General features: G+C 46.4%; 2 protein-coding genes and 1 long non-coding RNA gene across 7 annotated transcripts; 2 read left to right on the forward strand and 1 right to left on the reverse strand.

Moving 5' to 3' along the window:
* Window positions 1-12,300: 12,300 nt before the first annotated feature.
* On the reverse strand, window positions 12,301-19,802 carry LOC128043354 (uncharacterized). 2 transcript variants are annotated; one of them, XR_008198948.1, is made up of 4 exons: window positions 19,534-19,802; window positions 16,350-18,963; window positions 15,052-15,355; window positions 12,301-13,622 (listed from the first exon to the last, which is right to left on the reverse strand). It is a non-coding gene; the product is annotated as an uncharacterized LOC128043354 (long non-coding RNA). The 2 variants fall into 2 exon arrangements; XR_008198947.1 differs by having other exon boundaries at window positions 12,301-15,355.
* A 291-nt stretch (window positions 19,803-20,093) lies between these two features.
* Window positions 20,094-44,163, forward strand: BCL6 (BCL6 transcription repressor). 4 transcript variants are annotated; one of them, XM_052635668.1, is made up of 10 exons: window positions 20,094-20,206; window positions 30,518-30,556; window positions 31,362-31,532; window positions 33,118-33,339; window positions 34,925-35,896; window positions 36,421-36,605; window positions 37,895-38,062; window positions 39,139-39,269; window positions 39,390-39,527; window positions 42,952-44,163. In XM_052635668.1, exons 3-10 carry the CDS (start codon window positions 31,372-31,374, stop codon window positions 43,093-43,095), a joined length of 2,121 nt encoding a protein of 706 aa, XP_052491628.1. In that variant the 5' UTR covers window positions 20,094-20,206; window positions 30,518-30,556; window positions 31,362-31,371; the 3' UTR covers window positions 43,096-44,163. The 4 variants fall into 4 exon arrangements, with proteins under 4 accessions (XP_052491628.1, XP_052491637.1, XP_052491645.1 ...); XM_052635677.1 differs by lacking the exon at window positions 20,094-20,206 and adding an exon at window positions 21,794-21,896; XM_052635685.1 differs by lacking the exon at window positions 20,094-20,206 and adding an exon at window positions 21,903-27,980.
* Window positions 44,164-62,166: 18,003 nt separating this feature from the next.
* Window positions 62,167-65,799, forward strand: RTP2 (receptor transporter protein 2). Its single transcript, XM_052649562.1, has 2 exons — window positions 62,167-62,409; window positions 65,292-65,799. The coding sequence occupies exons 1-2, from the start codon at window positions 62,246-62,248 to the stop codon at window positions 65,797-65,799; spliced, it is 672 nt and encodes a 223-aa protein (XP_052505522.1). The 5' UTR covers window positions 62,167-62,245.
* The last annotated feature ends 4,831 nt before the right edge of the window (window positions 65,800-70,630 follow it).

A 70,630-nucleotide genomic window follows, 5' to 3' on the forward strand; every position in this document is an offset into this window, starting at 1 on the left:
AATGTAAACCCTTCTCTAGGCCACTGCTTTGTGCTATGAACGTGATATGTGTGGCAGCAGTACATGGTAACAATTAAGAAGAGACCAGGATTTTGAGCTAATTTTTCAGTAAAGCATAGAGTAATATAGCTCATAGCAATGTCTTCTGGTCTAAGTATCAGAATTTTTTTTTAAGTGATAGTATAAGAAAAGACTTTAGAGATAGTTAACAATCCAGTCTAGATTTAACCCGTGATACTTCAAGCTAGGTAACATAAGGGATTTAATCAATGTCCACTGAATATATGCAGGCATCTCCATGCACATCTATGCCATGTATGTAATAGGTGTGATTTTGATAATTATCTATGTAAATTCATGTGGATGGATAATGGACATACAGATGGATGGATACTGGGGCCAGAGGTCAGAGAAATGCAAAAAAGAGAAGAAAAAAAATCTGTTTCAGTGTATAGGATGCTGTTAGAATTAATGTCTGCTTTACCGATATATGCATCCAAAAGTATATTAAGCACCTACTGGGTGCTGGTGGAAGGAAGTGAGAGGCATGTCTCTTTGCTGGCCTCAGGTAACAAAAAGAAACATATGGAGATGATTCTAAAGAGGTTATTTTTACAGATAAGAACTACTTGAATTTGGAGGCTAAGGAGGACCATTCTCTGATTGGTGTGAAGCACCAATAAAGTGTTAGGGGTGAAAGAGGCCTGGGGCAGCCAGTGTACTTAGATATTTTAGACCATAAAACTGAGCTGCATAAAGCAGGGTTATGCAGTGATTCATAGACAGGCTTCTAAAAGATAAGAACAACCCCTTCTCTAGCCACCAGTGCTTTCTGAAGGTGCTATGGAGACCTTGAAAAATCGGTCAATGCAAGGAATCAGAAAACCTAGTGAGATGGTGTAAGGTCAAGACCATGGGCTTTGGTTTGAACTCAACCAGGCTTTGAACCACCCCCTCATCTGCTTACTAGCTCTTGGATCTCAGGGAGGCTATTTCCATTTGGAACCTCTGGGTCTGACTTATAAAATGAAGACCCCTGCCTATGTCTCCTGTCAGTATAAAATTAGATTATGTCCCAGGGGCTCTCTCCTCCCCACACCGCCTCCCCCAGCCTCTAACTCCCTCAGGCAAGTGCCTCACCTTTAGGCAAGGCACTTACTGCCTTCTCCCTCCTCATCTACTGCGTTCAGGTATTGGATCAGATGATTCCTAAGTTTCTCTTAAATGAGACTGAACTGTCTAGTAGTTTCTACCAGATGGGATAGCTGGACAGGATATCAAAGAGTCTATTTTCTACACATTTATGTTAATGAGCCATTTACTGTGCTTTACCATATTTAGTCCTCAAAAGAATACCTGTGAAGTAGCAGTTGCTTTCCTCTTTCATAAATCAGCAAACCAAGGCCAGGGGCATCAGGAGAGACATCTTAGACCTCTGGTCTGGCATCCAGCTTGCTGGGAAGACTCTTTGGAAAGGCATGACAACAGCTTAAAAAAAAGCAAACCCCTTCATTATATTGTTGGCCTTGAAAATCAAGTGAAAACTTGCAAGTTTCACTCTATCCATTATCCCCTCCATCCCTGCACCCCCTATACACCCCTGCATTAAAAGCTGTAGCCATTTTATCTCTCCTTTTTTTCTGGTCTTTTCCCAATGTTGCCCTACGAGGTTGAGGTCATGACTCTCTTAGAGCCTTCATCAAATCTGGAAGGCAACAGGACTGAAGACAGTCTTTCCTCTTCCCTACCTGATTCTCCAGCTGAACATGCACAAACAAAGTTGGTGCTCAGGAATCCAGCCCTTGCTGCCTCAGGCCATGGGGCTAGCTGTGAAGTTTTACCAGCTCTTGCTTGATCGGCTTTCTTTGGCATTTGACATACTTGTCACCGGATCCACGGTACAGCCAGTCTTTTTCTCTAGCCACTAATTTCTACTTCCCCAGAGGGCCTAGAACTATGCCCTACACAGAGGGTACTCACTGAGCTGGAATGGTACCACCAACCAGTGCAGACCCAGATTACGTCAAGAATTTCAACAATTGCACCAAATTCCTGGCCAGCCTTGAGGGTTTAGTCAGCCTCATTCCCAATCTTTCCCCTCAGAGATTCACAAGGCCCAGGTGTAACTAATTCTTAATAATGCCATTAAAGTTTTGGAAACTGAGCCGGGTTTCATATTTAAATGTTGACTTTCACCACACAGGAAAGGTTGGCCAAATGCAAGGAGTGACTGGGAGATTTTGGCAAAGAGATGAATTGGAATTTTCCATTTTTAGAGACACTGCTTGGGCTCACACACGGGTAATACTCCAGCGTCAGGGGTTCCCAGGGGCCAAAGAGTAGACAAAACATGAACTCAAAACTCAACATGCTTGTAGGGAATCATTAGTAGTCTCAAAAAAACAAACAAGCAAAAAAAGACGTAGAGGCAGAGTTGAAATACTTCCTCTTTGAAAATGCAATAACACCTACCTCTAAGGGGCATTGTGAAGATGAAATTAGAATATATACAGTAAGAGAACAAACTTATAGTTGCCAGGGGGAATGAATGGGGGGAAGAGACAGTTAAGGAGTTTGGGATCTACATGTGCCTGTGTGCATGCTCAGTCATGTCCAAGTCTTTGCAACCTTAAGGACTATAGCCTGCCAGGGTCCTCTCTCCATGGAATTTTCCAAGCAAGAAGACTGGAGTAGGTTGCCATTTCCTCTTCCAAGGGATCTTCCCGACTCAAGAATTGAAGCCATATTTCCCTTGGCAGGTGGGTTCTTTACCACAGAGCCACCTGGGAAATCCCCTGCAATCTACATGTACACACTGCTATATTTTAAACGGATAACCAACAAGTTTCTGCGGTATAGTACAAGGAACTCTGCTCAATGTTATGTGGCAGCCTGGATGGGACAGGAGTTTGGGGAAGAATGGATACATGTATCTGTATGGCTGAGCCCCTTTGCTATCCACCTGAAACTATCACAACCTTGTAAATCAGCTATGCATGCGTGCTCAGTTGCTAAGTCATGTCCAACTCTGCGACCCCATGTACTGCAGCCTGCCAGGCTCACCTGAACTTCAATATAAGTTAAAAAAAATTTTTTTTGTAAAGAAAAGCCTAGCGTGGGGCCTGCTTAGAAATGGGAACATTGGATATATTTAGTTGCTTACACTACAACATGAGAAAGGGCACTGGTCTGAGGAGACAAGATTGGGTTTTGCCTCTCACTGTATATCTCACTAGCCCAGCTGGTGCCTTCCCGTCCTGACTCCCAATTTCCTCATCTTTCTAACTGGAATAATAATCACGTTATACTTCACAGGGTCACAAGGACAAGCATGTTAAAGACTGACTGAGAAAGTTCTTTGCAAACTAGACAGCTTTCTAGGCAAAATAACACATCATTAGGTGATACCTAATCTGTGTGCCTTTGTTTCAGCTCTCCTCTCTGTCTGAAATGCCCCCCTTCCCCACACCCCTTCTTCTGAACCTGGCTGTTGAAGTCCTCTCATTCATAAGGCAGGAGAGCACGAGGTTTCCATCGCTAGCACTCAAATCCCTATCTCTGCTGTGTGTTAGCTATTTGACCATAGGGAAGTTACTTTCTGGGCTTCAGTTTCCTGTCTCTAAAGTGACGATAATAGCACCACCCAATTATGTAAGATCATTGTGAGGAATGAAGGCTTCCCTGGCAGTCTAGTGTTAAGATTTCACCTTCCAATGCAGGAGGTGTGGGTTTGATCCCTGGACAAGGAGCTAAGATCTTGTATGACTCGTGGCCAAAAAATCAAAACATAAACAACAGAAGTATTATAACAAATCCAATAAAGACTTTTTTAAAATGGTCTACATTAACAAATCTTAAAAAAAAAAAAAAAGATTGCTGTGAGGCTTAAATACACTCACAAATGTAAAGTATTTTCGCGAGTATGTGCTAAGTCCCACATATGTGTTAACTCTTACTATTTCAGAGATTTGTTATTTTGATATTTATTTCAAGGATATGTTCATTATTTTACACTACTTTATTACTATGTTCAAACTCCATCCCGCCAAGAAACATTCTTAGATCTCTCAGTTTGAAACAATCATGCTCCCATATATTTAACCAAGGACACTGGTTGTAGCTCAGAGACGGCCCTCAACATTGCTAATGTCCAGTACGTCTCTCTCCTGCACTGGCCTAATAGTCCTGAGTGACAGAGGATTTTCAACTCTGTACACACGGTTGATGCACACAATATTCATCTAATCGGATGGCAGGTATACAAACGTGTACAGATGAATAAGCCTAAAGATACTGGACAAAAGCTAATCACAACTATGACATGATACCTATATTTAAAGACTGAACATGGTTAGAACCTTTAGCACCATTACCTGACACATAGCATGTGCTCTGTAAATGTATTTCCTTGGAAGAATGGAAAGATAACTAAAGGTGCATTAAATCTGATGGAAGGTTTCAATTTATCAGGTTCTTCTGATTGAAAACACGTATTAGATGAGTAAGTTACTTATTGCAGGTGTGAGAGTGAGATTAAGATACATAACAAGAAAAGTAAAAGTGGCTCCTGAACTTCAGGGACTCACATTTGGGAAGAGGGATGGTCCAGTTCCTAAATAATTGCAGGGACCACAGGTGCAAAGCTGAGTAGGACAGAGCTACACAGGAATGTGGCTTTAGCAGCTTGGTACCCACTCTAAGGCATGGACCCTCTCAATAGCAAACTGCCAGATATGTTCCTTTGGGATGACTGTCTTTTTCGTAAGTAGGGAACCAGCAGAGACAGAGATATGACACCAGGAGCCAGACCTATAGAATTATGTCTCACCCAATATCTCAGTCTACATCGTTTTGACGTCAGATGTTGACTGCTGCTGCTGCTGCTGCTAAGTCGCTTCAGTCGTGTCCGTATCTGTGCGACCCCATAGACGGCAGCCCACCAGGCTCCCCCGTCCCTGGGATTCTCCAGGCAAGAACACTGGAGTGGGTTGCCATTTCCTTCTCCAGTGCATGAAAGTGAAAAGTGAAAGTGAAGTCGCTCAGTTATGTCTGACTCTTTGAGACCCCATGGACTGCAGCCTACCAGGCTTCTCTGTCCATGGGATTTGCCAGGCAAGAGTACGGGAGCGGGTTGCCATTGCCTTCTCTGCGGATGTTGACAGAACATTGTAAAATGAGATAAGTGCTGCTCCAAAAATGAGACCCAGTCTCTTATTAATTCCATTTCCACTAATGGCTTCACTTTAGTTCCCAATTTCACTACCAATTTAGAAATGAGTTTGGACTGGAGTATTTCTAAGACATGTTCCACCTTTACTATTTTTTATTCTATTTTTCAACATCTGGTCTGATATGAAAACCAATCTTTTCTCCTAGCTTCAAATTCTAGCTCTATTTTGATAGATCCCAAATTGAGACATCTCTTTTGAGATCAGGTCTTAAATATCCAACTGCTTACTTTGACATCTACTCCAGAGACATCTGAAATACACCACATTTGAAACAGAGTTCTTGATTTGCAGCAATTATCTCCCAGCAAGCTCCCCCTTCACAGTATTTTTAACTCAGTAAATAGAAACATATCCACCCAATTACTTAAATCGGAACCTTGGGATTCATTCTTGATACCCTTCTCTGCTTTACCACCCACTCCTACTCTACCCAATCTTTCTTTCAGTCTTGTCAAATCTACCCTCCAAGTATGTGTCAAACCTTCTCATACCTCCCCACCTACACTGCCACTTCTACAGTCCCAGCTACCTTCATCTCTCTCTGGGACTCTGACCGTAGCCTCTTCAAGAATCTCCTGGTGCTTCTTCCTAATTCACCTTCCACACACGAGCTGGGCTGCTTTTCTTAAAATACAAGTCATATCATGGCATCACCCTGCCTGAAAATATTAAATAACTTCTCACCACACTTAATCTCTAAATTTCTGACCATCATCTGCCAAGACCTACATAGCGCAGCTCCTGATTCTCCCTCCAAATCCACTGTCTCTGTGCCATGCCGGCCGCTTTCAGCTCTCGAATGTGCCATGGTTCTACTCCCTTTAGGACTGTTGATCTCTGTTCCCTCTTCCCAGTATACTCTCCTCCTCATTCTTGACCTGGCTAACCTATCCTCTTTTTTCAGATCTCAGCTTAAAGTTGACCTTATAGAGAGCCCTGTGCATTAGGTAAGTTCCCTCCTTCTCCCATGCCAGAGCACCTTACCTATGCCTGTATTTCAGCTATCGTAATTTATAATGTTTACTCACCTGTGGATTTACTTGTATAACGATTGTCTCCTTGACTAGACTACAAGCTTCTGTTACGGCAGGTCTGCAATTGTTCTTTGTGTGTGCAAAGTGTAGCCTAGTACTTAGCATAGGTGCTCACTACATTACTTTTGTCGCTGTAAATTGATAAGACCTGAAAATATCAACACATATTTATTCCATGCTGAAAGAAGTCCAACCAAATGAATAATAAAATAAGAGAATACAGTTGAATATTTTCTGTTTCTCCATCTTCTCAGTTTCTAGTTCCTAGAATCTTACAGCACTCCTTCATTTTCTTCTGAGCCTTCCCAGCTTTCAGTGTTGAAAAGGGAAGTATCTTTATGTTACTTTGCTTTCTCCCAGGGCCATCCCCCTCCCCCACCCCCCACCCCCAACAACACATACATATTTAGCTTTGTGCAGGAATGCAACTTCACAGGTATGCTTGGGTTAGAGGTGTTGGGAATGGGAAGGGTAGAAAGGGAAAAAAAGGAACCATATGGGGGAGGTGGCTGCCCTTGCACATCTTGGACATTGTCCCAGCACTCCCATGTTGGAGGTTTTTGGTTTTTTTTTTAATGCCATATACATCCAGTATGTTCTTCTTCCCACCTGTAGGAATCCAAAAATAAATTAGCTGTTCATCATGGGTTTGGTGCTGGCAAAACTGGCAAATATGGGCAGACGACGTCTCAGTTCTAGGAACTTTCTCTTGCCACACGTCCTGGCCCTTTTGAAGATCTGTCATTTTATTTCCCCTGAGTCCACCTGGTATTTCGTTCCTTTTAGGTACCTACTGTCGTAGATTATAAGAAGTAGAATCTAGACTTTTGAGTAGATTTTTTTTTTTAAATTCTAACAAAGGTCTGTTGCTTCATCTTACACATTGCCTTGTTTTGTTACTGGAGTGAAGCCCTTACCTTCTCTCCAGCACCCATGTTCATGTTTTGTTTCTTCCTCCTTATCAAGACCAGCTTGTTCCTAACTCTTTTTTATATTCACTGTCACATCCATGAAATCTGTTCTATGTTTGTTGGGGAGGCAGAAGGGATAGAGAGATGCATGGATTCTCTTACAGGACAAAGCTGGTCCAAGGTTCTCTCTGTCATTTGCATTGGGCCTTTGGTACAAAGCTATCCTACCTTCCTGTTTTAGTGACTCACCCATCAACTCAAGAACTTAACTTGTTGCTCCTAGAAAACAGCCCTGATGGATTTGTGCTTTGTTAATACCTTTTTCCAAGACTAAAGTTAGCTCAAAACAAAAGACTTATTCCATTTGGGTGCAAGGGAGGGGTAGGGAGGGGCCAAGGTAGAAAGAGGAGGAAGAGGAAGAAGGTACCGAAAAGGAGGATCTAATACTGGATTTCAGTTCCCATTACTGGGAAATGGGTCATTTCCAATTCTGCATTTCAAGAACATAAAGACTTTCTGATGATCTTTTTTATTTTCTATGGATGAGTATGAATCCTCTGCAGTAATTTATGTCTTCCTGTACTGAAAGAGTTAAATTATTTCAGGAAGTGAAATAACCATATTTAAGGATGGTTAAAAGTCAAGGCAGGACACTGCAAACACATTGTTCCCCAGATATAATCTGAATCACAAAATCAGTTATGGAATAACCTGATGGCTTCACTTCACTGTGATGATTCACTCGTTAGTTTGTCCATTCACTCAACAGTCAACAACTACTTTGAATTATGCATTATAATTTCCAAAGTACTTTCCCTCCATGGTACTTGACTCTCACGGGAATCCTGTGATGTCGTCCCTGAACAGAAATTACCATTTTAGAGAACAAGAAACTGAGACTCAAAGAAGTTAGTCAGTTGTGGAACTTTAACTGGAACCCAGATCATCAGATTTCACATCAAATTCTCTTTCAGTTCTACCTACTTGAATTCAATCAACATTTCCTAAGTGAGTACCATGTGTTGGACATAAGTACAATTCAACAAAAATGAGGTATTCTTGTCTTTGAGGAGCTTCTAGCCTATCAAAGGCAATGATCGAGCCCTGGGTGTGGAGTGGAGGTAAGTGTCTGGGTCCTTGGAGAATGCTAAGGGTCTGGGGTATAAAACTGTTACAGGAGACAAGACCAGGAAGAAGTTTGAGGGCCTAAAGTGCTTGGTTATTGATTTACCATCACCATCGTCAAGTCTTCTCAATATATATTTCCAAATTATGACCTTTATTAATGTCATTATTAATCTTTTTCTGTCCCATTTTCTTTTGAGCATTCTGCCAGCATTTCAGTGCCAGTGCCACCAAAGGGTGAGCTGCAAGCTGCCGCTTCATGCGCCTTCCAACTAATTGAAGATTGTTGAAATTGTATCAGGAATTCTTAGGCCATTTTTATAACCAACTCGTCCTTGCCTGGCCATAGAAAGGGAATGGTTACGATTCCTGGCACATGGGTCCAACCATCAGGCAGGCTGGGCCTTGGCAACTAGTGTACTATGCAAAATGGTCTGGGAGCAGGATTGGTACCTGGTTTTATCACTTGTTAGTGTATTACCCAAAGGTCCAGGATGCCCAGAGGGTTGGGGTAAACTTGGATTTAGTTGAGAAGGCATCAGGATCTATTAGGTGTTTAGATCCTGTTAGATATAGTATTGGGTTCTGGATTCCAGGCTGTGGACATTACTTGAGGCTGTGTGCTTTGGAATAGCATGAAGCTGTGTTCGTTGTAGAACCTGTCAGGCATGCAAAGATGTAAAAATCACAGTCCAGGCAAAGCTCTGGCCTGTAGGCTGAGCTGACCAGGTGTTGGGGGTGGTGAAGCTGCATGTGCTTCAGGCTCTTGTGGATTTCTCTGCTTTGGGTATTGGGTGCATTGCATAGTGTATCCACCATTGCTGGATGGTACATTGAGGCAGCTGAGTTATATTCTGTTCTCATCAATATTGAATGAAAAACTCAGAGGCTGAAGCTGCCCAAGGAGGCAGTCAGTGCCTGGCACTGGTTTGGAGTGGGAGGTAGACACAGCATCTGAGAAGAAGCCAGAGAGTTTTATTTGGCTCAGAATCAGGATACTGGGGCCCGGCCTGGCAAGGGGACTATCTTTTGCATGACCTAGGGCAGCTTTTGCACCATTCTTGGCCTTTGCTTTCTCAGTAGACTACGTGTCCCCTAGAGCCAAAGTCCCCTGTTGTATTCATATTTATTTTCCCAGTATACAGTGAAAGTAGTGTCTATACCCCAAAAGGCTCCCAATGAACTGTGTGTTGTGTGAATGAGTGAATGAATGAGCTTGAGTATGAGGAATTAGATCAGTGGTCTAAGAGAAGAGGGCTTAACAGAACTATGGTTCTTACCTCACCTCCTAGATCCTGCCATCTCCCCTCCATGCCCTTTTCTGAGAACCAGAGATTCAAACGATGGTAACTGCCCACCCCCTTGAAGTTCCTAACAACCCTGTGATTCTCTGAAGGGAAAAAAAAATTGATAGTTTGTTTTTAAATTGTTCTCCTTAGAATTCACTAGTCAAACAGGTTATAAGAATTAAAAACAAATCTCCCATAGTCCCAGGAGGATCTCAAAGAAGGTCTCTTTACCAGGAGATCTCCTGGGTGGCCTCATAGAGACAGTAAAGCAACCGGGAAACCCTTTGACATTTGCAAATGCTGTGAAACACCAACAAACCAGATAAGCACACCAAGACCCAGGGGGCGGAGACAGATCAAAGATTTACAGGATCCATTCAACTCTTTATGGTCAATGTGCTCAGAAAAGTTTTGTTGGTGTGGAGACAAGTGTCTCCCAGAGTAAAAGGTCTTCTCCAGGACTGAGTGGGCAGTTCTCACTTTTGCTCTAGGCCTCAAAGATGTGGGAGGCTTCAACTTTAGATCAAACATTCAAAACTGTGAATTACAGGGCTAACTGCTTGCATTTAAAAGACTTCACTCAGGGCTTTTCATGGTCTTGAGTATGTGCTTATGAGATAGATAGCTATCAAACTGATATATAAACATTATACAGTTTGGAAGACAAAAAATAAAGGAGAAAAAAGTATCTGTGATCCTACCTCCTTAAGAGAGAAGCAATGTAAATAGTTTTTTTGTTTTGGGGTTTTTTTTGGTAATTGTGTACTTTTATTTATATCTAGTTTATTTTTTATGTATAGTATTTTTAAACAGAGTTATAAATACACTGGGCTTTCCGGGTGGTACTAGTGGTAAGGAAGCTGCCTGCCAATGTAGAATACATAAGAGACTCAGATTCTACCTCTGGGTCAGAAAGATCCCCTTGGGGAGGGCATGGCAATCCACTCTTGCCTGGAGAATCCCATGGACAGAGGAGCCTGGAGAGCTACAGTCCACAGAGTCACAGAGTCGGACGCCGAAGTGGCTTAGCGTGCAACCACACACAAATACACTACATATGCATTCTACCTCTTTTCACTTTATCTGTTACCACAAATATTTTCCAATCCTGTTTTTTTTTAAATTAGTTGCATTTACATTTAACCCTTCTGTGTTCAATCCCTTTCCTCCAACCCATCATAGTGGGACATGTAGATTGTTCAACCATTTTATTGCTAGATATAATGCTTGGATGCATATATTCATTCAAAGATTTCTTTTCCCCCACATGTTGAATTGTGCCTTGAAGATAGATTCCTAGAAGTAGAATTACTGGGTCGAAGGGCATGACTGCATTTATGATTCTTGAGACATGTGACCAAATAGATTGCTGAGAGTCATGCTAGCCAAATTGGACTGTGATAGCATTTAGTCTCACCTCATTTCACCAAGAAGTATTTAAATAAAAGCCTCCATCGTGAGTATAGGTGTTGGTCCAAGGATCTTATAACCACGTGGCAGAGAGGTTGATGCAAGTGAGAAAAGGTGAGGAAACAGGGAAAGAAGGAAGAGACACTTGAAACGCAGTGCAGCATCGGAATTGGACACCACTGGTAACTGACAGTGAGAAATAAATGCGGCATTTCTGAAATAATGTATTAATACACTAATGCAATAGTAGTCCTCAGTTTACTAAAGAGAATACTGCAGCAAAAAAACTTTATTCAGGGTAGGTTGGTTGATGGGAATCAGCTCTACCACTAATTTGCGGGGTGGTCTTGGCAAACCATTTCTCTCTCTGGATTTCTCTAGTTTAGGTAAGGGGGTCATAGTCAGAATGAAGACAAACTCAAGAGTTATGGGGTCCAGCCAGCATTCTTCTCTAGACCCAGAGTTAACCTCTGATGAGATGCACAGATCTTCTGGAGTTGTACAATGAGATACCAGACATTCTGGAAGGTCCTGGAGCTCCCCCAACCTCAGTGGTGAATCCCTAAGTATTGCGTGTCCTGTATGGACTGAAGGCTAGATCTTTCAGGACCTTGTTTCCATGGAGGGTTTTCTGAAAGAAATGTAGACTAAGTGATTAAGGAGGTGGCTTGAGTCACCCACCACCATGACAACACTTGGTCTTTGGTGCTTCTCTGGTGTTCTGACAGCTCTGTGTCCAGATGGTGACATACAGAAATTAGCTAAATTGCTTTCAATTTAGTAAACTGAAGAATACATGCAGGTTCCCTCATTTTCCTGACTCTATTTGGGGGGCATGACTGAGTGAGAAGAAAATCTCCTCGATTTCAAGAGACCTAGCTCATTTTCGGAAGTTTCTCATTTGAAGGAAAAAAAAAAAGATATGCCTCCTGAATATTTTTTACCACTCCAGTACTCTTGCTTGGCAAATCCCATGGATGGAGGAGGCTGGTAGGCTGCAGTCCATGGGGTTGCTAAGAGTCGGACACGACTGACCGACTTCACTTTCACTTTTCTCTTTCATACATTGGAGAAGGAAATGGCAACCCACTCCAGTGTTCTTGCCTGGAGAATCCCAGGGATGGGGGAGCCTGGTGGGATGCCGTCTCTGGGGTTGCACAGAGTCAGACACGACTGAAGCGACTTAGCAGCAGCAGCAGCAACTCATTTTCGGAAGTTTCTCATATTGAAGGAAAAAAAAAAGATATGCCTCTAAATATTTTTTAAACAGATATATTGAGAAGATAGAACAACCCTGTAACCATTTTCTCATTATCATTAACATTTTATATTACAATGGAACATTTGTAACAATTAATGAAACAACACTGATGAAATATTATTAACTAAATTCTGTCAATTATTCAGATTTGTCTGGGTTTATCTTTTTCTATGACCCCACCAAGGACTCTACATTATATTGTCATCTTGTGCGAGGTTGCTCTTGGCTGTAGCAATTTCTCAGACTTCCCGCGATAGTTTTGGGGAATTCTGGTGATGTCTTTTGTAGGATGCCCTTCTGTAGAAATCTGTCTGATACCTTTCTCATAAATAGTCTGAGGTATGGAAGAAAGATCACAGAGTTAAAGAGCCATGTTCGGATTCCTCATATCAAAGGTACACACAGTCAACACGGTTTATAATTGCTGATGTTGCTCTTGATGAAGTGGCTGGAGTAGTGTTTGCTAGATTTCTCCATGTAAAATTATTGCCTCCCCCGTCCCTTCCTAAACTGTACTCTTTGGAAGGAAGTCATTACCCATAGCTCACACTTCAGGAGTGAGCAGTTATATACCTATTCCCATCCTTGACAGCAGTGTATCTACACAAATTCTTTGGAATTCTTCTGCAAAAGAAATTTTTCTCTTTTCTCTTTTGTTAATTTATTTAGTAATTTAGATCAGTGTAGATTCATGGATATTTCTTTTATACTTTGGGTTGTGATCCAATACTAGTCGATTTCTTTTTCTTGCTCCAAATTTTCCAGCTTTGGCCATTGGGAGTTCTTCAGGTGGCTCCAGTCTCTTTGAAATACTCTATGGATGCAGTTCTTGTTTGTTTTTCAGCAATTCCTTATTTACAGTGCTATATAATGTTCCATTCTAATTTCATATATACTTCTTGCCCCAGTCCTAGCCTAGGACCAGCCATTTATCCAAGGCTGGTTCAAGAAATCAAGAAATGGCACCAGGTGGGCTCTTGGCTATCGTAGCATCATTGTTTCTAGGCCAAAAATACATTAAGTTTTACACTTTTAACACCAACATACACACAATTACAATGCAATCGCACTACTCATGAGGTAATTATAGGTTTATTAACAGTGATAAGTCACAGTACCATAGGAAACTGTGAGGAATCCTATACGGCGTCCCTCACTGGGACCCACAGGCAGAACTTGGGAATGCCAGTCTGCTCCTTTCCATACTGCCATTGTACTGTTAAGGCTGATGTAGAACCTCAGTGGCGATCATCTCAGGAGTCCAAAAGTGGGGACTTCTCTGAAGGTCACAGAAAATGTAAGGCTACAGAAAATGGCTCTTTGGCAGGTCTGCCCACCCTATATCCTCTTCTCATGATAAGCTATGGAAAAACACAGTGGATTTAGAACCAGGACATCAAAGTTCTGGATCTGACTCAGCCTGATCCAGTGTGTGTGGCAAATACATTCTGTGTGGGCCTCAGTTTCCAATGATACAAAATCAGTTGTGAATCAGACAATGGCTGAGGACAGAGGGCTTCCCTGGTAGCTCAGCTGGTAGAGAATCCACCAGCAATGCAGGAGACCCCGGTTCAATTCCTGCATCAGGAAGATCCACTGGAGAAGGGATAGGCTATGCATTCCAGTATTCTTTGGCTTCCCTGGTGGCTCAGCTGGTGAAGAATCTGCCTGGAATGCAGGAGACCTGGGCTCAATCCCCGGGTTGGGAAGATGCCCTGGAGAAGGGAAAGGCTACCCACTCCAGTACTCTGGCCTGCAGAATTCCACAGACTATATCATCCATAGGGTCACAAAGAGTCTAGACACCACTGAGTGACTCACTTTCACTTCCCAGTGCTAGCCTATTATAACTCTCAATAGTTTTTCATTGAGAGAATGGAACTGGCTCCATCTCTCCTTGTAAACAGGCATCAATATTCCAGAAGGTTTAAATGGAGGGATGGTGGTGGTGGGGAGGTCGCTGTTAATAAATAGGAGTTACTTTTATTTCCTGAAGATTCCAAGGTCCGTTAAAGGCCTTTTGCTTAAGACAATCAGACCTTTCTTTTTAAAGAATGGAGATCACAGAAGTATAGGAAATATTGGCAGAAAGGATCTCTATCATTGCCTTTGTTTTGGTAGAGGAAGGCTTTTTTTTTTTTTTTTTTTGGTAAGGTCAAACTCCTCATCTGTTATTTCCTCTGACTTCAAATAATTACTTTTAATGCAGTGATGGCTGAGCTACCTCTCAGTTTCTTACCAGGAATTTCTATCTAGGTTTTTTTTTTTTCTTCTCCTTCTGTATGAATATTATGACATATTTTTTACATCCACATGGGACCCAGTGGCTTAGAGTGTGCATGGTTTACAAGTGTCAACTCCTTCCTGTCACTGACTAGGACCGATTCCAAAAACAAATAGAAGTGGTGGGGCGGGACTGAACTGTGGTGCAGAAAAGACACTTGGGAACTGTCACATCTGATAGGAATGCAGGAGATCAAAGGTACAAGGTCTTAGAACTGGCACTTCCAGCTCTTAACATTTGAAATCTTCAATTGGCTTTTGGACCTATTCAGCATAATCTCAGACTTTGGTCTACAATTGGTTAAAAATTGATAGGGTGAGGATTCTGGGACTGCCTTCTTTACTTAGAAGTTTACATTTTAACTCTTTCTCCCACCTCAGGGACACATATATACTCAGCTTCTTTCCATTCCCCTCTCCATCTTAAAGTTACAGATATATATATATTTAGACATAAAGGTATTAAATTTAGAACTGATAGACATTCTGCAGACACTGGGGTTATACCTTCACACAGTTAAGGAGGCTGAGTCCTGACAAGTGGTTTTGTTCCACATCAGATAAGGAGTTCCTGGCAGAACTGTAATTAGAAACCAAGGTCTTCTGGCAGCAAATCCAGTTTTGTTTTGTTTCTTCTCCTACCTCACACTGTGCCCCCGCAGTTACACACTTTTTTGCGTGTGTCTCTGTATGTACATGTTACATAGACGTTGACATGGAGGAAACATGCATCGGGCATCTGTGGTCTGACCTCAGGGAACAGTTTAATGACTCGGATTTCAGGCAGCTCAAAGGGTTCTGCGGGTGGAGGCTGAAATAAACAAGAAAAGCCACTGTGGAGATGTGAATGGAAAAGTACCGAGTACTCCCTCCCTCCCCCTCTGCACATTCTTCTGCTCTCCAGCTCTCCCTGCTATCAAGCCAGCTTCAAATAGGCTTTGGCATGGTCAGGTGTGCAGAGGGCGGTGTGGAGAAGAAAGGAAAAAAAAAAAAAAGGCAGGCACAACACGCAAATCAAGTTTCTCCACTTCTAGCCTTAGGTAGTAAAGACAGCTAAGTACTGCAGCCGGCAGCCAATGGCAGGGTGGGCCAGCCACCCTGAGTTTACAAACACTCCGGTGCCTTCCTCCCTCCAACCCCCTCCTGGTCCAGCTGTTGCTTTCCCTCATGCTAAGGTTTCAAAGGAAGTGAAAACCCTGTTATTCAAAACAGTGATTGAATGCAATAAACAAATGATTATGCACCCCCAATCACTTCTCTATTTTAAGCTCCCAATATTTATTTCCATTTTAAATTAGTGAGAAAAGTATGGAAAAAATCAGTGTTTTGGGGGTAAACTCTGGGCTAGGCTGAAAAGGTTTCTAAAGGAAAAAAAAAAGTCTCAGAATAATACAGGCTGAAAGCAGGCAGCATATGGATCAAAATTAAACGTTGACACTTCTTTTTCTGAAGGTAGTGACTGGAAATCATCTTTTTAAAAAAAGTCTCAAAACTTTCTGCTCAATTTTTCTAAATCATACCAAGAAAATGCTTTTTTCTCTCCAAGGAAATATAAGGGGCTTGTTTACAATAGCTCTAAATGAAGGATTTGAAATAAAATGAATGGGTACATAAAATCTCCCATACCTATCAAAAGTAGCTGTTGAGTACCACAGTATAGGTGACAGGCACCACCAAGTCCAAATGACTGTCAAAACTCAATACTCATTGTGACTTGGAGTTGGTTCTGAGAACCAGTTTACAATTCACACAGAGCCCAAAGCAGCCTCGCTTTCCTCAATTCTGTCAGAAAACGAGACACCCACCTCAAAGCCCAGGTAGTCAGATCTTCCTGATTCTCTAACACAGGACCATAGAACCACAAAGACCTGTTTTCAGTTGTGTCTCGGGGTCCCGCATGCCTCCAGTGATGGCCCTCCTGTCCTCTTGAAAGAAGGAAGCCTCGAGGAGTTGATTGATCTGCAAAGTTCCTTCCAGTCCTAAAATCTATAATTCTCTTATGTGACAGTTTCAAGATCTACCAAGGTGCCAGAAATTCCTGACAGGTGAAACCAACTTCCTCTTGGGAGTCCCCTTAGAAAGAGGACAAGACAGTGTTTACTCCAAGGATAGCTCCGTTACAGCTGTGACTATATTGGGAAATTTGTGAGGGAACTGGATGCAAAATCTGTTCCTTTCCTTAAACAGATGTAATATTAAGACCAAGCTATTTTATTTTGCAACAAAGCTTATATTTACCCAGAACTTGTGATTAAGAACCTATTACCATGCCCAAACCACCAGGCAAACGGGCTAACTTGATCCTCTACTTTGAGTATTAATAGCCAGAAGCCATTAAATCATAGGACTGGTTTGATACATAACCCACCAAGTTCACAAGAATCACACATAAGACCCCAGACATGAAATCTCTCTTCAGGTCTTCTTATGGATGATTTGAAAGAATTTGAATATATTCAAGTCAATCCTTCCTTTAATCTTATCACTGCTGGGGTGAGGGAGGTTCACAGAGTGATGCCAACTGGTTACTAATGGGGAGAAATCAAGAAATGAGAGAAGGCAGGACATTATGGAAGAAATTCAATGGGTATAAAACATCTGATAAAGTTACTTTCCTAGTAATTGAAAAGAGATTGAGATGTGGGTGCACAATTTTCCTCACCACTCATTTGGAAAAGAGAAGGGGACCTACAAAATGTAAATCCTTACCTTTAAAATATTTTCAATAATTTTTTTTCTTTTAACATCTCCTGGTTAATTTCTTTCAGTTTGGGGGGGGGGTGGGTAGTATTAGAAATGTGGGACTCTGGCACTTGGCCCCAGAAAAGGTCTGAGGCCCCTGGTGATGGGATTAATTAGCTATAAACCAGGCCTAGTGGGGTCTTCCTTTACAGACTTCTCGCAGAGAATTAGAGGGCTGAGGAACTAGAAGGGTGAATTCACTCCCAGCCCCCACTCTGGTTGGTTCTACTGCTAGAGAGCAGATTTCCCTTTGCTCTGCAGCGCCCCCACGGGGCTAAGATTGGAGTGGCAAAGAGAACGCGAGAGGGACAAGCAGTGTGTTTAAAGTGGTGGTGGGGAGGACCCACTGAGGCTGGATGGCAACTTTGACAAGAAAAGGGACCCCACATCACAAAAGTTATCACACTGCAGAATCAGTAGCAGGGGAGAACCACACAATTCACATTCCAAACCACACAGATACACCTGAGAACATACTAATAAAAAATACAAAAATTATCACCCATAGAAATACACAAAGACGATCGCTTCAGCAAAACCGGGTGTCATTTAGAATCCGGTGGGATTCCTTTAAAACTCTTTCGAACTCAGGAGGAAGGGGACAATTTAAAAAACAGTCTGCCTTCTGGCAAAATGAATCTGCACTTAATGATAACGTGTGTCTTCGGGGGTAAAATGTTCATTTCCACAAGGGTGACAGGATTAGGCCTATGTATATTTTTCAAAAAACCTTCACAAGACAGGCTTTTCTGCAGAAGCTGCAGTAATCCATCTGTCAATAAGTATTAAAATATTCAGATTTCAAAGGGACAGACACACTTTAGTCATTTTTCCTAAGCTCCAGCCCTTGTGGAAAACAATCGATCCCTTTGGATCTCTCCTGGTTCTAAAAACTCCAACACGGCCTTTTCAAAAGGGGGGCTGCACTGACATTTTCAGCAACAGATCTGAACTTCTTACAGACTTCTGGGAAAGAGATCCCCAAATATCCCAGGAAATAGCCAGTAATCTCTCTGCTCACTTCTCCACTATAAACCCAAATTTGGAGAGGTAGATTATTTGGGGAGAGATCTTTATTGGAAATTAACATGCGCAGAAATTTTGTGGAACCTTTAAGAACTCCTCTGTAATTTAATGAGTCCGCCTGAAGGACTTTCATAGCCAAGGCTCAGAACAGCCTGACCTTTGAAAGCTGCTTCTGGTCCAAACATTTTGGGTTAATACTTGAGGAATCTGAAATATTATTTTCCCCTCACACCCTCTTTTAAGAGAGAGACATAAAAGAAACAAGAGTCTCCCTCATTCAGGGATGAGTAGGAGGGGAAAAAAACCCCAACCAACATTTAAATAGGGAAACTGGCAGTTCTGAATAAACAAACCAAGGCCCACAGTGAAATGATTCTGCACTGCATTTGCCTTTAAAAAGAAAGGAAGGAAGAAAGAAAGATTTCCCCCCTTTTCCTCCTCCTCCTAACTCAGCTCTAAAACTAAGAGGACTGTGCTGCGTGAACCGCGTTGTAGTTGTAGCACAGTCTGTTCTAAATCCACGCAGTATCTGTGATACTGGCACCGCAGGCCTTTAGAATTCCCTCCGGCTGGTCTCTTTAAACACAGACAGGAGAGGTTTTGAACAACGACCTTGAAACGAGCTGGGAGAGAGCGGGGGGGAACCAAGACCTAAAGAAAAAGCAGAACACAAACATGTATTTGGCTCACAGAATTTTGTAGAACACACGCGTACGCGTACACATACACACACGTTTCTTGCAGCAAGAATTTTCCTAAGAGTCAACAATAACAGAGTAAACCCACCACTTGCTGTCCTGGAAAGAAACAAACCAAAACACATCCTGTGAACATGTCTTTCAAGCGCAGGACAGCGTCCTCTCAGTAAAAGTCCAAGGGAAAAAGGAAAACTGAACACCCTTCCCCGCCCCCCTGAAAAAAGTGGGGGTCGGAATTGTTACATATGACAAAAAACTCAAGCTTCTTTCAACACTATCAGTATTAAAATAACACATCTTCTTTAAATCGTTTGAGACATTTCATAGGGGTAAAACAAAACAAAATCCAACCGATGCGGGATCATACGATTTACGTAACATCACAAAGTTGCAAAAGGCAAAAATCAGAAGCAAAAATCCGAAAACCATCATAATACAACCACCCCAAATCCCAAACCACCACACCAAGGAAAAAAAAAAAAACCCAAACTGTCCCAAATAAAAATAAAGCAAATGAACCCACCGAAAACTGCTTGGCAAATATTTTTCTCGTGGTGCCTAATATTCTAGCTGGAAAGAGCTGTGGTGTTTATTTTTTTTTTTTTCTCTCTCTTACTCGCCCCGAAACCTACTATATATAACAGACTTTTCCCAAAGGTTCGAACCTCTCGCTTCCTTTTGTGTTTTGAGCTCTGAGGAGCTGAGTTTATGGGGAAGAGAGGAGAAATGAGCCCCAGACCCCGGGGAAGCAAAGCGCACTCCCCCTCTTATGTCACCGAATAGCAAATTAGTTCTCAGAATTCCAGAGGCCGAGCTTTGCTACAGCGAAGACGCCGACGTCACAGAGGGGCGCCCACGTGACGGTGGCGGAGCAGGCTGTACCACCGACCGGGGGCCGGGGAGGGAGAGCCACCGTCCGGCCCCTCGACCCACGCGCCGAAACCTCCAAACCCGAGACGTTCAGCCTGTGAGGACCCCGAAATCTTCAGGACAGAGGGAAAATATTTTGGCTTGGAGGGCTTTTTATGGCCCGGAGGAGGCATAAGTCGTGGAGAGCTGACACCGAGTCCTCCCCTGCTACGTAGCAGTGGTAAAGTCCCCAGCTCAAATTCCGAGAATTGAGCTCTGTTGATTCTTAGAACTGGGGTTCTTAGAAGTGGTGATGCAAGAAGTTTCTAGGAAAGGCCGGACACCAGGTGATTATTGCTGTTGCTGCCGCCGCTGCTGCTGCCGCCGCCGCTGTTGCCGCTGGTGCCGCTGCCGCCGCCGCTGCTCATGATCATTATTTTACCTTTTAATTCTTTTTTTCTGCTCTTGCCAAATGCTTTGGCTCCAAGTTTCCTATGTGTATCTATTGATGTAAATGTATATGTTTATTTATTGTAGCTGTCAGGTGTTAAAATAAATGCCGAAGATTAGTCCCACGTCTCTCCCACTCTAGGATGTAGATTTTTATATTTTTATTATTTTATTCTTGTTGTCTTTGAGTGAATTGGCCGGTTTGGGGAGGCTTTTGCCACCCTCCCTTGTGTTGTTTTGGTTTTTGAAGAGGAGGTGGAGGAGAGGAAGGAGGGGAATTAGGGGGCGGCCGGAGCAGAAAGGACGAGACAGTGCTTGGGGGGTGATTCGGGCAAGTCTGGGGGCTGTCTGGCCCCAGACGGCGGAGAGGACGCGCGCTCGCGCTCTCGCTCTTTCTGCGGCTGCTTGCGTACGGCTTGTGATCTCGCTGGATTCGTGCGGCTGTGTTTTTTTTCCCCTCTTTTCTCGCTTGCAAACTGCCTTCCTTGCTCCCTCGCTCCAGCCTCGCCTTCCTTCCTTCCCTCTCCTTTCCCTCGCCTCTCCTTCCTTCCCCTCTCCCGTGCTTCTTGGTCACTCCGGGAGGCGAGGAGGGAGACTGCCCTTTCGCTCGCCCCGCTGGCTCCCTTCCACCGGCCTCGGTCCTCCAGATTCCCCACCTCCGAGCCGAGATTTTGGAGGAGAAATGCAAGCGAACTCCTCGTGGATATTTATTTTTTTCCCCTTCATAAACCCAGATGAAGTGTTCCTTTCTGAGCCGCGATCTTCCTAACGAGATCCGAGCGTTTTGGTGTCCCCTTCCCCTGCGTTTTGGGGGAGGTTTAGCTTGCCTGGGGGCGGGGATGTTGAATAGTTTGGAAATCATTCTTTCTTGGTTGCAGTCTAGGGAGTCGGGAACCCCCGCGCGCTCCCTCTCCCGGTCCTGGGGAGAGAGGCTTGTGGCGGGATGGGGATTTGGGGGTGGGGGTGGGAAAGGGGTGCGCGTTTGCACCTGCGGTGCTGTTCAGAGTGCGGGGACTCCGGGAACCTTCGCAGAACGGCCCAGCCAAGCGGGAAGGTGGCGGGATTTCTGGCGGTCGTGGTGTTTGTATTTTGGGCGCTGCGTGACTCGGTGTTAGCCCCCAATGGCTGTTTCCCTGCTTTCCTAAATTTTTATTTTTCCCATGGTGCAAGCTTTGTGAAAACAAACAAAACAAAAACTGCGGGTCGGAGAGTAGCGGCGTCAGGCTTCAGATTCCCGAGGTCTTTGCACAGGGCGAGGGAAAAAACAAACAGCCCCAGCCCGCGTTCCTACGTGCAAGACCCGGGAGGAGAGAAGGGCACTTTGTGGCCCTGGCTGGGGGACCTGGCGCCGGAGGAGGGGGCGCGGGCGCGAACGGGAGATCTTTGTGAGTGATTTTGCAGAAATGGATTGCGAGGTTGGTTGGATTTGCAACCTGTAGCTCTCCTCGAGGGAGTAGGAATGGGGGAAGGCGGCGGCGGCGGCGGCCGGGGGCGGGAGCCGGTAGGGAGTGGAAGCCTCGGAAATCGGCTGCGCTGGAGAGCCGCGGGAGCGAGGGGGCCACTCCGCTGCCGGATGTAGTGACCGTGGTAAATGTCTTGAGAACTGTAGATTGCGTTGCCGTTATGATGCCGTGTTATTGGAACTCTGGCCAAATATGGAACTCGTGTTGCAATAATTGAGTTTTAAAAGCTATCCCATGGAAAACAAGTACACAATCCTACAAATTTAAAAAAAAAAAAAAGCTTGAAAAGGATCCTGTTTATGCTGTGCCCCTTCTCTAAATGTTTGTCTTGGTGGTGCGGGTCCTGACAGCTGAGCCGAAGGAATGGCCCCAAACTGGGCGCTCAAAGTCAAGAACTGTTACTGGGTCCCTGACCTCTTCTGTGAGCTCGCCATCCCCTCCAGGAAACTGATTTAATCCTTTCGGATTTTTTTGTTCAATCAGTTTATAGTTTCCAGGAGGAAAATCTTGTAATGCCCCCCCCCCTTTAAAGTAAAGTGTCAGTAGACGCATTTTTTTTTTTTTTACTGTCAAAAAGGAAAAAAAAAATGGGGCAGGAGAGAAAGAACCAGGGAAAGGGCTGTTTAGAAATACAGTTTGTGGCTCAGAGCGATGCCACTGGCTTCCTCTACAGAGACTGCCAGTTTCCCTTTTTCTTTGCAAGGTGTGTGTGGTTTTGATAAATAACTTAAGAAAAAAATTAAGAGGGGGGCCGGCAAGATCCGTCAGGAGACAGGTATCTATTTTGCTCGCTATTTACTACCAAGAGCCTTTGGCACTTGAACAGAGCCTCGTAAATCTGCAGCCCAAGTTGAAGTTCATCTGGCCCTAGTCCACACGCTATTCCTGGAGGTAGCAAACATGAGCTCAAAGGAACGAGGTGAAATCACATTCTCGCTTTAAAATATATGCTTTTTTTTTTAAAGGAGAAAAGATAATGTGTCTCTGGGGGAGGAGGAAATGGAAAGGGAGTACCTGGAGATGGGCATTCCCTGCCTAAAATGACTATAGTTGAGTTTTCAGGCCAAAATAGAAGCCTGCGGATGGGAAATAGTACCCCCCTCTCCATTTATAAATAGAAGTTTCCAGTATCCTACTTGGAAGACTTTCCAATACTGCAGGCCCAAACATTGACTGATTTTAAGGGTCTGTTGATAGTGACGATAAGGCTATCTGTTTGTAAAAACCGAGCAACCTGAAGGAGAAAGCAGATAGAAGTGGGAATTCTCCAACTGGTTATTTCTGCTATGCTCAGTTTCTAAGAGTTCTACCCCCTTGCTTTCATGAAAAACAAATGTCCCATTTTTATTCTGGGTTTGGGACAGGAATGGGACTCTAAACTCTGTCGTTAGCTGAGCCTTAAAGAGTTCCAGTTATTGGTTGAGTAAATGGTAGCCATGACTAGATGTCAAAATTCTTCCTTCCCTCTGTCCTTTGCTGGGTAGCCACACTCACAACCCACTTTGTTGTGAAAAATTAAGATTCAGAGGAGGTGGCGCGGCAGCGCCACCCCTCGGTGGATGAAACTATCTGTTTGCAAAAGTCAAATATTTGAAAAATATTGTGAAATGACCTTATGAGGATTTTTTTTTCTTTAGGAAGGAGAGATAAAGCTAGCTTTTAAAAAAGTTGATTTCTCAAAAGGAGGGAGAAAAACGGTTTTCGAGCTAGGATGGTGTCAATATAGGCGAAGTAGTTCGAGTGTGTGTGTGTGTGTGTGTGTGTGTGTGTGTGTGTGTGTGTGTGTGTGTGTGAGAGATGGGGGGAGGGTTGCCTAGTTGGCTTTACGTAGGCGAGTTTTACAGGCGGAAGTAGCGCCCCCCTCCCGCCCCTTGGACTTGACTTCTCTGGGCACCCGAATTCTGCTACCTGTCTGATATTGAGATAAGAAGGAATGTTTTGGTGTAAAAAAAAAAAAAAAAATACGGACTGGAAGTCCTGTAGTTTTTGCTGGCGGTGGAGATGGTGTCTGTGGGGGGTTGGTTGGAGAGGGAGGATTGTGGATTGCCAGGGGCAATGGCAAGCTGATCTGTAGCCGGTTTGGAGACCTCTGGGAGTTAAAGTAGAGTGGCGCGTGCCAGTTTCCTGCCCTGCGCAACAAGTGGGAAAGCTGCCGCAGTGATAGGAGCGAGAGTGCTGGGTTGTGGGAAAGCGGGGCGGTTTCTCCTCGTCCCGCTGGAAGCCAGAACGGCTCCTCCCTACCCTGCCCTCCTCCCACTCCGAGACCACAGCCCCACCAAAGACCCAACTCGTCCCCACTCCCCCATCCCCGATTTAGCCAAGCGCTATAAGACTGGGTTGGGACCCTTCTTCTGCCCTTGGCCTCCAGGGTCCCTTTTCTCCGTGGGAATCAATTTGTATCCGACTTTTTTGGTGGTCGACAGGGTTTGGCTGGAACCTCTGCCAATACTGCCGAGTGCCATCCTGCTTTTTGAAGACAAGTGCATTCTTTCTTTCTGTTCCCAGTACATTTAGGGCTGGAAAAATCTACGTATAATACACGCACGCAGCTTCAGATATTGCGTTGTGGTTGGTAGAGGTGTGAGCATGGGGGAAAACGAATTACCTTCTGTAAATTAAAATGTTTTCCTGCTTTGCCCTATGGTGGCAATCCCCTCCCCCTAATACACCACAACAGCAAAAAGGTGGAGGGCAGTCGAGGGTAGAAGGCTGTGGTCGCGCGGCGGTTTTCGGACGGACTGAGTCCGCCACCTAGTGGTAGGTCTTGGCGGAGTTCCCCGCTTTGGGCATTCGACAGACCGAGTCACCTTCGGGTCCTCAAGTATCTCAACCAGGTGCTAGGACTGATGGAGGGCACCCTCCAATGAGGATGACACCCGACCTCCAAAGTTTTGGTAAGGCGGAGGAAAATTAGAAGGCCTGCGGATGCTTACCCGATCCACGTCGCTCAGCCACGGGCAGATATCTGCATCTGCTTAGAGAACCAAAAAGCACCCCCTTTTGAAAACACTGCCTCTCAGTCGCTGTGGCCTTTCCCGGGGCAAACTCTACAGTGGAGGGATACCACAAGGGCTCTAGGACATACAGCTCTTTACAGTGAGGAAACAGGCTTGATGTGAGGGTTAATGGGGAGTTAGTGACCTAACCGGAACCAGATTAAGCTTCTGAATTCCAGGTCAGTGACTTAAAGTCAAAGGCGAGTTTGTCTCCACCCCTTCTAGGTAGCTGAGAAAAAGGAGCAGAAGTCAGAGGGAGCCATAATTTTAACCTCTTAGGTAACCATAATGGGAAAGGGTTCCTTGTCCATATTTCTCCGAGCAACTTGTTTACAAAGTATGGCCCAAGATTTTCAGTAACAGACTTTGAAAAGCCCACTGATGCGCTGAGGGTTGGGAGCATCAGAACTTGGGGAGGGGGTTGTGCGTGTGTTAGGGCGTGATTAAAGCCCCGTCCCTAAACTTGCAGAGATTGCACCTCACTGTGTCGGAGGCTCACATTTGGATCCTAAAATAGCTCTGACCACCCCACCCCCCACTTACAAGCTTTGTTTAGTGGATTGGTGAGAAATCAGTTGTGTGCGTGGGTCCTATGGACAGGCAGAGTGTAATCCACAACAGCTTCTCAGTAAAGTTTTCTCGCTTGGAGTTAAAAACTTTAAGATGGCAAACGCGCGTCCGCGTGCTGGCGGCCCCTAGCGACCACTGGCACGCACACCCGCGGGAGAAGCCGTTGATTCCACCGCCCTGGTCAGCAGGAATCAAGTTCTGCCTCTCCCACTGCGGGAGCTGTTGCAGGCCGCGTTGCAGAAACGCGCCTCTGTTCGGGTTGGAAACGAATCTGGGGACGTGTTTGAAGAGCGGTCAAGTTTGACTCATCGTTTTCCAAGGACAGTTAGTGCCTTCCATCTTCATTAACGTGAATAAAGACCTTGGCTGACTTCTGTCCAGATCGGATTTTTAAAGGCATTGTTTGCTTGGGGAGATCATGCTTCTGCCCTCCCCCGCCAGCCTTTTTGCAAAGGCCGAGCCCGCTCCAGCCAGGATGGCCAAAATATCTTTGCTCGTGGTCTGTTGGCATTGACTGCCGGCCCTTTCTGGAAGGCAGTCGCGAGCTGGGCGCCCGGGGAGTGTCCCTTCTGCAGCTCCTCTTCAGATCTTGATGATAAAACACATCCCTCTATTTTATTGCATTTCCTAGAAGCTTGCAGGCTTGCAAGAGCGCTGTTGGCAGGAAGTGTGATAGAAATGAAAGTCAGGACATCATGTCCCTGAACACCTCCTCGGTCACCCAAAGCGACTGCAGTAGCCACCACGTTATCAAATTCACTTTCATCTACGGTGTCCAAACCCTCCCGCCCCCCAGACAAAAGCGTGAGGGGGTGTTTCTCCCCCAGAACAAAAACAACTCGGCGGTTTGACCCTACCCCCACCCCGGTCCCAACCGCCAGACCCCGGAGACTAGACCCGGGCGGCTCCTTAGCTGAGACGCTGCGGAGAAAGGGAGCGCTGCGGCCAGAGCCCTGATGCGGGCTCCACTGCGGCGGCTCCGGCCTTATTAAAATGCCTCGTCCCTGCCTCTAAAGAGTGCTTTGCACTTCCAGATTCTCCTCTGGATTTCTCAACGAGTTATTGGAGTTATTAGATTACTAATAATCCAAAACCCGACCGGGATAGAGAAGGGGGGAGGGGGAAAGGCTTTCTCCAAATCCGGAGACTCAATCTAAACTAGGTCAATAGGAAGGAGGGGCGGGGCGACAAGGAGGAGTCGGTTTTAAGCCTTGATGAAGGGCTCTCTCTAGCGTCAGGCAGCGGTAAAACAGGATTAGGTTTGAGCTCCCGGAACCACGGGGACTCCTAATTTCCAATAAATGCATTTAATTTTAGCTTCCCTTCCTAGATTCTCACCCCATCCCGTATTAAATTGCAGCCTTCGCTTTCACCTTTATTCTACCCGGCGAAGGGATGAGAAAGTGGGATTTTATGAGGCCAAAGAGGCCCCGTCTTTACTGACCCCGCCCCCGCTGCTGAGGTGCTGCGCGGCGCAGTGTGACGCTACTCGCCAGTTTTAGGACTGCGCTGCGGCCTAAGAGGCTGCATCTTTCGCGTCCCCTACTCCCTACCACCGGGTCCCGCAGGTGCCTCTCGGAGTCCGATGCTGAGACCGATTAGGAGATGGCGCCCGGGGGTTCTAACTCCGAGGAAGGCCCGGGGAGGGCAAGGCAACCTTGGAGTGCGCCCATGAACTCGCCAGAGTTTGAGCCCAAGGCTTGTGCCAATCCCGACCCATTTAATCTATGGTTTCAGAGAAATCGGATTCGGAAATTTCGAAATCTAGCCAGGTTCGGCCTGGCAGCTTCTATTCTGGGCGGAAATTGAGCTGAGCTGAGTTCTCCTTCTTGCCAACGTAGGCGGAAGGGGCTTTCGGTTTAGTTTTCCTTCAGCTCGGCTGGGGCGCGTTGGATGGGACTCCAGCTCTAGGGACTCCATCTTTTTGACTTGGGGGCCCTCGACCGGCCAATCCCTTTCAAACGAGGGGACGGGGGCGGAGGGGCAAGCAAAGAGAAAGAGAGAAAAAGACACACCAGGCAAACAAACGCCGTAATGGGGCAACTTGAAGTCAAGCCTGGGATAGAACGCGAAATCCTGGCTTTCAGACTCGGCTGTGCTACTAACTTGCCTGACTTTCCCTGTTTAAAAAATTGTTGTGGGGGAAGGGTTGGACTAGGTGAACTCTAATAGACTCCTGGACCTGGCGCGGACGAGGGATTTAGGGGAAAGTGCGCCGTATTCCCCGCGAGCCTCCCCGGGCGGCCCCCCCTCGCCGGGTGAATCCCCGGCGGCCCGAGCGGCGCAGGCAGCGATCCTGGCTGCCGTCGGGGCCGGCAGCTTCCTGGAAAGTTACTTCTCGTTGGAGTCGGCGATAGGCAGAGTGTTCTGTGAAATCCGCTGAGTTGAGATCGACTGTGTTCCGGGAATGAGAGGGCTGTGCCATTCCCCTCACTGCCCCCTGCCTTGACAGCGTAACAGGAAAAAAAAAAAAAAAAAGGGCACACATAATGTTAGCTACTGAGGTGCACTACAAGTTTTACTTGAATGTAACCAAATTCACGGCTATCGCCGGGGCTCCGCCGCGCCTGCGGGGGGGCTTCGAGGTGGACGCGCTGCGGTGCAAGCAACACGCCCGGGGGTGGGCGGTCCCTAGCAGACAGGTACGGTGTGATGGGGGTGGGCCAATCTGCGGATCTGCGCCGGCTTGCCCGGCTGCAGTGTGCCCTTGTGTGTGAACAAGAGAAGAGGGCCACCTCTGGAGGTGGGAGGAAAAGGATGGGATCTTTTCATATAGGCTGGCTTAGCCCTTCCCATCTCTTGTCTCTCTTTGCCTTTCTGTTGTCTTCTTTACCTTTGCCTTTTTTTTTTTTTTAAAGGGGAATTCCCTCGTTTTTCATCAAGCCCTTTAAAGGATCTGCCTTCTCAAGGTGCCTCGTTTACACAGGGAAAGCGCCAAAGGAGAGAAAGTGTATGGGGGTGGAAAAGACCAGTCTAACTTTCACTTGGTGGTTACTGCGGCTGGGGCTGGGATGGTGTCGGGAAAGGTCTGGACTCTTGCAGATGTCAGTTTCTTCTTGACACCTCTGCTCTCTTGGTTGCTTCTGTGGAAGGAGTCTTGTGCTGACATTGGTGGGATGGCTGAAGCTAGTAGGCAGGGTTCCTAGCAGGCTTTGCTTGGAATTAGTTCTGAGATCCTGGGAAAGACTTATCTCATGCAGCCTCACTCTCCTCCCAGTAAATGGTGGCTATTATAAGGATCAGACACAAAAATGGATGAGAAACAGCTGAGTGGTCTGTGAAACGCAAACCAAATGCTAGTGGTGCTCCCACACCTGCAGCATCTAGAGGGTGGCATCATTGCCCACACCCACCATGACTGACATACTCAATGGTTTGGGGGGTTCCTAAGATAAAGCTAGCTTGGAAAGGAGTGCACTTAATAAGGGGAGGGGCCTTAGTGTATGTGCATTATTTGGTCAAGCCAGGCGAGAGGTTTACAGTGGAAAGTGCCCAGCCAACAACCTGACTGCCAGTGGACCCAGGGGGCTTGTTTAGTTTGTTTGTTTCATTCCACATCAGGAGTGAGTCATTGCCACTTGTCAAGGTGAAATGGCAAATCTCCACTTCCTGTGGTTCCTAGAGTCTGTGTGACTGGAAATCCACAAGCGAGAGGGTGGTTGAAGCTGGTTAAAGGAGAGCCTTAAGTATTCCAGTGTTGTTGAGGGATCTCTTCCATAGGGGAAGAGGAGAAGGTTTATAAATAAACCTCACATGTGTCTGCAGTATTCCTTTTCCAAGGAGACAATCTTTGAACTTTGGTTAGGACCCATTCCATGTATCTCTCTTTGCCAATCCAAGTTCGGATGGGGAGAGGAGGAAATAGGTTCTTTTGTCTTTTTCTATCCTCTCTCTTCCCCCGTTTCCTTCCCCGCCTCCACTTACTCACATGCACACATTAACCTTGAAGCCTATGAGATTGAGTGACTGGCACTTGGGACCACAGAGAAATGTCAGAGTGTTTGGTTACAGACTCAAGGAAACCTCTCATTTTAGAGTGCTCATTTGGTAAGACTCAGCAGCCTGGAATGGGGGCAAAGTGTCTGTGTGGGGGAAGTAACTCAGAAATGAGATTCACCCACATCAGGGTGCTGTCTTGCATGTTCTACAGCACGTAGGCTGATTTGGAAAGGGGACAAGAATTTGAGCCAGAAGACCTAGGGCTGGGTCAATCACCGTTTATGTGGCCCAGTATGACCTCCTTGGCCTCCGGCCCCTTTACCCAGAAAATAGCTCTGAAAAGCTACATTTTAAAAAAGACGAGTTGGGGGACGGTTCAGATATTGTTTTGTTTCTGCAGCCCATGTGATCATAAGTGAGTCTTTCACCTAGACTTTAAATGATTTTGTTTTAGAGAAACCAATTTGGAGAGGGTCCGTATTTCTTGAGTGCTCCCTGGCCAGTTCTCAGCTAAACCACACAGTTAAATCTCTCACCAGCAGGGGGAGGCACAAACTTGGAAGTTTGTGGCACTATATCTGATCTTAGACCCAGGAGAGATGGGATTAGAAACTGAAAAAGAACAAAAGAGTAGATAAACCATCTCAGGTTGGATTCTGCAGATTCCTTATTTAGTCTTAAGTGCTTCACACAGTCAGGAAATGCTGCCTGGCTGTTTGTCCTGGGCAAGCCACTTGAACTCAATTTTGTCCTCTGTGAACAAAGGATAGAGATATTGACCTTGTTGGTCTTGTGGAATCATTCTAAGTTTGAAAGATAGTATTTTAGCAGGTTTTGAAAAGCATCTGGAGTTTTTAGGCCCCTAAGGATCATTTCATTAATATTGAAAGAAGCACTTTTCTTATTTTTTTTCTTTCCCATAAACTCAATTACCTTTGGATGGCATACATTTTTTACTTTGAAAAAGGAATTAAATGTGTATATATGTATGTAATTAATGTATGAAATTGTATTCTGAGTACTCAAGGTAAAAACATTATTGTCGCGTAGCTTCGGGTGCCTGTTGTTTCTGTAAGAGCCGAGCTGGATAAAGTGTTTGCTCACTTGTGGTAAAACCGCACCAGCTGGCAGGCTGCAACTATCAGAGTCAAACTAAATATGTGTGTCCTAAAATAAGACTATAGTGGACAATCTTACATTCATTAAATCAATTTCTGCTTGGTTTTTCTCTTCCCTGCAGGTTTTAAGCAAAATTTTAGACTGTGAATCAAGGCACTGGGTAAGTAAATTGAATTATACGATTTACAGTTTTATGGACAAACTGTTTCTTTTGACTTTGCCAGTGCATGTGTCTGTGAACGGTGCCACTTTTCTTTAGATGAGAGAAAGGACAGCTGATTGCCTCTCCATCACACCCACCACCCGCCCCCCATTGCCCCTGCATTTGACTATCTTAATACGGTCATGTGACCTTACTTGTTGCTTGGTTCACAGTAATTTTGCTGCCTACTATGCACCAGCAGTTCTGACAGTTGCATTCTGACAATCCTGAAGTTTAGCAGGGGAGAGACAGATGGTGGCTAGGATGATGAGAGGAGATACTGATGAGAATAGCTATGATTTTTGAGAATCTAGTGTGGACCAGGCACATATCTCTAAGTTTTACCACTGCAGAGGAATTAGTACTCCCCATTTGGGGAAACTGAAGCCCAGACATCGTAAAACAACCTGTTTCAAGTTATACAGCCTGTGAAAGGTATGGCCCACGTGCTAACCTTCAAAGCATGCTTTCTCTCCCCTGTCACTCACTCACTGCCCCTCAATGTTGGCGGCGTGTTTGGTATGTGGAAAAAACGTTCGACAAATACTCATTCCCTTCCTCTTTCCCCTATAGGGTTTTCTATTAACAAGTCAGGTAAAGATGATTATCTCCTAGTATAGACGTGAAGAGAAATGCCCAGAGGTGGGCCATGAATTGTTCAAAAGCAAACACAAGGGAGCAGGCTGAGCCACCTGCTCTCACACTCCTGGTAAGAAGGAAACAGGTTCTGGAGGACTAACAGGATTTTGACCTTTTCTTTCAGGTGAAGAAAAATGGCCTCACCGGCTGACAGCTGTATCCAGTTCACCCGCCATGCCAGTGACGTTCTTCTCAACCTTAATCGCCTCCGGAGCCGTGACATCTTGACTGATGTTGTCATAGTGGTGAGCCGGGAGCAGTTTAGAGCCCATAAGACGGTCCTCATGGCCTGCAGGTAAGGGGTCTGGAAGTAGAAGGCAGATGATGGATATAAGGGGAGCAAAGGTGCTGGCTGCCAGGGTGGAGGGTGGGCCTCTTGCAGTGTTTGGGGCCACATCTCATTTGTCTCTAGGTCCCCAGCACATGGCCTGGCAGAGTGGGTCCCCAGGCAGCAAATGAATGAATACACTTTTAGAAAAGAAAGCGTTTCCATTCTGTGGGAATAGAGGGAGAAGAAATCAGATGCTGTCTCCAGAAGAGATGTGTTTAGGGCAAACGGAATGACTTTAATTAACCAATGGGAAAAAAATGAAAAGTGAAAGTGAGTTTTTAAATATTTCTAGCAAGTTAACTTTGAGATCTTTCGCTCTTTTTTTCTGTGATTGTATTTATTTATACTATGATTATATGTCCGCGGGTGTTTCAGAGAATATCTAAGTTGGTGAAAGTGAGCTAGCTAATTCTTCATATTTGTCAAGTGTTCAAATGTTCAGAGCAGTTTTACATTCCATAACCTCCCTGGATTTTCAAAGTGGCCTGTATTATGGATGGCATGATTAGCTCTATTTTATAGATGATAAGATGAAGATGTTTATAGGTGAGCTGATGAGAGTCAGGAATCTTGATTGCAAGTAGAGGACATACAGAACAGCTACAACAAGCACCTTTAAAAAAAAAAGTGGAAAAGTTTATAGAGAGTTAAAATAATAGATGACACTAACCAAATGCTTACTGTGTTCAGGCATCAGTTTGTCCCGTTTACATTTTCATTCTTGCCACAACTGTGTAAGGGAGACATTGTCATTCCTGCTTTGCAGATAAGGAAACCAAGGCACAGAGAAGTGAAGTCTCTTACCCAAGGTTTCATAGTTACTTACTAAAGTCTAGTAAGTCTAGCTCATTTCTGGCAACATGCTCAGGAAGAGTAGAATCCAGATGACAGTCCAGAATTCTGGCCTCTCCCTGCATGCTCTTTCCTGAACCTGACATCATGGTACCAGGAGGTATAGCTTGACACTGACTTGGCTCTCCTGGGAGTATTGACCTTTGATGGACTTTTAGAAAATAATCTATGGACTTTTAGAAAATCAGTAAACTATAGATATCGGTATCATTTTATTTGTTTGTCATCAGTACCCAATTTGCTTCTAAAAAATGCAATAAGATTTTTAGAATAAGGATAATGTGGTGGAGCTAGAAAGGAAATGCTTATCGCAAAGAAGTAAACTAAAAATAGTTACTGCAAATGAGTGCTAAATTTAACTCTGGTAATCTGTGCAATGAAGACCAAAAGGAATACAGGTTCTGTGACTTTGAGAAAATTACTTGACCTCTTTGATCTTAGTTCCCCCATTGGAAAACGGAGAGAAGGATAGAATCTATCTTACAAGGTTGTGAGAAACACAGGAGAGTAGACGTAAAGTGCTTAATGACTCTCTGGCATTGAGTAAACTCTCCATAAATGGCAGCTATTGTTAACTTGCATGGAAGGTCCAGAGCTAGGTCCAGGGAAAAGGGGCTTAGCGCCCCCTGCTAACCATAATTGATGACAGTTTCTGTAATTGATGTCTACTATAGTGAGACATTCCTTTGTTTTACAGTGGCCTGTTCTACAGCATCTTCACAGACCAGTTGAAATGCAACCTCAGTGTGATCAATCTGGATCCTGAGATCAACCCGGAGGGGTTCTGCATCCTCCTGGACTTCATGTACACATCTCGGCTCAATCTGCGGGAGGGCAACATCATGGCCGTGATGGCCACAGCTATGTACCTTCAGATGGAGCATGTTGTGGACACTTGCCGGAAGTTCATCAAGGCCAGGTGAGCTGCCACCCGGATGGAGGCCTTGGAGATGGAGGGGATCACAAAAGATCAGTGACCCTTGATAGTGCATGAATGTAGAAAAAGTAATCCTCTGTGATACGCCACAGCCTACTTTCCATTGCTTCTGCACACTCCTGCTATTCAGATATGTCATGTGCATCTCCACTTCTTGCTTCCTTCCATTCACTTGATTGACCCTTTCCTCCCACCCATCCTGTTGACCATGCCCGGATGCCAGCTTCTTCATTGTGCAATAATCACTTTGCTCTTTCCGCAGCTTTTCAGTTGTTTCCCAGAGCCCTTTGTATTCCTGTTAGACTTTGCTTCTCTTTCACGATTTGCATGCGTGTTTTTGTTCTCCTTTAGGCTTCCATTGTAACTATTTACATACTTAGTTCCCCCACCGGAATGTGGGCTGCTATACTCATCTCTTATGTCACTCTGCTCCTAAACGAGAGAATGTTTACTGAATTACATTGGGTTCACTGGGTCTAACCCCCTACCTGGGATCTGGTGAGATAGGACAGTCACTGAAAGATGAGAAACCTGAGAGCCAAAAAAGTGAAGAGCTTTGCTAAGTGTAACAGACACTTAGGCCTTGACTTCTGTAGAATCGTTTGATTCAGCTTCTCTAGGGTGATCGTAGCCCTTCTCCAACAGAAAGGTTTCCAGCCTCTGTTTGAACATCTCCAGGAGCAAGGAACTCATTGTTCCCAGAACCACGCAGTTCTACCGTGGACAGTTTGAAAGTTGAAATCTGGCTCCTTTAACCTTCATTCCTTGGTTCTACCTCTGTTAACTGCAATCAGACAGAGCTGGCCCACTTTTCGCCCACGTAATGTCCCTTCAAGTACAGGCAGCTTGAGCTCTTTGTCTCCTGTGGGTGATCATGGTGGCAAGATCATTTATAAGTGCTTTCCCTGGGTCCAGCCTTGTGCTGGGAGCCTTCAGTAACTAGCTCCAGGTCACGGAGCTGCTGAGTGGCACCACGGGGACTAGAAACCAGGTTCTGTTGCTGCAGAGCCAGGGCTTCCCACCCTGGCACCTGCTGCCTCTTCTCCAAAAGGAAACTTCCCTATGACTCCAGGTATCTCACAGGGTGAGTTCCTTCTTCACAAGCACCAGTTTGACAATGACCCTCCAAACATGTGACACCAGCATGCTATACTCATGCTAAACTTCATCCCTGAAGCTCAGGTTTCACATGTGTAAAATGGAAACAATAATGCCTTCTCAGCCTTCCTTGCAGGATTCTGTAGTGATGAAATGAGATAAGGGCTCCAAAAGCTTTCCATTTTATAATAGCAGAATAATTAGAGATTCACATGTATACAAACATATGGGACTTACACAAAATCACACCTGAACAGGCACTGATTGTGTGGCTAATTCACTTAGCTTCTCTGGGCTAGATTGCTAGACTTTTAGCAGAACTGCCTTGTAACTGCAAGTGTTTCCGTAGTCCAGGGCCACTTTGCCTATGTCTAGCTGACCCCCACGCCTGTGTGGGTTTCATAGGCCAGTGTCACTTGGAAGGTTCTGATTAGGAGGCCGGGGTCTTCTCTCTGTTTCCCTCCTGCAGTGAAGCAGAAATGGTTCCTGCCATCAAGCCTCCCCGTGAAGACTTCCTCAACAGCCGCATGCTGATGCCCCAGGACATCATGGCCTATCGGGGCCGGGAGGTGGTGGAGAACAGCCTGCCACTGAGGAATGCCCCTGGATGTGAGAGCAGAGCCTTTGCCCCCAGCTTGTACAATGGCCTGTCCACACCGCCAGCCTCATACCCTGTGTATGGCCACCTTCCAGTCAGCAGCTTCCTTTTCTCTGATGAGGAGCTCCGGGATGCCCGAATGCCTATAGCCAACCCCTTCCCCAAGGATCGGGCCCTCCCCTGCGACAGTGCCAGGCCAGTGCCCAGTGAGTACAGTCGGCCAGCCATGGAGATCTCCCCCGGAGTGTGCCACAGCACCATCTACTCGCCCAAGGAGGCGGCTCCTGAGGAGGCGCGGAGTGACATGCACTACAGTGTGGCCGAGGGCCCCAAGCCTGCTGCACCCTCAGCCCGGAGTGCCCCGTACTTCCCCTGTGACAAGGCCGGCAAGGAGGAAGAGCGGCCCTCCTCGGAAGATGAGATTGCCCTGCATTTCGAGCCCCCCAATGCACCCCTGAACAGGAAGGGTCTGGTTAGCCCACAAAGTCCCCAGAAGTCTGACTGCCAGCCCAACTCACCCACGGAGTCCTGTAGCAGCAAGAATGCCTGCATCCTCCAGACCTCTGGGTCCCCGCCGGCCAAGAGCCCCACTGACCCCAAAGCCTGCAACTGGAAGAAGTACAAGTTCATCGTGCTCAACAGTCTCAACCAGAACGCCAAACCGGAGGGGCCTGAGCAGGCAGAGCTGGGCCGCCTTTCCCCTCGAGCCTATGCTGCCCCGCCAGCCTGCCAGCCACCCATGGAGCCCGATACCCTTGATCTCCAGTCCCCAATTAAGCTCAGCACCAGTGGAGAAGACTCCACCATCCCACAGGCCAGCCGGCTCAACAACATCGTCAACAGGTGATTTCAGAGGCAGTCGGGACTTGGGGCCAGGGCCCATCACTTCTGATGGATGTAGAGGTTGTGTTCTCTTGTCTGACATGCTGAATGTACTGGAGGTGTGGGCTAAAGCCTATTGACTGAATTAGCCTAAGTAAGGAAGGTCCTTAAACTTCGGTATATTTTCATAGTGAGAGAGAGAATTTCCCCTCCATGGTAGATGAGCAAGAATCCCAAGCTCCTGAGGTCTTGGTCTCAGTATGGCACAGGGCATCCTCCTGCTGTCTTGGACGGAGGATGGCCATGGACAGCAGCACCGAGGGGAGGGAACTGAGCCTGGGAGTGAGGTTTGGGCTCCATGTGACCCCCATCAGTGATCTTGGTATGTCCGCTGTTTGAAGGGAGGCTTGGGGATGAGCAGCTCTGTGGTTCATGATCTCAAGTGGCCTCTGGGCTGCCCTGAGCACAGGGAAGAGGGATGCATGGAGGCCAAATGGAGACTCTGCCCTGCTCCATCTGCTGAGGCCCTTTCCTCCTGCCCACAGGTCCCTGACTGGCTCCCCCCGAAGCAGCAGCGAGAGCCACTCGCCGCTATACCTGCACCCCCCCAAGTGCACGTCCTGCGGCTCGCAGTCCCCGCAGCATGCAGAGATGTGCCTGCATGCCGCTGGCCCCACGTTCCCCGAGGAGCTGGGAGAGACCCAGTCTGAGTACTCAGATTCCAGCTGCGGTGAGTCCCTTCCCTGCCCTGGCCTCTGCTCCAGAGGTTTGTGTGTCTATTCACTGATTGGAAGGAGCCCCGCATTGGAAGTCCATTGGCATTTAACTCACCAGCCCAGATTCCCACTCTTGGAGACCTTATGTAGGGAATGAGACTGACCAAAGCAAGGGATGAAGAATCTGAGTTATTCTTGGGGAATAGAGAAGGATCACACAGCTCTCTCAGCTTCCTTCCAGCAAAACTAGCAATGGGGCTGGCTACCACTAGCTTCCAGAGCCTTCTCAGACCTTCTGGACCCAAACTGATTGTATGCATACTAGTTCACCTTGCTAGACTGTACATTCTAGAAGGAGAAGCATCTGCCTTATTCATGCTTGTGTTTTCCACAGGGCCTAATGAGTCTAGCACGGAGTAGGCACTCAGTTAATATTAGCTGAATTTGATTCACCGAACAGATTGTTAATTGACATTTTTGGATAGTTTGTGATTGGCACCCCCAGTTTTCCCCTCTTCCCCCAGCTCTGGCTCCAGTAGGGTAGCCCAGCAATACTTCTTTTAGGGGTAAAGTCACCATGATATGTCATTTCCAAATTGTTAAGACAAAAGAAAAAGATGAGTTCCTTACACTGAGAGGCTTGGCACAGGGCCATGGGCCAATAGTTGGGAGAGCAGGGAGGGACTGTCCCATCCTGGCTCCCTGGCTGTTCGCTCTACACTCCAGTTCTTTTTCTCTGGGCCTCTGTTTCTACTCCCACCATCATCTTTTGTCTCCCTATCTCAGAAGTGCTTGGGAGACGTAAAGTCTAGATGGGCACAAGGGTGACCACAGTCATTGTTAATTCCTCCTTCGATGACCTCAAAGTATTTTTGACTCTGAGATTCGTATCTTACATTCCTGTGATGCTTGATGTTATACAACATGCTTCTGTGAGGTAGGCAGGACAGGGGTTTATTATCCTGATTTTGAAGATAGAGACACAGACAGAGGCTGTCTTACCTGAGGGCTTCTGTGCATGAATGTAAGCTGGTACAGGCCATGTGGGTACCTTGGGTGTGAGTTTCCCTTTTCTACCTTAATATTTGAATCTGTCTCCTTTCTCGGTTCCATGACTGAGACCCTAAACACTAAGAAAGAGGGAATTCTCACAGGCCCTTTGCTCTGGGCTCCCATGAACAATGGGCAGACGGGGCACTGGGGGCTCAGTTTGGCCCTGGGGGTGGCTCCAGAGGAGAGGCCATGGAGCCCCACCTCCCTTTCTTGACGTGCTGACCCTGGTGTTCCCCTCACCCTCCGACAGAGAATGGGGCCTTCTTCTGCAATGAGTGTGACTGCCGCTTTTCTGAGGAGGCTTCCCTCAAGAGGCACACGCTGCAGACCCACAGTGACAAACCCTACAAGTGTGACCGCTGCCAGGCCTCCTTCCGCTACAAGGGCAACCTCGCCAGCCACAAGACCGTCCACACGGGTATGGCTCTGTAACCCATCCCCAAGCTCGCCAGGGTTCCCCGGGGCAGAACAGGGCAAGGATTCTAGGGAAAGCAGCGTGGGGCTTTGGGGCCTGGTGGGGTGAGGTAGGGAGCAGGGATTGTCCTGGCCTGAGTCTAGGCCTGGCCTGTCACGTCTCGGCTTAGTGACCCAGCCATTCTGTGTTCCCTTTGTCTTTCCTTTGAGATGCTCTGTGTTGCTTCACCTTCACTGGGGTCAGAAGTGTTCGTCTTACTATACAGGGGATGAACCTTGGCTGAGAGAGGCAAAGACAGGTTTGTTTTTATAAACCAGAAAAACACTAAAGCCTCTCCAGTCTCTCCAAGGGCTTGTTCCTTATCAGCTCACATTCCTTCACCAGGTAGCATCTCATAACCTGATTGTTGTCCAAAGTTGCCTCTCTCCTGGAATTTTAAATGGGCCCATTATCCCAGAAACTTTCCATGAAGGAAGACGTGGCCCTTCTATTGGTTTCCTCTGTCTGAGCATCTACTCCAACTCAGGCCCCAGCTCTCTTGCAAATAGAATCCAGCTGTAGTTGCCGCAAGCAGAAAGGAAAAGCATGTTTTTTCTCAAAGACAAACTAGAGCAGCCTGAGTGTTACCTCTCTGAGGAATGGGTTGACTGAATCCGCCTTACCCAAGGGAAGAGCTAGCAGAGCCTTCCTGGGTCATCTCAACTCATCCCTCGGGCGCCAGAGAGGGAAACTGAGGCCCAGAGAAGGCAAGTAACATATCCACATCCTGAAGTTAGATCATCCTGATGACAAAGCTGGTTCCTGGGACCTCAGTTCCTCCCTGACCCATGCCTGACATTATCTCTCCTCCTCCATATCACCACCTGCTTCTTGACCCCGGTCATGAGTGAGGTGTGCTGATGTGTGTGTGAGAGAGGGGTAGCAGGTAGGGGTGGCAGGTCCCTGACACCTCTCTCTGACCCCTTCCAAGGGAAGGAAAGCCGAAGTGGCACAAGGAAGGGCCAATTGCTTTGCAATCCAGGGCTCAGGGACTGTGGGAACTTTCTCTAATTATGGCTTTCCTGTTCTCTCTGCAACAGGTGAGAAACCCTATCGTTGTAACATTTGCGGGGCCCAGTTCAACCGACCGGCCAACCTGAAAACCCACACCCGAATTCACTCTGGAGAGAAGCCCTACAAATGCGAAACGTGCGGAGCCAGATTTGTCCAGGTGAGCAGGGGGCGTGGGCCAAGGACCCCCAACCCAGTGTGCTGATAAGAGGCTTCAGGGGGTCTGCAGCCCACCTCAACCAAGCCTCTCAGTTTGTTTGCTCTTCGCTCTTCCATGCAGGTGGCCCACCTCCGTGCCCATGTGCTCATCCACACTGGTGAGAAGCCCTATCCCTGTGAAATCTGTGGCACCCGATTCCGGCACCTTCAGACTCTGAAGAGCCACCTGCGAATCCACACAGGAGAGAAACCTTACCATGTACGTGAGCCTCTTGTGGCCACTGGCTGGCCTGAGAGGGGCGGGGAGGTGGAGGGCTGGGGCCACAGGACTGCTCGCTTCAATCTCAGGCATGCAGTGGGATGACCACTGAACTCTCATGGTCCTAAAACCAGATTTCAGTCTGATTTTCAAAGACAACCAGCTTGAGGTTGGCCTGAGTCTTAGTTTGTGGTGGTTGTTGTGCAGTTGCTGAGTCATGTCCAGCTCTTTGTGGCCCCATAGACTGAAGCATGCCAGGCTTCCCTGTTCTTCACTATATCCCAGAGTTAGCTCAAATTCATGTTCATTGAGTCAGTGACGCTATCTAACCTTGTCATCCTCTGACGCCCCCTTCTTTTGCTTTCAGTCTTTCCCAGCATCAGGGTCTTTTGCAGTGAGTAAGCTCTCCACACCAAATGGCCAAAGTATCGGAGCTTCAGCTTCAGCATCAGTCTTAGCTTGCTCATCTTTAAAGTTGAGGGTATTGGGCTAGGTAATCCAGGCCTTAAGAAAGAGGTCTGGACTATGGTTACATAGACATCAGAGTCATTCATTCCTTCTACAAACACTTACTGAGTGCTTCCAGCTGTCCCTAAACTGGGCTAGATGTCTACTTCAGACGAGCTAAAGTGTTTGAAAAGAAGCAGTCACAGATGAGGAGGGGAACCAGAGAAAGGTGGTGATAAAAGGGGGAAAAAACTAGAGAAAAGACAGCTGCAAATGACCAGAATCAAGAGGCCATGATCAGGCCACTGGAATCAGTGTTCTAGAGTGGAGTCTTGACTAACTATGGCTTATGGGTTAATTTTTGAAATCCCACGAGCTAATAATGGTTTTTATACTTTTACATGGCTAAAAATATCAATAATATTTTATGACATGCAAATTATATAAAATTTAAATTTCAATGTCCATAAAGAAGGTTTTGTTGGCACACAGCTAGGCTCACTTGTTGACGTATGTCTCTGGCTGTGTTCACGCTACAGTGCAGAGCTGAGTAGTTATGTCAGAGCGTGTCAGGCCCACCAAGTGTGAAATATTTACTGTCTGGCTCTTTACAGAAACAGCTTGCTGATCTCTGCTGTAAAGTGGAAAGATACTGGCCAGGGAGCTGAGATATCTGCATTCTTATTTGGACTTTGGCAATGACCCTTTTTAAGGCTGTGGGCAAACCCCGACCCTCTCACTGGGCCGTAGTCTTCTTTCTCTATGAAATGGTGAGAATGAGGTAGATGAGCAGGTTTCCAACTGTGCTGTTTCAATCACTGAGGTTCTGAAACCCTGCAGGGCAGGACTGGAATGATATAGCAGCCTGTTTCCCTTTGCAGTTTCCATTTAATTTGAAGAAAAGAATCCCATGTCCTACAAGTGTAGAAACAACTGTTATAGGTGAGGCTGGCTTTGCTGAATTTATGACATCTCTGTAGGTAGTGATGGACACAAGGCTGAATAAAGGAATGGTTAACCCATATCAAAATGTTAACCTGAGAAGGTGGTTATTTTCATTCACTTGTTTATCGCTCCTTGAGTGAATATCTTCTCACCTGATTTTGTTCTTGGGCAAATTAATTATCTTCTCAGTACCTTAATTTCCTCATCTGAGCCTGATAATAGTGCTCACTTCACACAGTTATGTTAAATTAATGGATTCCCGGAAGTGTTCAGAACAGTGCTTGCCACATAGTAAGAGTCCAGTACGTATTTGCTGTTATAATTATTTGCTGGACATTTAGATGCACAGGATATCAGAGTTGAGCGACCTTCAGAGTGTACTGACTCAGTCCCTTGCAGGAAAGAAAGCCAAGGCTCAGAGAGAAATGCCATGCTCAGGGCACATGGCAGTGGGTCGCCCAGGTATGAGGGGCCCGTGTCTCCCAAGACTGGGGCTCTTTATACTCACTGCACACCTGTTTTATTTCTTTCTAAGTTTATTTCCATTTTTGCTTTAAGACATATTCCCTATATGAATGTATTTTATTATAGTTTTATTAGAGAATAGTTTTAGATTTGTGGAAAAGTTGCAAAGATAGCACTGAGATACCATATGTACGCAATTTCCCCTGTTATTAAATCTTATATCTAGGGTACATTAACCACAACTAATGAATCCATACTGGGTATGTTATTATTAACTAGAATCCACACTTTATTTTTACTTTCTTAGTTTTTACTTGGGCTCCCCAGGTGGTGCTAGTGGTAAAGAATCCTCCTGCCAATGCAGGAAAGGCAAGTTCAGTCCCTGGGTCAGGAAGATCCCCTGGAGGAGGGCATGGCAACCCACTTCAGTATTCTTGCCTGGAGAATCCCATGGACAGAGGAGCCTGGTGGACTAGGGTCACAAAAAGTCGGACACGACAGAAACAGCTTAGCAGCAGCAGCAGTTTTGGCCTAAAACATTTTTCTGTTTCAGGATTATATCAGGGTACCACATTACATTTAGTCATCCACTTTATTTTTAAAGAACTTTTCCACTAAAATTATTATCACCCATTCTTGGAATCAAAACGAGAAACAGCTTCACTTGCTAATGGCTTGTTAGCTGATCTGAGGTCTATGTGTGCAGATGTGCTCCGTCACTTCAGTTGTGTCCGACTGCTTGTGACCCTATGGACTGCAGTCTGCTAGGCTTCTCTGTCCTTGGGATTTTCCAGACAAGAAAATGAGTGGGTTGCCATGCCCACCTCCAGGGGATCTTCCTGACCCAGGAATTGAACCAAAGTCTCTTGTACTGGCACGTGGATTCTTTACCACTAGTGCCACCTGGGAAGCCCTCTAAGACACATACACTAAGGTAAAGGAATATAACTGCCTTTTAAAAGCATATCTGAGATTTCCAGAATTTTCATTTGCAAAATTCAGACTGTTCTAATCCATTTGTCCAAATACATTCAGATGTACCGCATAATTGCCTAAGAGGTATATTTACAGGTACTGGGAAGATTACAAAGTTTAGTGAGAAGTAGTCATCATTGTCAAAGCATTCTGCATCTTAGAAGGATGGTAATTTTTGGGATGCCAAGGCTTTTTGGCATTAAGTGGCAAGGCTGGAAATCTTACAGAGGTCAAAGGAAAGGAACTATTTTCACCTTAGAAAGATTCAGGAAAACTTTAAAAATTAGAAGAGTTTGCATCTGAACTGCATTTTTGGTTTAGACTTGAATTTGTTGAGTTAGAGCAGGGAAATGAATCTCAAGCAGGGGAAGAGCGTGACCAAGACTTTGGAAAGCAGGGAAGAGACATTTGCACAAAAAGCGTACTTGTCCCTTAGCAGAAGCCAGCATTTCTGGGGGCTCTCACCTGCCCACAGGAGGGAAGGGAAGAACTGCCCCATCCCTGGAAGGGAGAATCTCCTTCTCAAGGTCCTTGAGAAATGACACGTTTCCTGAGTGGATGACTTAACAGTTTGCCTCTGGTTCTCCCCCAGTGCGAGAAGTGTAACCTGCATTTCCGTCACAAAAGTCAGCTCCGTCTTCACTTGCGCCAGAAGCACGGCGCCATCACCAACACCAAGGTGCAATACCGCGTGTCCGCCACTGATCTGCCGCCGGAGCTCCCCAAAGCCTGCTGAAGCATGGAGTGTTGATGCTTTCCATTCGAGCCCCTTTTCGGAATCTACCCAAAGGATACTGTAACACTTTACAATGTTCATCCCGTGATGTAGTGCCTCTTTCATCCACTAGTGCAAATCCTAGCTGGCGGGGGCGGGGTGGGGGGAGGGGCGGGGGACGGGGCGCCAAGGCAGCTCCCCTTCCCCCACTGCCGTAAAACTTTAAGAAAATAATATTGCTTCTTCTCCTATGTGTACGGCGAACCATGTCAGCAAAAAGCAAAATCATTTTATATATCAAAGCGGGGGAAGTACGCAAAAGTTCTGACTTGACTTAGTCTGCAAAATGAGGAATGTATATGTTTTGTGGGATCAGATGTTTCTTTTGTATGTAAATGTGCATTCTTTTAAAAGAAGAGACGTCGGTATGTTATCAAAGAGAGGGCTTTAATTTTTTTAACCAAAGGTGAAGGAATATATGGCAGAGCTGTAAATATATAAATATATATATATAAAATAAATATATATAAACTTAAAAAAGATATATTAAAAATATAAAACTGCGTTAAAGGCTCGATTTTGTATCTGCAGGCAGACACGGATCTGAGAATCTTTATTGAGAAAGAGCACTTAAGAGACTATTTTAAGTATTGCATCTGTATAAGTAAGAAAATATTTTGTCTAAAATGCCTCAGTGTATTTGTATTTTTTTGCAAGTGAAGGTTTACAATTTACAAAGTGTGTATTAAACAAACAAAAAGAACAAAAAAAGCTGCGGAAGGAAAAAACATGTAGTTTTGTTCTAGTTATCGGTTTGTATATACCTGTACAACGTGTCCTACGGTGCCTTTTTTCATGGAAGTTTTCAACAGGGGACGACCGCGCCATCCCTTTTGGAAGTGTGGGCAGACACAGGGACTTGGAGTTGTCACTAACTAAGCTCTCTTTGGGAATGTTTGTCTCATCACATTCTGCGTCATGCTTGTGTTATAACTACTCCGGAGACAGGGTTTGGCTGTGTCTAAACTGCATTACCGCGTTGTAAAATATAGCTGTACAAATACAAGAATAAAATGTTGAAAAGTCAAATCGGTTTGTTCTGTATTTTTTCCTTGTGCTGGAGTCAGGACTTGAATGGGTCTGGTTCCCCAGCTCTTCACCTGGGTGGGCAGTGCTCATGGAGGGCAGGGAAAGACTGAGGCTGGGGTTTGCATCTGGTTGCTGGGCAGGGCCCACCTTCAGCTCTTGGCAGAAGGATGGACCGCAGATGCCAGATTCGCCCAGGTTGGGGATCTTGAATGGACCTCTTGCCTCTTATCTCTGGCTGGTTCCCTCCTTTTTCTGTTTTTTTTTTGTTTGTTTGTTTGTTTTTTTTTTAACTGTCTTCATTCACTTTATTTTTCACTCAGAGCTCTAGGCTGAACTTAAAATGAATGACCTCAGTTCTAGCCCTTCTGAGACCAATGTGTGGGTCCTTTCCTCCTCTGGGTCTTAGAGAGTTTGCTCATTCTGTGCAGTGAGAAGGGGCATCTTGCCTCCTGGCTTCATAAACAGTTTCTCTCTCCTGGGGTCCAGGGACAGTATGGGAAGCCTCAGCTTCGACTCTTGCCTTCCTCACCCTTGGTGCCCTTGGAGGATTTTTGCTGTCTGCTAGGTGATGGGTAGACATCTATAGACATCTATAGAAGCTTTATGAATCCCTATAGGCCAAGCCAAACCCCATCCCTGCAGAAGCGTCCTTTGCACCAAGAACTCTGGGGGGGAAGTCAGCCGCCTCTTCCTGACAACCATTACCCCTCTGAGTCCCTTTCCCACCCACCCCTGAGGGAATTGGATTAACTAGATTGTTTACGATTCCGTGATCCACCCTGGCTTGCTTTGGCACTGGTTTTATTTTACCTCAATCCCCCTCAGAAACCAAGTTTGACTGACAGGAACTAAGAATGGTGAGGACAAGTGTGGTCATGGCCGCCTGCCCAGAGGAGAAAGTCCTCACCGCCCTGTCCCGTTCCTGGGTGGCGGTGGCGGTAGGGGGGTGGGGACGTGAGGCAGAGCCTTCCCTGGGCCCTCAGGCCACTGTCTGGATGGTGGTGTCCCTTGGCAGTGCCTCTGCAGCAGGCTCCACGCACGTGCTGGGAAGCCTGCGGGAGCTGACCCCCCAAGGCTCCTGAGAGAACCTCAGAAAGTCACATTGCCTCTCTGCCAGCCACATGGCCGGCCTTGCAGCTCAGGTTTCCTTTGAAGATGACTTTAAAGGACTCACCAGCTCAAGGCCTCCGCTCACCCTGCTCTTTGAAAGGGGGGAAAATGATCCCTCTGCTCCCATAGACACTTGGCAGAAGAACTTACAAAACAGACAGCTTCAGGAATGACAATTCACAGGCCCGAGGGAGGCTGGCCCCAGGGCTGCTTGGCTCCCCAGGGGCCTCCGAGTTTGTTTACACATCATTACTGTTTAATAGAGAGAGAGGAGGCTGGGGCAGGCAGTATGGGTGGCATTCAAGTTCAAACAAAAGAGAAGATCAAACAGTAACTGCAGCCAATTGACAATCAATAACAGGTAAAAGGCAAACGTCTCTGAACAGTTAAGCTGCGGCAGAGGGAACACAGAATTTTTATTACCAAAGCGTGACTGGAGCACAGCTTTTCACAAATGCATAACTTCTAAAACAGAGTGTCTGATGCTTTTCTCTTGGTTGTAAGGTTTTGAGAGGAAAAGTTTCTAAGGACCAGCGTAGTGGTTGGAGGGTGGACCTGGAGAGAGGGGTTGGTTAGAATCAGCTTAGGAGCTGGAAGGATGGAGGATGGTAAGGATCACCTCGTTGAAATCTGTCCTTGACCCAGGAAGGGACTGAGGTGAAGAAACTAGGCTACTGTCACCCAGGGCACGGGGGGCAGAGGGTAGAGGGCAGGCTCCTGCCTCTGACCCCACCTGGAGGGAAAGAAGATCAGTAGAAACGAGAAAGCTGATGCAGGGACTTGTCCAGGGCCACACAGCTAAGATGTAGCCAACTAATCTGAGCTCTTACAACTGCTTGGTGCGAGTTCAATCACCTCTTTTTTGGGGGAAAAATGAGCTATTTCCTTTGAAATATGGGTTCATTTGCCTCTCTGTGTCACTCAGAGTAGTATATTTCTTAAATATGGTAATAACATCTGGCATTTGTGAGGCGCTTAGGATTTTCAAAGCACGTTGGTATCAGCAATCACATTCTATCTCATAACTACTCCTCAGAGTAGAGGTGTCGGGGGTGGGGAGTGGGGGGATACACACACCCACCTCAGAAACTCCAGAATAGCAGCAGTTCAAGTTACAGTGGAAAACCAGGGGCCATAATAACACATCAAACTGCACCTGCACACAGAATTTAAAAAAACAAAACAAAACAAAACTGCTTTGTCCCAGCCCGGACGGAGGAGTCAGACCTTGGGCAGCCACATCTCATACCACATGACCTACCTCCCTGATTTGTCTAAGGATGGACACAGGACCCCAGGGCAAAGTGCTGCCTGAGAGAGACAATGATGAGTTGGGCCACTAGAATCTTGTGTTCTGGGGATTTACAGTGACATTTGGAGACAACCAGCCAGTCCAGTGTTTCTCCAGTTTCAGTGATTTGTAATCCACTTTCATGATTCTGCTATCTCATCATACCTTAAACATTTATGTACTGCTGCTGCTGCTGCTAAGTCGCGTCAGTCATGTCTGACTCTGCAACCCCATAGACGGCAGCCCACCAGGCTCAGCCATCCCTGGGATTCTCCAGGCAAGAGTACTGGAGTGGGTTGCCATTTCCTTCTCCAATGCATGAAAGTGAAAAGTGAAAGTGAAGTTGCTCAGTCGTGTCCAACTCTTCGTGACCCCATGGACTGCAGCCTACCCAGGCTCCTCTATCCATGGGATTTTCCAGGCAAGAGTACTGGAGTGGGTTGCTATTGCTTTCTCTGACATTATGTACCAGTTTTCTTTAAATCAACTCACTTTCAAGATATAGTTCTCCCAACATAAATAAAAACAGAGAGTCATCATTCATAATAAAAATGTTCACTCCATGCCTTCTAGAAACTATATGTTCTATCAGAGGTATGTTTGGAAAACACTAAGAGAATTGGGATACGGAAAGAAAAGGAAAGTGATGCAGAGTGAAGCTGATCCCCTGGGGAGAAGCTGGATGTCATTAATGGCACCACAATGAGATCCCTGGACAAGGATTTTAACTAGAATGCCCTGTCACCACCAGCTTGATTTCTAGAAGATTCCATCTCTTTTATAACCACTTCCTAATAAGGTCTCTGCCTCTTCTATATCACCCATCACACTTGGCCTGGCTTGAGTGAGTCCCTGTTTCCTGGAACCAAAAGAGCACAGTTTACACATGTACCCAGGTTTGAGGTGTGTGCCATCAGAGAGACCATTTGGTACTCTCAGATTGGGTTCAGGGTTCTCAAAAAGAGGCTAAGGAATGCTATAATCCCTCCCATATAAGACACAAAGCATGGTCTACCCAATGTACTGTAACCACATGGAAAGACCATGTTCCTCCAATCCCTCAAAGCAGTGGCAGGAGGCTTCTCAAAGGCACACAGCTGCCGAGACCTAGTGGGTACCGGCAACACAGTCTCCAGGGTCAGGCACCTTCACTGAAGGAGGAAAGGCTTCAGCATCACTAAGGAAATGGCCTTCTAGAAAGGCAGGCGCTAAAGCAGGAGGGTCTTGGAGTCTAGGAAGAGCACTCAATGGGGTTTGGAACCCATAGAGAACTATCTTAACCCTAAGACTCTGGACAATGGAAACAGTGACAGACTTTATGAACTCCAAAATCACTGTGGAAAGTGACTGCAGCCACGAAATTAAAAGACACTTGCTCCTTGGAAGGAAAGTTATGACCAACCTAGATAGCATATTAAAAAGCAGAGACATTACTTTGCCAACAAAGATCCATCTAGTCAAGGCTATGGTTTTTATAGTAGTCATGTATGGATGTGAGAGTTGGACTATAAAGAAAACTGAGCACCAAAGAATTGATGCTTTTGAACTGTGGTGTTAGAGAAGACTCTTGAGAGTCCCTTAGAGTGCAAGGAGATCCAACCAGTCCATCCTAAAGGAAATCAGTCCTGAATATTCATTGGAAGGACTGATGCTGAAGCTGAAACTCCAATACTTTGGCCACCTGATACAAAGAACTGACTCCTTGGAAAAGACTCTGCTGCTGGGAAAGATTGAAGGCAGGAGGAGAAGGGTTTGACAGAGGATGAGATGGCTGGATGGCATCACTGACTCAATGGACGTATGAGTTTGAGTAAATTCCGGGAGTTGGCAATGGACAGGGAGGCCTGGCTTGCTGCAGTCCATGGGGTCACAAAGAGTTGGACATGACTGACTGAACTGAACTGAAGCCCCAGGAGTCTTGCCCCTTTGTTAAATGATTCTGACTCATGTAATCACAAGAAACTAACTTCTCTGTACCTCTAAGAGATGAGTTTCCTGGGTCCCTCCTCCTTTAGTACTTGCAACAGGCAGGTTAATTAAATAACAAGCATGCTTAGAATCAGAATCACAAAATAGCATGCCTGTACGGGCCATAGCGATTAGGATCTTAGTCTGAAGAAAGAAGTAAAAATGTTAGTCACTCAGTTGTGTCTGACCCTTTGTGACCCCAAGGACTGTAGCCCACCAGGCTTCTCTGTCTGTGGAATTTTCCAGGCAAGGACATGAGTTGGTTGCCATTCCTTTCTCCAGGGGATCTTTCCAACCTGGGAAATGAACCCAGGACTTCTGCATTGAAGGCAGATTCTTTACTGTCTGAGCCACCAGGGAAGCTTGGGATTCTGGGCTGTGTGTGTGCTAAGCCACTTCAGTCATGGCCAACTCTTTGAGACCCTATAGACTGAAGCCCTTGAGGCTTCTCTGTCCATGGGATTTCCCAGGCAAGAATACTGGAGTGGGTTGCCATGTCCTCCTCCAGGGGACCTTCCCAGGCCAGGGATCGAACCTGTGTATCCTGCATTGACAAGTAGGTTCTTTACCACTATCACCACCTGAGAAGCCCAGATTTTAGTCTATGGGTGCCGAAACCAGGGGAAAGGCAACAAGCTTAGGGCCACACCCAGAATTTTTAACCAAGAGGTCTCCTGACACCCAGGTGGTTTATAACATGGTCCCAGCGTCCACGGAGTGTGCAGTCACTTGGAAAGACAAAACATGGAGAAACATGGAAGTAAAATCACAAAGAAACATGAGACACGCCATTGTGGCTAAAAAATGATGTTCCTGACTATCGGGAGGGGAGAGGGGTGTGGCCTTGAGGATTCCAAAACGCTAGGAATGCAAGCTGCTCTTTAGGGCAGCACAGGGTAGCAGGCCTGTGGAGCTGGGGCTGGGTGGAAGCACTCCCGGGACTGGTGAAGTCCTCCTCTTTCTGTGGGACTGCAGTGCCTCCTTCCGACTGTGAAGATCTCCCCTCCTTGATGTCACTCATAGCAGCCATCTCTGGAGGTGGTAGGTTTGCTAGGGCTGCCTTAATAAAGCACCAAAAACTAAGTGGCTTGGACTCAGAAGTGGGTTGTCCCACAACTCTGAGATCGAGGAGTTGGCAGGCTTGCTTCCTTTTGAGCTCAGTGAAAAGAAAGCGAAAGTCACTTAGTCGTGTCCTACTCTCTGCAACACTGTGGACTATACGTCGATAGAATTCTCCAGGCCGAACATCAGAGTGTGTAGCCGTTCTCTTCTCCAGGGGATCTTCCCAACTCAGGGACTCAACCCAGGTCTCCCGCATTGCAGGCAGACTGTTTACCAGCTGAGCCACCAGGGAAGCCAAAGAATACTGCAGTGGGTAGCCTATCCCTTCTCCAGTGGATGTTCCTGACCCAGAAATCGAACCGGGGTCTCCTGCAGCTCAGTGAGGCAGGATCTTATACCAGTTCTCTCCTCTTGCTTCAATTAGTTTGCTGGAAACCCTTGTGACTCCTCGGCTGTAGAAGCGTCACCTTGATCTGTCTTCATCTTCACCTGGCATTCTCCCCGTGTGTATGTGTATGTATCTGTGTATTTCCCTTTTTAATACAGACACCAATCACATGGGAGTAGCACCCACCATACAGACTTCATCTCCACTAATTATATCTGCCAAGATCCTGTCTCCAAATCAGGTCACATTCTGAGGTACTGGGGGATTAGGATTTCAACATAAGAATGGGGGTATATACTTCAGCCCATGGCCTCCCAAGTGGTGATAGCAGTAAAGAACCCATCTGCCAATGCAGGAGATGCAAGAGACATGGGTTTAATCCCTGGGTTGGGAAGATCCTCTGGAGAAGGAAATGGCAACCCACTGCACTGTTCTTGCCTGGGAAGTCCCACAGACGGAAGAGCCTGGTGGGCTGCAGCACATATGGGGTCTCAAGTGTCAGGCGGGACTTGAGCGCACACAGCACAGGGGCAGCGATTCAGCACATGACAGGAATTATCCGTGAGAGGGGGTGGTGAGATGCTCTCAGAAGCAGCACCCCCCGCACGTCTTCTTTACACCTTCTCTTTACTGTCTGAGGGGCACAGGGCTTTGCACCCTGGCCTCAGTCATGTCACAACAAAGCACTGCAGGGGGTGGGGAGGGGCGCTTACTTGACCTCTCCCAGACAAGAGGTCACTTGGTAGGAGTGGGGCAGTGCCTCTTCTCTTTCCCTTCTCACCACCTGTCCCTCTTTTCAATGGTGGCCGTAGGGGAGGGAGGGAAGTGTGTCTCATCTCCGAAGAGCACAAGGAAACAAGGTAACTGAGCTCAGCCAGTAAGGACACTTCCAGTATGCAGAGGGGAGAAAGCTCTAAGAGCCACGGGAATCTCTGCAGAATAGGGATCTCTGAGAATATGTATACAGATCGTTACAGGTTTGATAAAAGTCCCCTAACAGGAACAGGAGACTATTATAGTTAGTGGTATTTTGAAAAGCCCTGGAGAGTTTGAGCTGACCCTGGTGGTGACCTAATCCAGACCTCTGCCTTCGTGAGCGTGTAAATGTACTGCTGCCTGCTCCCTGCTGAGAGGTGAGACTCTCGACTCTCATCCAGCCCTTCACTGTACCTAAAAGGATGCCAAGTGACACTAAGCAAAGATTCTAGGAGGACTCAGACACACCTTTCCCAACACCCAAACCAGTATTCTTTCCAGTAAAATCACTGCCATGATTTCTATTTCTACCACCTGAGTGCAGCCACTAAATGATTGTCTTCTTCCTATGTCTCCCTGCATGGCATCACTTCTTCAGTGTGGCCTGAGGGGAGTGAAACGTGAGCCAAGATTTATAAAGAGGAGGAACTCAATTGGATTGAGGATTTTCACATATGAAGGATTTTCACATAGATGTCTAAGGATGGGATGGGCTTTGAGGTGGCTTCTGAGCTCACTTCTGAGGTGATGAAGCAGAAAATGCACAGTGAGGTGGCAGTAACTTTGACTTGCAGGGAGAGTTGAACTAAATCACTCTAAGATCCCATTCGAGCTTGAGATTTTTCTAAGATCCCATCCCACTGAGAAACTGGTTCTGATCACAGAAAGAGTCAAGAGCATGGGTCTGTTTATGAATCTCAAAAGAGAAAAGAGCACGACCACGTGAGCCTGGGGCTATTTTGTGTAGAATGACAGCTTCTGTACCCCTGAACTGAGCTGCATTCCAGGGGTGGCCTGTGTCCCTCCTTTTTTCTTGGGGGTTCACACACAGCATTTGTTGAGAGTGGGACTACACCTCATCTCCCTCTATTCCAACCTGGAGCTCCCTATCTTTTAGTCTCATGGAGAAATTCATCGTTTTCCCAACATACCAGTCTTTGGTGTCCTTGTACATATCACAGCCTCTGCTTAGGATGTCTTTTTTTCTTCTACTTTCCCTCACCCTGGGAACTCTTCAAAGACCATACATTCATGAATTTTCTCAGCCTGGAAACCCGTGAACATCTATATAGTTTTCTTGAATGGCAGACAGAAAGAGTGAGTATGTGATTAAGGGTTCCAGTTGGTTTTATAGCTCTTCTGACACCCAGATTACATGAGACAGTTCTATTAGTGCAGTCTAGCAAATAGCCACAAGGTGGCAGGGTAGACCAAGCCGTGAAGGCCGCAGGTGCCACTGGTTCCAGAGAAAGACAGTATAAATGAGTATCTCAGTGGCAAGTCTTGTTCACCTCTCTGTGACCTCATGGACTGTAGCCTGCCAGGCTCCTGTGTCCATGGAAATTTTCAGGCAGGAATACTGGAGTGGGTTGCCATTTCCTACTCCAGGGGAGCTTCCCAGAGATCAAGAGATCTTCCTAGAGACAACCGTGTCTCTTGGATCTCCTGCTTTGGCTGGTGGACTCTTTACCACTGTGCTACCTGGGAAGCCCCAAGATGTAAATGAGCCTGTGAAGCTTTTTTCTAACTGGGCTCCTATGCTTTTGCTTCTTCCCTTTCTATGACCCTCCTTCCTTAGCAAAGTTATCCAACAGAATTGGCTGGTGGCCCCTGGGATGTGACTCGAGGTCCTTTGGCCCTCAAATCGCTCCTTCAGAGACCTACTTGGGAGTGTAAATTTCCACTCAGGAAGTCATTCCTTTGAGTTTAGCTTTTGCAGTTCTCCTTGGAAAGGAGTGTGGGCCGGGGGGGGTGGGGTGGGGTGTGGGTCATAGGAGATGATACTAATAAGAATGACTCACTTTAGAGATCACCAGGAGCTCTCATTTCCAAGAGCTCACTTAATCTTCAATGCCATCTTGCCAGTCAAGAAAGAATCCATTTGGCAGATGAAGAGTTTGAGGCTCAGAAAGGAGAGCGCATGAAGAGTAAGCGGTGGGCTGGGAGTGGAGACTTTTCCTTCCAGCTTGCGGTCGGTGGTTGCTCACATAGACAGTACGTTTGTGTGCTGGGTGATGAGGTAAAGATAAATTCTGCATCATCGTGCTGTCTTCACGTGCCCTAGCGCGTGGCTTCTCTGACTGTACAACACAGGCTCGGAAGAGAGCTCAGGACCTCAGAACTAGAATTCCTTTCCATTTAAAATAAAAACTTTTTAAGGGAGAGGGAGAGGAAACGGAGAGGCATGGCGTGGAACACGGCATGACACGGCAACAGCAGCCTCGTGTCAGAGTGTGGCCCTGAACCTCGGGGGCCTGGCGTCAGGTGTGGACTGGCTGCCTTACTGCTCCCTTTCCATGCTGAGGGCCTGGGGAGGCGCCATGAACGGTGCTCTCCTAGTCACATTCAGTGACCCTGGGCAGGTGTGTGTGTGTGTGGGTGGGTGTGACATCAGCCAGTCCCTGCTGATGTGGACGTCACACAGTGCTATCTCCTGGGCAGGTGTGTGTGTGGGGGGGTGACATCAGCCAGTCCCTGCTGATGCGGACTTCACACAATGCTATCCCCTGGGCAGGTGTGTGTATGTGTGTGTGTGGGTGTGACATCAGCCAGTCCCTGCTGGTGCGGACTTCACACAGTGCTATTCCAGGCAAGCAGCTCTGGCCCTTACTCGAGCTCTTTGTTCTTGGTCAGGAAGCTTCTTCTGGTCTTCAGGCTCTGGCTCTAAATGAAAAGACAGTCTAGGATTGTCTCCCAAGCCAATAAGAAACCATGACTCTGGCTTTTCCAGCCTATGTACCTGGCAGATGGGAGACAGCGGTGGGTAATTTCTCTTGCTGGGGGCGTCCTGGGACTAGAATTCAGGCATCCAGACCCCAGAATTCTAATTGCTGGAGGCTGGCCCCTTCTCATCTGTTGTTCCCAGTGTTCTCTGCGTCCAGGAGACCAACATTTTGGCTTTGGGGCTTCCCTGCTCAAGCCTTATGTTACTGTCACAGTTCAAGAGTGGCTTACAAAAACTCTACTTAACAGCTCCCATGGGGCTTAAAGTTCATACATAATTATAATTCGTAACTGCTAAGGCATATAATCTTTCTTTTAAAAATAACTTATTGCTGTGTGTTTAATTTTGAAATTAATACAAGTGAAGCGCAGAAAAATTTGGAAAACAGTGATGACAATAATAATGATACTAAATAACATTTAATGAATATTCACAATGTTCTAGGATCATTAAAAATTTTTTTTTACTTTTAAATAATTATAGATTCACGGTAAAGAACTGCCTGCAATTTGGAAAACCTGGGTTTGATCCCTGGGTTGGGAAGATTCCCTGGAGAAGGGAATGGCTAGCCACTCAGTATTCTTGCCTGGAGAACTCCATGGACAGAGGAGCCTGGTGGGCTACAGTCCATGGGGCCTCAGAGTCGGACATGACTGAGTGACTTTCACTTTCACTTCTAGGATCTTTAAACAAAATTTTTAAAATTTTTTTAAATAATTATAGATTCATAGGAAGTCACAAAAGTCGTACGCAGAGGTCCTGTGTGCCGTTCTTCCAGTTCCCCCGGTGGTAAAGTATTATGTAACTATAAAGGGTTAGTCTTGCAGTTGTGTTGGGACCACATGGACTGTAGCCCACCAGCCTCCTCTGTCCATGGAATTCTCTGGGCAAGAATATTGGAGGGGGTAGCCATTCCCTTCTCCAGGGGATCTTTCTGACTCGGGGGCTGAATCTGGGTCTCCTGAATTGCAGGCAGATTCTTTACCGTCTGAGCCACCAGGCACAATATCAAAGTCAAGATGGTGATTCAGCTGGTGTAACCACAGATCTTACTCATATTTTGCCAATTTTACATGAACTGGGGCATGCGCACGTGTGTGTGTATGTGTGTGTGGACAGCCCTGTGCAATTTTATCTCCTGTATAGATTTATGGCCACCACAATCAAGACACACAGCTATGCCATCACCACAAAGCTCCCTCGAGCTACCCCTTCAGTTATCCTCTTTCTCTCTTCAACCCGAATCCCTGACAACTACGAATCTGTTCTCCATCTGTATAAATTCATCATTTTCAGAATGTTTCATAAATGGAACATACTAATAGCAATATAATATAGTGAAATAATTAATAATAATAAATACCATTTGTGGAGCATTCACTATGTGCCAGGGGCATTCACATGTGCTTTTAGTTTTGTATAAGTATGAACTCACTGATCCTCCCAATACCGTTGCAAAGTCTCTATTACTATCCCTACTTTATGGACATGGAGACAGATAATCACCCAATTTTATGCTGCCAGTAACAGGCAGAACTGGAATTAAATACAGATATGGCTCTAGAATTTGAGGTTTTAACTATAATATTACACCATCTCTCAAATTATATTCAATACAAAATTTAAAAGCCTAAATATGGAAAAGTACAATAAAGAAAGGGCAACAGCAGCCTCAGAAAATGTCAAAGGTTTGATACCATTATAGACTGCATTCTCTCAGAACAATGCAATTAAGTTAAAAATCAGTAACAAAATGAGAACTGGAAAAATCCCATTTATCTGAAAATTTAAAAAAAAAATCAACAAAACCCTAAAACAATTCATGGGTCAGAGAAAAAGAGAAGGAGCTTATTCTAGCAAGACGGCCACAGGTTCATGGATAGAATGTCATTGCAGCGAAGGTACGATTGTTTCAAGACCACAAGGGCAACTCTATGCTGCGTCAGACTGAATCTAGAAGGGCAGGGACTGTATTTTGTTCATCCCGATAGCCTCAGAGCTTCACTCTGCATTGACAGGGAGTCAATCCATAACTGTCTATTTATGAATTAAAAAATAGATCTTATGGTGGACAATACCTATAGTCACTTGAATCCATAAGACAAAACTGGAGGAAGCTACGCTACCAGAAGCAAAAGCGCACAGAAACACAGACAGAGGTTGGTAGGAACAGTGAAATTAAGGACTGGACATCTGTATTAAGGTTGGTGAGAGCACTTTGCTTCTCATGGTGCCTCTAGACATCAAATCTCATCAGTGACCAGAGCTGGGGAGGTGAGCATTTCTGACGTTTGGAAATAGAAGAATCAAAGTGATCGATCTGAGCTTATCACCAATTTGAGATAAGTATCCAGGTCTCTGTCTCACCATAGAATGGTTTATGCCAAGAGTAGACCCTTCACATTGCTGGAGACTACTTTTTTTTTCAGCTTTTGAGAGTCTATTTTTACACAGAGGCAGTATCGTAATGACGTCACAAGGTACGGTGTGGGCAGCAGCACGTGCGAGGCTCAAGGGGACGCTGCAGCTAAGGGGTTGATGGCGGAGCCAGATGGGGTGCCTGAATGCAGGCTTGGGAATAAGGCTCTGTGTTTCATAAGTCATTATATACCAAACTAGAAATATATCAGTGCTATACAACACTAAAGACCATTACACTCCCTTTTTAATTTAAACACATTCTATAGTCAAATAAAGTAAAATTTTTTACCAATAATAACTGGACAAAATAGTGAAGGGCAGGGAGAGGTAGGGAGAAGAAAGTGTAGAACTTTGGCCTATTCTTTAATATATTGTGTACTGCTTGACATTTTATAGTGAGTCTATTACTTTTAATAAATCTGGACCTAGGGACAAGCTTAAAGGATAAAATGGACATATTGGTAAGCCAGATTGTTTGGGTCCAAATCTTGGTACTGTCACTGATTAACCAAGTGCATGCATGCAAGCTCAGTTGCTACTGTTGTGTCCCACTCTTTGTGAGCCTATGGAGTAAAGCCCACCAGGCTCCTCTGCCCATGGGATTCTCCAAGCAAGGATACTGGAGTGGGTTGCCATGTCCTCCTCCAGGGGATCTTCCTAACCTAGGGATTGAACCTGAGTCTCCTGCGTCTCCTGCATTCCAGACTGATTCTTTACAGCGGAGCCACTGGGGAAGCCCATTAACTAAGTGACTGCCAGTAAATAACTTAGACTTTTGATACTTCAGTTTCCTCATATGTAATATGGGGATAATAATTAGATTATCAATTTCATAGAATTCTTGTGTGTTTAAATTAATTAACATATGTAAAGTACTAAGAAAAACTCATGATGCAAAGTAAGCACTCTGTCACTATTAACTTTTACTATAATTAAGGCTAATCAGGATTTTCCTTCCAACTAGATTTTAAGGTGAAGAAATAATCTGCTTGTTTTCTTGTTTCATTGTTTCCTTAGCTGTTTCCTGATGTCTCAAGAACTGGTTTGTGACTTCTGCTGTTTCTTACATCATATAAAGTCTCTTGGAAGAATGACTTGGACTCCCATATGGAAACTGAAGCTACCCATGAGTTTGGTGTACTCTGACCAGTTTACATCAATAGGTCCCCTTGGACATTGAAGCCATTCTGGATTGAAGCTCAGAGTTCCCTCACCCTCTCAGACTTGACTTTAATTGTGCAGAGAGCAATACAGATTAAATAATTATAATGCATTTTGCACCTTTGGCTACTTTATCATCACAGAATTTACTCTCCAGTATAAATTATTTTTCAAACTCTTTTTTTCCCATCCTTACTGGCATCAGTTCACATTAAAACTTTCCTGTCCTTCTATGCATGATGTGTGCTCAATCATGTCTGATTCTTTGCGACCCCCAAAACTGTAACCCACCAGGCGCCTCTGTCCATGGAATTTCCCCAGCAAGAATACTGGAGTGAGTTGCCATTTCCTTCTCCAGGGGATCTTCCTGATCCAGGAATCGAATCCACGTCTCCTGAGACTCCTGCTTTGGCACGTGCATTTTTACCATTGAGCCACCTGGGAAGCTTTCCTGTCCTTCTATATTATCTTCTGAAAACTAAATAGGGGACATTTCTCTCCTTCTGACATGGCCCACACTGTGTCTGTGGAGTGTGTTTCTTTCTAAATAAATCCACCTCTTACCTATCACTTTGTCTCTCATTGAATTTTTTCTGTGATGAGACATCAAGAACCTGAGCTCCATAAAGTCCTGAGACCACACAGCCTAACACCACACAAAAACAAGCTCAGAATGGATTAAAGACCCAAATGTAAGGCCAAGCACTGTAAAACTCTTAGAAGAAGACAGAGGCAGAGCACTCTGACATAAATCACAGTAAGACTTTTCAATCCACCTCCTAGAGTAATGAAAAAAAGGAAATACAAATGGGCCCTAATTAAAACCTTTCACACAGCAAAGGAAACCATAAACAAAATGAAAACACAACCCTCCAGAATAGGAGAAACTATTTGCAAATGAAGTAACTAACAAGGGATTAATCTCCAAAATATACAAACAGCTTATGCAGCTCAATAAAAAAAAGCCCAATCAAAAAATGTTCAAAAGATCTAAATAGACATGTCTCCAAAAATGAAATATGATGGTTAAAAAGTATGACATCACTAATTATTAGGAAAATGCAAATCAGAACTATAATAAGGTATCACTGCACACCGATTAGAATGGCCGTCATCAAAAACTCTACAAACAATAAATGGTGCAGAGGGTGTGCAGAGAAGGGAACCCTCCTACACTGTTGGTGGGAATGTGAACTAATACTATCACCATGGAGAACAATATAGAGGTTCCTTAAAAAACTAAAAATAGAGCTACAATATGATCCAGCAATCCCACTCCTAGGCATATATCTGAAGAAAGCCATAATTTGAAAAGATACATGCACATCAATGTTCTCTGCAGCACAATTTACAATAGCCAAGACATGGAAATAGTCTAAATGTCCGTCGTGGCAGAGGAACGAATAAAGAAGATGTGGTAATATATACAATGAAATACTACTCAGCCATAAAAAAGAATGAAATTTTGCCATTTGCAGCAACATAGATGGACCTAGAGACTGTCATACTGAGTGAAGTAAGTCATACAGAGATAGAGTAGTATCATGGTATTGCTTATATGCAGAATCTAAGAAACGAAATAGAGTTACAGATGTAAAAAATAACCTTATGAACCCTGTAAGTCTCAATAGTTGGTTCAGATCAGTAATGGCAGTCTTTGGAAATGCTACTGAAAGAGATATTTCTTTCTAAACCTGTTGTCAACTTTATTAGTTATGTTAAGTTAATAAGGAAGTATAAGTCTCCCCTCCAAAAAGATCCTGATGTGTTTCATGCTGCGCAGTCTACATGTGAGACAGAAAATTAAAAAATGACCATTTTTCCCCCTCTGGAAGTTACAGTTGGAATAAAACTGAAGTCAAAGTGAAAAAAAGAAAATAAACTTACAATTAACACTGGGTAAGGCAGGAGGGATAAGTTGGAAGATTGAGATTGACATATACATACTGCTGCTGCTGCTAAGTCGCTTCAGTCATATCCAACTCTGTGCGATCCCATAGATGGCAGCCCACCAGGCTCCCCTGTCCCTGGGATTCTCCAGGCAAGAACACTGGAGTGGGTTGCCATTTCCTTCTCCAATGCATGAAAGTGAAAAGTGAAAGTGAAGTCGCTCAGTCGTGTCCAACCCTCAGCGATCCCGTGGACTGCAGCCTTCCAGGCTCCTCCATCCATGGGATTTTCCAGGCAAGAGTACTGGAGTGGAGTGCCATTGCCTTCTCCCATATACATACTACTATGTATAAAATAGACAACTAGTAAGAATCCATGGCGTAGCACAGGGAACTCTACTCAATACTCTGTAATGGCCTAGATGGGAAAAGAATCTAAAAGAGAGTGGATATATGTAAATGTATAACAGATTCACTTTGCTGTACACCTGAAACTAACATAACGTTGTAGATCAGCTCTACTCCAATCAACATTTTTTAAAAAATATGGCCGCCCTGCGGAGTGAAGCTGCCAGTGTGTGATGTGGCCACAGCTACATTAGTGAGCTCTTACACTGTGGCTCCAGGAGCAACCCAGTGCTCTTTGCAGACAAGTGAGGTTGTAACTGTGAGGTGTAATTTGGTTGTATCACAAGCATTTCTTCTTGAGAGGAAACAGGACTGTGGTACAGAAGGATGACTTATACTGATCTCTGCTTAGAGTGCTCCCACTCAAATTAAGTATCATTCTAGGCCTAAGGGGATTGCATCATTTGAGTAAAAGCAAGCAGGTAAACCCTGACAATCCTGCCCTCTATCTTTTTGTGTTTCCTTCATTGTCATTTGTTCTGAGAACAATGACACAGTATTTTCAAGAGAGTAACTCCTGGCACATGGCTCTGGGCTGGGTCATGGGCTCCTCAATTCATTCAGCGCCCAGGACTCCCCGGAACCCCCAGCCTGCCTGGCTGGTAACTGACTGCTAAGAGCACCTCCTTTGAGAAGCGAGCCGCCCAGTCCTGAGCCCAGGAATTTCCCTGGCCAAATCATTTCCATTTCTGGGCAGAAGCTGTTTTAATTCAGCATCGTGAGATTTCAGGTAAGAGATGAGGAGCTCAATGAGGAAATCAGATATTTAAAAATAAAGAGTAGCCCCCCGCCCCTCGCAAAAAAATAAAGGGTCCCTCTAGTGCTCTCAGTCAAGGTCTCTAAGTCACAGTTTTGTCGGTCTTCAGCACACAGCTGGTAGAGGACACATCCTCCTCTGAGAGGCGTTCCAGTGGTGTTTCCCATGACCTCACCTGAGGTGAACAGCACTCAGGGCAAAGACCAAGTCTGGAGTTCAACACTGAAAGCTTTCTTTCTGGCTCCTTTTACTTCTGCATGCTCTTCACTCTGTGATCCAATTTCCTGGTTGAAGAACAGAAAGATGACTACCCCCAGTGTACATGTGTGCTAAGTTGCTTCAGTTGTGTCTGACTCTTTGTGACCCACCAGGCTCCGCTGTCCATGGGATTCTCCAGACAAGAATACTGGAGTGGGTTGCCATGCCCTCCTCCAAGGGATCTTCCTGACCCAGGGATCAAACCCGCATCTCTTATGTCTCCTGCATTGACATGGGGGTTCTTTACCACTAGTTCCACCTGGGAAGCCCAGACTACAGCTGGAAAAGCCCTTCTATCACAGCCTCCCCTGTGTGGGTGAGGAGACTGCGCTCCACTGTGGGAAATGACAGAATTCTAAGACCATGTAGACCTTGGGGCAGAGCTGGAGTCAGCTGCCAAGGTGCCTTATCTTTTCCCTGCTGAGGCTGCCTCTCTCCAGCGACTGCCTTCGTTTGGATTATGCAAATATGGGGCCAAGTTCCCTGCTAGTCTCAAAAGTACTTAAATTGGGCATCAGGGAGCTGTGGGTACCCTATTGCCTGCCTGTTTCAGCAGCAGCGGAGGCAGCAGTAGCCATCAGCACAGAACCAGCTTGCTCCCCCAGCAGCTGCCTGGGATTAGGAACCGAATACAAGCTCAACAATTCTATGAATTTCTGAATCTAAAATGTTATCACCATGCTTCTCACAGCATGTGAAGTTATATTCTGTCTCACCAACTGGTCTGTGAGCTCCCCAAGCAAGGGAACCACATGTCACCTCTTTCACAATGTGTCACTTCTCTTATGTGTCAGGAGTGCAATAGTACTGCAATAAAGACCCTGATGCTGAGAAAGACTGAGAGCAGGAGGAGAAGGGGGCAATCAGACGGTTGGATCGCATCACCGATTCAATGGACATGAGTTTGAGCAAACTCTGGGAGACAGTTAAGGACAGGGAAGCCTGGCGTGCTGCAGTTCATGAGGTCACAGAGTCAGGCATGACTTAGTGACCGAACAACAACGAAATGAACATACGGGTTTGGGTTTGGTGGAGCTGAATCTGGCTCATGGATGAGCCACTTGGAGGTGTATAAACCTCAGCCTCCTGATCTGGGTGAAGCGAGGTGGGGGTGGGGGTAATCCCGGCCTTGGCCAGAGCACGAGTCAAGCAGCTAGTGCTTGGCACATGGTAAGTGATGGTTCCAGCACGTCAGGGGACGTGGGTGCCATAGGCGCTGCATTTCCCAGTCCCTCATTTCTCCGTGGTCCCCTAGGGTGTCCCAGTCACCATTGTACATGAAGTGGAGAATGCCTGGAAGACCGGTAGAGGTGAAACACAGCCACTGAATCTTCCTTGCCTCCTGGAGCCCTGGGAAGCCTGGGTGAGTGTGGTCCGGGGCTCAGCCCCTACCCTGCTCACTGCCGTCGCGTCACTGCCCAGCCCTGCATCCCCAGCCTAGCTCAGGGCCCTGGGACTCCCCTTTGGGACTTCCCTCTTCCCCAGCCCTGGCCTCAGCTGCCATGGCAACAGGTACCAGGGTGACGAAGGAGGTTGCTGGGTCCTGTTTCCTTCTGGTCCTGACAAGGAAGCTTTTCAGGCCTCAGAGATTGCACTGCTTTGCACCCACCTGGCTGTTCTGTGTTCTCGCTCAGGCTGAGCTCAAACTCCCAGCCCTGCCAACAGGACCATGTGTACCAGCCTGACCACTTGTGAGTGGAAGAAAGTCTTCTATGAGAAGATGGAGGTGGCCAAGCCAGCCGACAGCTGGGAGCTCATCATAGACCCCAACCTCAAGCCCAACGAGCTGGCCCCTGGCTGGAAGCAGTATCTGGAGCAGCATGCCTCAGGCAGGTAAGAGGTGGGGTGTGAAGGGCTGTGGGGAGCCCTGTGGCACAGCCCTGGGGGGCACCTTCCAAGAGGAGGCAGAGATGCGTGGAGCCCCATTCTAGGGTCAACTCAGGTTAGAGGTTAGAGGCCAGAGAAGGCCAGAGAAGGAACTGCCAGGTGGGTCGAACCAGCTTTGATTCTAATCCCAACTATACCACTAACTCCCTGAGTGCTCCTCCTAGCAAGCTGTATTCTGTCTCTAGGTTGTATTTTCCATAGTAAAGAGCTGTGATTCTTCAATGCTCCTGCAATCTCTGACATTTTAAATGTTTTCACATGTTCCTAATTTCTTAAAGATTGGTAGGAACAAAGCGGAGGAGGCCATGTGGTCCATTGGGGAAAGCCTTAGCTCTTTCTGGTCCTAGGTCTGTGCAGTCAACTCAATGAAATCAGATTTGAATACAAAAGCATTTATTGTTCACCTGCTAAGTTCTAGAAACTGGCTTTGGAGCTAACAGCTGTGAATTTGGGCAAATCCTTTTCCCTGTGTAGTTTCTGTTTTCATATTTGCAAAACCAGAGAGTGGGCCTGAGGTAATCAGTCAAATCTCTTCCAGCTCTTTTATCTATGGGTCTCTGACAAAAAGATCTTTGGGCAGGAGTTCAGTAGGTCCTCAGAGCACAGCATCACATACGGGATAGCTCCATGTCTTTCATACAGCAAGGGGTCCTTGGGTCAAGAGGACACATCCATCTGAAGTCCACTTGCCTCTCTCTCTTCTAGATCACGGTTGGGGTTGGGGCCAACAGAATGCCCTGCCCAAACTGCCTCAAGCTCCTCTCCAGGGTTGATGTGGGACTCTTCCCTGGGTCCACTGAATTAAGGGCAGATGGTAACCCTAGGCTCCTGAGGTGGCTGTGTTCCGGGGGTGTAAACACACAGAACCTGGACACATAGACTGGGGAGTTCACACATGCTTGCTTGCCTGTGGAGTTCCTTGTGGCGCTGGGGGTGAGACAGAAGGAGGCAGGCAGTGGGTGGGTAGCTTACACTTGTACTCCTTCCCCAGACCTGCAAATGTTAGCCTGAACCCGACTGTAGACAAAAGACAGAGAGGCAGGGATCGATTGGCTCATTTCAACTTAAACCCCCACAAGACACATCTGACGGGCACGTTATGGGCTAGGCCCCAGCTCTGTCTCTGACTAGCTGTGTGTGTGCAGAGGGCTCTCTTTCCATGAAATGAAAGGCTGACTGGATGATCTGAAGTTTCCCTCCTCCTGGACTTTGAGATATAAGACCTGAGGTCTGGCTTGAGGGAGGGGAAAGATCTCCAGATTGGCTTGATTTTAAAAGGTGCCGAAGGAGGAGACTGACAATGTGAAGCTCTGAGTTGGCAAGTGGGAGGGGTGGAAGGGCTGGAAACTCAGGTGCAGGGGCCCAGCAGGTTGGAGGCTGAGCCCCACAGGCTCGTGGCTCCTCCCGCCTCAGGGCTCAGCTGGTCTTACTCCTGGCTCCCAGCTGGCCTCAGGCGGGGCTGGAGAAGCATCACCCTTGTGCATATTCTGCACAGAGACTTACCTTACCTATCAGTGTTGGGACTCAGTAACCCTGCTGCCCCGCAGCTCTGGCCTAGCACAGGGAGGCAGGATGGAGGTGGACACTCCCTGCCGGCTCAGGCCAATGAGGACGCTCTGGCCTGCCAACCCTGCCTCAGGCTGCACTGGATCCTGTGATGGGCCTGTGCTGTCTGTGGGCCCTAGGGTTTGGGGCCATGCTTGGCTTCATCTCCATTCCACAGCCTGGGCTGCGTGGTGCTTGGCATCACAGTAGGTGCTGTGCAGGACCTGTTGGACTGAACTGAGTTCTTCATCAGAGGTCCTTCAGGGCTATTTACAGGGGTCTTGGAGAGGGTCAACAGTGAGGGCAGATGCAACTCAGTGGACCCAAGACTGCCATACAACCTCAGGAACAGGGCCCTGGAAGAACTCTATCTCAGGGGTGGAAAGAATTGCCATTGGTGGTAATGAGTTCTCTGTCACTGAAGGTGTGCAAGCACTGGGGAGAGCTGAGATGAAGCCTAAGCCATATGAGTCCCAGGCCACTTCTCTTGTACTTCCTGAGGCCAAAACCCAAAGGGGCCTGGTTAGACAAAGCAGCCAGTGTATATATAAATGTGGTGTGTATATGTGTGCGGAGGGCCTGTGTGTACATAAATGTGCATGTGTGTATATGTGTGTGGAGGGGTATGCAAACCAGGATACACCTTCCCAACCTCTGCTGCAGCCCTGGATTGGGATCTAAGGATGATCTGTCAAGGGACAGGCGAGAGCCCTTTGTGAAGGTGCAAGGACCAAACTCCATAGTCTTCTGCCTGCTGGCCCATCTCACCCATCTGCCTGCCTGTCCTGTGAATTCTCTGTGTTCTGTGTTTGAGACAGCTAGAGGCAAATCTTTGCCCCAGAGCAGACAGGATGCATGAGTGAGATGTGTGGTCATCCTCTTTATCAGAGTCATGAGAGGTCTGAGCAGGAGGATTCTTATTGGACACAATTATCCTGCATTTCACAGATGAGAAGTAAGGTCCAGACTGGCAGGAGTGACCCTGGACAGCATCCAGACCCATGTCAGGCTAAGGGAGGGTACACAGGAGGTAGGCTGGAGAGCAATGCTGGAGGCCAGATGGCTCCAGTGTCTGGCTTATGAGGATGCTGTCCTAGGCCCAGGGGAGTTCTCCAAGAGGAGGCTGAGACTTCGGCTCAGGCACTAATGTACCCAGGGGGCAGTAAACACTCGACCTTGACTTCCAGGCACAGGCACCCAGGACCCTTCCTTTCCATGCTCCTCCAGGAGGGCTGTCTGGAAGGGAGGCCCACCTTGTCCATCCCTGTCTCTCTTCCCCGCAGGTTCCACTGCACCTGGTGCTGGCATACCTGGCAGTCAGCCAACGTGGTCATCCTCTTCCACATGTACCTGGACCGCGCCCAGCGGGCGGGCTCCGTGCGCATGCGCGTCTTCAAGCAGCTGTGCTATGAGTGCGGCACAGCGCGGCTGGACGAGTCGAGCATGCTGGAGGAGAACATCGAGAACCTGGTGGACAACCTCATCACCAGCCTGCGCGAGCAGTGCTACGACGAGGACGGCGGCCAGTACCGCATCCACGTGGCCAGCCGCCCGGATAGCGGGCCACACCGCAGCGAGTTCTGCGAGGCCTGCCAGGAGGGCATCGTGCACTGGAAGCCCAGCGAGAAGCTGCTGGAGGAGGAGGCGACCTTCTCCGGTGCCTCCAAGTCACGGGCCCAGGAGGGATCTGGCTACAACTTCTTCTCTCTTCGCTGGTGCCTCTTGGGGGCCTCCCTCTGTCTGCTTATTGTGTATCTGCAGTTCTCCTTCCGAAGATCGAGCTTCTTTTAGTGCAGCGGGTTGAGGGTGCGGCAGGGCTCGTGGGGGTGAGAGTGGGGATGCAGGGGGTGCAGTTCTGATCCTGCTTCTGCTACAGATTCAGTTTATGACGCTGGACAGCCCAGTTACCTCTCTGGACCTCAGTTTATTACCCTGCAGAATGAAAGTTGCTCCAGGAGGTATTTAATAATCCTTCCATTAAAACTCACAGTGATGGGGGCATGGGGAGAAGGGTCTAAGGTGGATTTAGAACTCTCCAGGTCTGGTGTTAGTACTTATCTCACAGTGGGCAGACCCCCCCCCCCCCCCTCCATCTTTACCCCTTCTTCTGCTTCATTTTCATATCCCATATCCCCTTAGGACCCCCTTAGGTCCAGTCTTGTCCCTGCCTGATTCTCAAGTTTATCTTCAGTTGCTTCTGAGCATCCCACCATGGCTCCCTTTGGGGCGGACTGCGGCTCCACCCGAGGCATCTTCAGTCAATATTCAATGTGTCTTCACCCTGTCCCTCTCCTGGAGAGCCAGCTCCCACCATTCTGAAAGGCACCATTTATTTATTTATTTTTAACTCTGATGCTAGAGCCTGCTTGGCTGGAATTATTTAGAACTGCACTATCCAATACTATTAGTCATTAGCCATACGTGGCTAAGTTTAAATTAATTAAAATAAAATGAAAAATTCAGTTCCTCAGTTGTACCAGGCATATATCAAGGACTTAGTGGCTAGTGGTACTGTGCAGATATAGAACGTGTTCACAGAAGCTTCTACTGAATAGTACTTGTCTAGAATTTGAAATTCCCATGTCAGTGTATGTGGTCTCATAAAATAAGAGATGGGTACAGGAAGTATCTGCAGTCTGAGGCCTTCTGGGGACAGGGACAGATTGTGGGGTACAGATACACAAATAAATATGTATCCTCTGTGCTCTGTCAGTTGACTGGAATTCTTGAATCCCAGTGCTACCTAAATTTATTTCCTGGGAAGGAGGCCTTGTAAACATTCACCACAAGTGATGGCTGTGTGTGTGTGTGTGTGTGTGTGTGTGTGTGTTGGTTTGGGGCTGGGAGAGTGTATTCCTGTGCTCTGTAGAAGTATGTGAGCTGTGGCACCCCTGTTTACATGTGATGCAGTATGATGTGTGATATTGCCATCCTGTATGGAAATACCTTGTAGAAGATTCTATAGCTGTTCTAAATGCCGGGGATGCTGAGGGAAAGGGCAGGTGAGGCAGATCTGGGGATGTGACTCCTCCAGGTGACAGTGGAGCTGTATATTTCCATTTAGGGCAGGCAATGACCAGGGGGACACATGAACAGTGGAGACAGTGCCTGTCTGCCAGCCCCTCCCCCTTGCCCAGTCCACGAGATTGCCCACTGAGGGAGAACGCATTTGCTTTATCTGTTCTCTCAGGCATAGCTGCGACTTGGATGATTTGACTGGGTAATTTCATTCATGGTCTGGTATCAGATAACCCTGTGCTTATTATTATCTGGAATAGGAAAAGAAACTCTCCCATTCAATACTCTGAGTTGTTTCGTGACATTCACACCTTTCTATAGCTCACCTTTAGAGCTTCTGCCCCAAGTGGGGCCTGCAAACTGAAGATGGAGGTTCAAGGTGGTGTGTTTGTGTGGACGTGATTCCAGAGATGGGCTGCTGTGGACGCTGTTGTCACCTGTACACTTACATGCAGGCTGGCTTTACCCTTCTCTGGCTTTGGCAGAGGGCTTCTGGTGGCTTGTCCAGATTCCTCCGTGGACCTGCAGGAGCAGAGAGCTAGGCTGTCTGGGAAAATCTCCATTTCTTCGACTGGGTGCAGGAGAGGCACAGGAAAAGTTCAGGCTGGTGCATTTGCCAACTAGCGGGCATATGGGGGTGCATTCACCTCTTCCAGTCACAGAGGAGGCCTACCTGGGCCTGGGCCTCTGCAGAGCATGCGCCTCAGGGGTGTTGCTCAACCGCAGACACGAGGTGGCTTCTGGGAAGATGAACATGGCAGTCCAGGAATCATGAGGTTTCCTGAGGTCTCTAACTGTTCCCAGCTTGATAAAGCAGCACCAGCAGCATCTATTACTGAAACTGTGGTATGTGAGTTTAGGGCTAGACTGCTGGGATTGCATCAGGGGGAGAGTCAGGCCTCAGGTGGATCAACAAAGGTGGAGCCTCTGAGGTGGGCCTGGAGGTTGAAGAGCCACTAAAAATGGAAGGGGGTGAGGGGACTAGAGCAGGTGGAATGAGACGAGATCTGGGGAAAATTCAAGGAGATGAGCATCTTCTCCTTTAGCAATCCCTTCTTTTCAGTGTTATAAGTGCACCTGTATCTTCTTCATATTTAACTCAAATGAAACTTCCCAGACGTCACATCCCCTCTAACTGCTATCAGGTATTTAAAAAAATTCCCTCAAAGACGTGTTTCTCAAAGAGTAGATTATACTTATCTTTATTTCTTATATTCTCCTTAATTCTTCGGAGTCTCATTTCCATGTCCTTAGAACTGTCCCCCTGCACCCCATTGCCAAACCATCTCTGTCCCACTGCTGCCTTTTGCTCTCCCTCCTTGAAGGTTCCAGGTCAGCATTTGCTCCTTAGTCTCCTATTTCTGTTTCCTCTCTGCTGCTATGGCATTCTTTCTCTCAGGATGCTTTACATTCCCTGGGATTCTCTCGCTCTGCTGATGTTCTGTTATATACACCCCCTGTGACTTAGGTTTTCAGTATATATGAACTTCTGGTTCTTATTGATTCTCTAACTATTTCTACCGTACTCCAGATCTCCAGATCATTTGACCTTTCCACCAGGAGTTGCCTCAGCATGACCAAAGCTGATCTCATCATTCTGCCATCCAAACTTGCTCCTCCTATTTTAGAAATCTGGTATTTTATCACCCTTCCCCACCCTGGACGAATTGGTCACCATGCCCTGTCGATTGCTCTTCCCAAGCACCTCCAGGGTTGGTCTTTCCTTTCTTCCTGTTCACTGCTACCTGAACTCATCATTTGTACGCCTTGGCTCTGTAGTCTCCTTCATTATCATCATGGCTGGAGCCTCCCCCACCGCCCATAGCCCACCCGCCACACTACCACTATCCCGGGGTAATTTTCTAATAATCTACATGGTTGAGTCACTCCCTTGCTTACACTCTTTCCTGCTAATGGATGAGACTCTCATTAGCCAGCCACACCTCATTTCCAGATACTAATAATGCATACCATTTATTGAGGAGGACTCAAGAAACACTTGCTGTTCTAGTCATTTACTGTGTGCGAGGCGCTGGGCTAAGCCGCGGGAGGTGCCAGGACCTCACCCCTTGGAGCTGCCTCTGCCACTGCACTTTGCATATTGCCTCCATTTGCATGTGTGCCTGTTCCCCACTGTCACTTGTTTTTCATCCCCAGGACCTGACACAAAGTCACTGCTGACTCAGAATGGTCGACTGACTAAATCCTTGTCTTGCTGCTGCAGTATTCTCCACCACACCTTCGTTCCCACAGAGGACAATCCTGTGCATTCTACGTATTGTGATACCCCAGCTGGAAGTGAAGGGAATGCAGACTTCAGGTCAGCTAGTATTTCTAATCTCCCCTTAGTAACAGCCTGTGAAATAGGCACTATGATTATCCACACTTCCGGGGGAAAACAGGCTTAGTGAGATGTCCAGTTTGTGAGCTGGTTAGTTTGTTACAGGACCCAGGATTCCAAGAAATAAAGAACTAAATAAGCCCATTTGGGCTCAATATATTATGTTTATTACATATATTGAGACTCAGCTCAGATCCTGGACAAAGACCACAGCACTTTGCCAGAGGGCAGAGGCACCCACGAACATTCGGATGACAGCTGGACCTGAAGGTGGGTGGAGAAGGGGTGGGGTGGGGAGTCAGAGTCTGAGTTCTAAAACCTGGAAGCAGAAATGTCTGAAAAATGTGCAAAAATTGCCTGCTAGTTTGGCTGACAAGAGGTTTAGGAGAGCACTTTCTCAGATACTTGGTGTGAAATTAACCCTGTGGGCACGGACGTTTGTCCCTGTGATGTGGAGTGGATATTTGTTCCTCATTGCTCATGAAGCCCATGTGGCCTGTCAAAAGAGGCTGTCTTCTTATTCTTGTTTTCTTAATTCTTTTATACCCTGTAACAGCATCTGTGTTATAGGTAACAGCATCTGTGTTATAGGTGTTTCAAGAAGTCAGTGCACTATAACCCCTGTGCATCTCTTTGTACTATTTTCACACCACTAAGTCAGTATATCTGGCTTTCGTTAATTACTGGTTGGCAGTTGCTTGCAGAGTATCTGATGAAGAGGACAGTGAGGCGTGGAAAAAAATTTGTGCTAAGACTCAGGATCTCTAGGCACTAGTCTAACAGCACAGTGCAGTGAGTCAATGCAGACCCATTACCAACCCAGGAAAAACTGCATGGAGTATATCCTATGGTTATACACCTGTTATCCTTCCATTTTCATCCATAAGTCAACATCTGTCTGCTCTGGTCTGTTTCATTCCTGGTAGTCCTAAGTTCTCGGGTCACAAAGATAATTAGACATAGTCGCTAACTTGGAGGGCTCACAACGTGTGCCAGTCAATGCTAGGAAAGGGACAATTTTAGTCATACCTGGGGGTAAGGAGTTAGGGATGGTTTCTTAGACCAGTCATGCAGGGGTATATTTTGTAGAAGTGGTCAGGGAGTCAAGGGTGGGTCTCAGAGGGAGCTAAGGGCATCCCATGCTGAGTCACCAAAAACACCACCCATGGACTTCCCTGGTTATTCAGTGGTTGAGAATTCACCTGCCAATGCAGGGGACACAAGTCCAATCCTGCTCCAGGAAGATTCCACATGCCATTGGGC

Source organism: Budorcas taxicolor, chromosome 1 (genome assembly GCF_023091745.1).
Source record: "Budorcas taxicolor isolate Tak-1 chromosome 1, Takin1.1, whole genome shotgun sequence".
Lineage (NCBI taxonomy): Eukaryota > Metazoa > Chordata > Mammalia > Artiodactyla > Bovidae > Budorcas > Budorcas taxicolor.

Excerpts from the sequence above, each read along its gene's own strand:
- RTP2 (XM_052649562.1), top strand. The coding sequence starts at position 62,246 with ATGTGTACCAGCCTGACCACTTGTGAGTGGAAGAAAGTCTTCTATGAG. Across the intron at positions 62,410-65,291 it reads GAGCAGCATGCCTCAGGCAG|GTTCCACTGCACCTGGTGCT; the intron begins GTAAGAGGTGGG and ends TCTTCCCCGCAG.
- BCL6 (XM_052635668.1), top strand. The coding sequence starts at position 31,372 with ATGGCCTCACCGGCTGACAGCTGTATCCAGTTCACCCGCCATGCCAGT. Across the intron at positions 33,340-34,924 it reads CGGAAGTTCATCAAGGCCAG|TGAAGCAGAAATGGTTCCTG; the intron begins GTGAGCTGCCAC and ends TCCCTCCTGCAG. Across the intron at positions 36,606-37,894 it reads GTACTCAGATTCCAGCTGCG|AGAATGGGGCCTTCTTCTGC; the intron begins GTGAGTCCCTTC and ends ACCCTCCGACAG.